The 71476-nt window shown below is 46.4% G+C and overlaps 2 protein-coding genes across 2 annotated transcripts in view; both read right to left on the bottom strand.

The window, feature by feature from the left end:
• SLC41A1 (solute carrier family 41 member 1) overlaps window positions 1-14289 on the bottom strand; it is a gene marked incomplete at both ends in the record, with an annotated part of 19411 nt that extends 5122 nt beyond the window's left edge. The window contains 6 exons of the mRNA XM_080698982.1: window positions 457-604; window positions 1200-1346; window positions 1711-1855; window positions 2454-2525; window positions 4349-4456; window positions 13915-14289. Coding sequence (XP_080555108.1) covers window positions 457-604; window positions 1200-1346; window positions 1711-1855; window positions 2454-2525; window positions 4349-4456; window positions 13915-14289 — 995 coding nt within the window. The remainder of the gene's footprint in view (window positions 1-456; window positions 605-1199; window positions 1347-1710; window positions 1856-2453; window positions 2526-4348; window positions 4457-13914) is intronic.
• Window positions 14290-32848: 18559 nt separating this feature from the next.
• PM20D1 (peptidase M20 domain containing 1) lies at window positions 32849-67987 on the bottom strand (the record flags this gene model as incomplete). The annotated part of the gene is made up of 13 exons (XM_080698229.1): window positions 32849-32972; window positions 34766-34865; window positions 38267-38435; window positions 47765-47836; window positions 55458-55536; window positions 55776-55837; window positions 56480-56555; window positions 57628-57747; window positions 58264-58397; window positions 59009-59095; window positions 59780-60012; window positions 63837-63923; window positions 67819-67987. The coding sequence occupies 13 exons, from the start codon at window positions 67985-67987 to the stop codon at window positions 32849-32851; spliced, it is 1512 nt and encodes a 503-aa protein (XP_080554355.1).
• Window positions 67988-71476: the final 3489 nt, after the last annotated feature.

The raw sequence follows: 71476 nt of genomic DNA, 5'->3' as shown, positions 1-71476 counted from the left end.
AGGCCATCCAAAGTATTACATTCCAAGGCCATAGTGATTGGTTAACAGGTACACTTGTGACCGGAGGAGAACCAATGAGACTCTATTCTGGGACTCTGTGGAACTGCTGGGGGAAAGAATCTCTGTTCTCTCTGAAATTGGGAAGAGTCAGCAAAGCATAAGCCTGGGCTGCTGGCCACCGTAGGGAAAGTCAGAGCCAAGAGATGGAGACTCCTGGGGCTCTGATGACATCTTACCAGCCCCTAAATCCAGCTGTGCCTTTTAAAACTCCCTCAGCCAATACATTCTGCTTTCAAATGAAACCTGATTCAGAGGGGCCCATTTCAGAACATGTTTCTGACATGCTCCTGAATGCATTTCTGGGTCTGCCCTCCCAGCCCCGGCTCCAGGGTTTACAATGGAGTCTATGGCAAGGTGGGAGTAGGCTGGGGAGGTGTGCTCAGGGCCTGAGCCTACCTGCTGATGGCCATGGCGATGATGACAGGCTCCCAGCCCGAGTACAGCACCTCCCTTGTGGCTGGGCTCCGTCGGGCCAGCACCACCCAGACAGGCAGCAGGGCCACGAAAAAGGCACACACCAGGGGGTAGATGTATCGCCAGTGATCTGAGGGTGCAGAGAGCAGACGATGAGCATGGTGGCCCCCTGCTCCAAGCTTCCCTGGCTCAGCCTGCAGATGTCCCAACAGACCGGCAATACCACACGAAACACCGGTACCTCCTCATTTGGTCTTCAGTATAAACCCAGGAGTTAGGTGGCTCCAGCCTTGACCATTTTATAGAGAAAGAAACCAAGGTAGAGAGCTACCCAGGTGATAAACTTGTTAGAGGCAGAGGCTAGACTCTAGATCTCTTGATTTGATCTCAGAAATCACGATCTCCCCTTTGCTTCTTCAGACTGCAAGCAGATTCCAGCCTTTGATTCTTCCCTTTACCCTGTCTGCCTCAGTGCTCCAAAGGAAGCAAGTTCCATAGGATCAAGCAGGAACATATTTCTGACACTCTCCCCTACCCCCGCTGACTGCATGAACTTGCAATTCACACACAGCCTACTCTCTAACTAATCAGGAGTTATGACGAACTGTTCAAACCAAACAGCAAAGGAGACAAAAGTCTTTCCACAGTTGCAAAATAACCATTGTCTCTCCCTGTCATCCCACCCCGGAGCCTGCCCGAGCCACTTTCAATGGCCTCAGCCTCACTCAGTTCCAGGTAGAGTCCCCAGCTGATGCCTGAAAGCAGTGCCAAGGTGATGAGGTCGCCCAGGCTGGCAGCAATGGGTGTGGCCACGTTGTCTGGGTTGATCCCAATCTTGCGAGAGCCAATGATGACTCCAATCATGATCATACCTGGTGAGGAAGGGGAGGCAGGCCAGGAGTGGTGAACAGAAATAAAGGGGCATCAACAAATGAAAAGATGCTGGGCGTGGTGGTGCACGCTTGTAATCCCTGGGCTTGGGAGGTGGAGACAGGAGGATCGCACAGGTTCGAAGCCAGCTGTGCTGGCTTAAGAGACCCTGTTTCCTAATAAAAGTATAAAAATAGGTCTGGGAGTGTAGCCCAGAGATAGAAGGGTTTCCAGGAACCCCAGTACAAAAAAAAAAAAAAAAAAAAAAAACCCAAAAAAAACCAAACAAGAAACAAAACAAAACAAAAACAAATGAAAAGAGATAAGTGGAAGTGCCAGGCACAGCCATCACCTTCCTTTCCTTACCCAGCACCAGGGAGGCAATGAAGGCTGTGGCCACACTGCTGGCGCATAGCAGGAAGGCATGCGGGATACTAAAGTGGCCATCAGGGATCCAGCCAAAGACGACAGCTGCGATGGATGCCAGGAAGCCCACCACCGTGGCCTGCACCTGAGGAGAGGCATGGTGATGTGGAGAGCCTGGGAGCGGAGGGCTCCTTGGCTGAGGTCCTGAGCACTCAGCAGACTTCCTCCTGGCCCTCAGTAGCCCCAGGAGGCCGGCTGCACTGGACTGCCCAGTCCTCCCAGGCTGGAAGGATGTCTTTATTTATTTAGCTTCACACCAGACACTAGCCCTGTGTGGTGCACCCTGCAGGAACCTAGAACATGTCGTGGCTGAATGAGTGCGTATTTCTCCGGGAACGGAGGTCAGGGTCAACAAACCAGAGACTCCAGTCCGAGTTACGACCTGGGCCCGAAGGGGAAAGGTGCACTGCCTGGAACTACACAGGCCTCTTGGAGAAATGGGACAACAGTGGCAGAGGATGCTGCAGTACTCCTGAGTCTGCTCCTACTGCCAGGATCTGGGGGGCTCAAAGGCCTCTGCACTACCTGGATTCTAGATGGCAGGGCTCTCCCAATCCTGGCTACTTTCTGGGGTAATCTGGTTACCTCCTCATTCAGGAGCCAGCTGGGCTTGGCCTTGGCCTTTCAGAGATTTGTCACTGAGGGGAAGCTTGTTTTACCCTTCCTGGTCCCAGCTCCCTTACCTGGATGAGGGCCATGTTCCCAGTGATCATCCGCCAGAGCTCCTTGGGTGTGTCCATTTGTCCGATGTTGGCCTAGAGAGGGAGGTCATGGGGCTGAAGCTTTCAGGCTAGAAAAGGCTTGGGGTTCCATGCATTAGGCCCCTACCTGGATCAAGAGGCTGTGCATGTGGCATAAGATTCTGGGATGAGGGCATGGAAGTCCTAGAGAAGTGAAATAGAATTGGGCAGGGTGGCACAGGCCTGTAATCCCAGCTACTAAGGAGTCTGAAGCAGGAGTGTAGTGAGTTCAAGGCAGCCTGCAAAGAACTTCATCTCAAAATAAAATTCAGAAAGAGCTGGAGAAGCCTGGCATGGCGGTGCATGCCTGTAATCTTAGTACTTGGGAGGCTGAAATAGAAGGATCCCAAGTTTGAGGACAGCCTCAGCAACCTACTGAGACCATTTCAAAACACAACATTTAGCTGGGCGTGATGGCACACGCTTGTAATACCAGCATTTGGGAAGCTGAGACAGGAGGATCACAGATTCATGGCCAGCTACTTAGGGAGGCCCTCCGCAACTTAGTGAGACCCTGTTTCAAAATAATAATAATAACAAAAAATAGGGCTGGGGGTGTATCTAGGATGTAGAATGTCCCCAGGTTCAATCCCCAATTCTGGAAAATAAAACAAAACTGGGTGTGGTAGTACATGATTGTAATCTCAGTACATGGGAGGCTGAGACAGAAAGATTTCAGGTTCAAAGCCAGCCTCAGCAATTTAGCAAAACCCTCTGTATTTAGTGAGACCCTGTTTTCAAATAAAAAAATAAAATTCAGCTGGGGATCTGACTTGGAGGTATTGAATGCCTCTGGGTTCAATAATTGGTGCCATAAAAAAAGTGTATGCTTAGGGTTGGGGGCTAGTGATATAGTTCAGTGGTATAGTGCTTGCCAAGGAAGTGTGAGTCTCTGCTCAATCCCTAGTACCCATCCCCCATAAAAGAAGGAAGAAAAAGGAAGATTGGGGCACTAGGGTGAGGGAAAAAGCTAAAGAGGCTGCACTCTTGTAGCTGGGTTTGGGGGTGGGCTCCCAAGGCAGCAACGTCTTCTCCCTCCCAGGATGCAGGAAGGCAGAAGGAGATCCCACCCTCTGCTTTGTTTATTTGGGCAGTCCATTCCCACATGGGTCAGAATGACCAACCTCTCCTTTTGAAGCCAGCTTGTTATCCCAGGGAAGGAAAGGTACGTAGCTGGCCTGGGACGGAGGCGACAAGTGTTGGGAAGGTGTGGTGGCATGGGCCAGCAGCAGGGGGGTGAGTGGGTTAGGCTGGCTGCTCCTTTAGGCTCTGGGCCATGCAGGGATATCCATGGCCACCTGAGTCTTACCACCTCCCACCTCCCACTGCATGACCCTGTAGCTGGCTCAGCCCCTGTCCGGTCACGGTCACGGTCACGGCTGATCTCAGCGGCTGTGGGAGGTGGAAATGATGAGCAGCCCCTCCCTGTTTATTCCCTTAAAGAAGAACCAGCTGCCAGGGGGAAAGGAATGGGCTGGGAGGGGGCTGGGAGAGCCTGGCTCCGCTCCTGCCCAGCTGCAGAGCAGGGCTGGAGATCAGAGGAGGCCCCCACCTGTGCTGGTGGAGGGACCAGCGTGAGGCCTGCCTGTCAAAGCTGCACAAACAGTCACGAGGCAGGTTGCAAAGCAGGAGGTGGGGCAGGCGTCCAGGATGGCTGGGACATCCAGAAACCAAGCCTGGGAACCACCCGGCCTGGGATCTCCCTACACCTGCCCAGCCAGGCCGTCCCTTCCCACCCTAGCCCATGTTCTAGGCCCCGGCGGTTGGGCAGCCATCTGCCAGGCTCGGGCTCTGCCCAGAAGTGTCTCTGTGCCCCTCCTCCTAACCAGGACACTCACCGCAGTGGACAGTCTCGATGCCAGGGTCATTTCCAGGTTCCCCTTGAGCCCCAGTAGTGCAGGCACCAGGATGAAGACCTCTGTCACTTTCTGGAAGACCTCCCAGTGCTGCAAGGTAAAAACACAGCTCCAGGATTTCAGTGCCCCAAAGGGCTGGCACTGAGGTCAAACAGATAGCATGGGATCAGGGGCCTGAGGAGGAAACGGGGCCGGCAGGGAGTGAGCATACCAGCCACCTACCTCCAGGAACCCTAGAGGCAAACAAGTTTCCAAATAACATAGCTCCCTTCAGGCTTCAGAACAGGGAGACTCCTAGCATGGCTTGAACTTTCCTCTGCCTACTTTCTTATAGCCAGGGGAGAGGGAGATGGGGACCCACAGGGCCAAGCCACCCCAAGCTGGCTTACATACTCCAGAGCTCCTTTGTAACCCCCCGCCCCCCATATCGTACTTCCCAGCCCCTTTCCCTTTAGTTCAGTTTCTCTGTGGCCTCAGCCTTGGGTGGTGTTGTCTCAGCTGTGGAGAGCCGGGCTCCTTGGGGCTGGGGAGATTAGAACTTTTGTTTGGTTTCTATCTCCAAGGGCTTTGGGCCTCAGCCACAGCAATGCTCTGGAGCAGGCTCTGAATTCAGACTGCCCCACAGCTCAAGTGCTGGTCTACCAGGGGCTTTTTATTCTTCCTCTGCAGTCCCTCACCTCACACACCTTCCCCAATCCCTCAGATAGGAGAAGCAAGTAGACCCCTGTAGAAAGACCCCTGACCTATTAGTTAGTGAACATGGCTTCTGGTCCAGATAATTAGTCTTGGCTGTCCTATCAGTGTTTTCATTTCACAACGATTAACCCATTCAGCCTGAAGTTTTCAGTTCTATGAAGGATGATTGAACAAAATGGGCTAATGTGTTTTCTCATCCGATCATCTCAAGCCAATGAGGAAGGGGCTCTTTTATCCCAGAAGAAACAGGTATTAGAGGGTATTACACTAGCTAATGCTATGTAATCCTGTAGGAGCCAAGATTGGCTGGTTCGTTTCTTCTTTTCTTTTCTTTTCTTCTCTTTTCTTTTTTTTTTTTTTGTGGTCCTGGATGGAACCCAGGGGCCTCTACCTCCGGACTATACCCCCGACCTATTTTTTATATTTTATTTGGAAACATGGTCTCACTAAGTAGCTGAGAGCCTCACTAAGTAGCTGAAGCTGGATTTGAACCTGTACGATTCTCCTGTATCAGCCTCCCAAGTACTGGGATTACAAGCATGTGCCACCATGCCCGGCTATAGGATTGGCTATTTGAAAGCCCCTTTGGTTGTAATGGAAACTGAGGACTTGAAAAAAATAAAAGGCTAGGATTGTGGGATTGTGTCTCCTTTGCTGGCCTCAGTGGGTAATGTGGTTTCCTTTATTTTTAAATTTTTATTCTTTTTAATTTTTTTTTTTTTTTTGGTACTGAGGGTGTACCTTAGGGGCTTTTCTACCTTGGGCTATACTCCCAGACCTACTTTATATTTTATTTGGAAACAGGGTCTCACTGAGTTGCTGAGAGCCTCACTAAGTAGCTGAGGCTGGCTTTGAACCTGTGCGATCCTCCTGTCTCAGCCTCCCAAGTGCTGGGATTACAAGTGTGTGCCACCATGCCCAGCTCCTCCTTTATTTGTTTTAAGAATGGAAAACCTTCAAGTTTGGAGAGGGAGGAGGGGCCTGGCAGCTAGGCAGCAGTGCAGGGTGGTTTGGGTATCGTGGTCTGGAGGAAAAGTGCTGAGATGGGTAAGAGCTCTAGCTGAGGGCTTGGGTCTCCTACGAGATGCAGGGGCAGCCTCAAGCTGTCTTCACAACATGCCTCCTCATACATGACCTCTGACAAGGGCACAGGGCCTCAAGCTCCTGACAAAAATGTTCAGTCCAAGGGCCAGATGAGATGGTCTCTCGAGGTAATTCCAGCACTTGTACTCTATTGTTAATTAAGAGCAAGGCTGCATATCAAAACCATGGTGAAGCCAGGCGTGATGGCGCACACTTATAATGCTAGTACTTGGGAGGCTGAAACAGGAGGATTGCAGGTTCACAGGCAGCCTCAGCTACTCAAGTGAGGTCCTCTGCAACTTAGTGAGAACCTGTTCCAAGATAAAGAATAAAAAATAGGGTTGGGGGTGTAGCTCAGAGGTAGAATGCCCCTGGGTTCAATCACAGCACCACAAAAACAAAACAAAACAAAACAAAAAAACAAACAAAAAAACCCTGCAGTGAGATATCACCTCACACCCATTAGGATGGCTACTATAACACAAATAAGCAAACAAATGAACAAACAGAAAATATCAAGTGTGGAGACTGGAATGCTTGTGTATGGTGGCTGGATTAGAAAATGATGCAACTAAACCAGACCTGCACAATGGTACTCTACTTCTGAGCTGTACCCCCAGCCATTCTTTTTTTGGTGGTACTGGGGATGGAACCCAGGTGCCTTCTACCTCCAGGCTACACTCCCAGACCTATTTTTTATATTTTATTTGGAAACAGGGTCTCTTAAGGCAGCTGAGGCTGGCTTCGAACCTTCGTGATCCTCCTGTCTCAGCCTCCCAAGCGTGGGGATTACAAGCGTGCACCACCACGCCTGGCTTTATTATATTTTAATTTTTTTTTTTTTGGTGGTACTAGAGGTGGAACCCAGAGTCTTTCTACCTCTGAGCTATACTCCCAGACCTATTTTTAAAAATATTTGGGAGGCCGGGCATGGTGGCGCACGCTTGTAATCCCCATGCTTGGGAGGCAGAGACAGGAGGATCGTGCAGGTTCGAAGCCAGCCGCGCTGGCTTAAGAGACCCTGTTTCCAAATAAAAAATGTATAAAAATAGGTCTGGGAGTGTAGTCCAGAGGTAGAAGGGTTTCCAGGAACCCCAGTACCACCAAAAAAATAATTTATTTGGAAACTGTGTGCCACCATGCTTGGCTATTTTTAAATTTTGAAACAGAGACTCACTAAGTTGCTGAGGGGGGTCTTGCTAAATTGCTGAGGCTGGTCCCAAACCTGCGATCCTCCTATCTCAGCCTCTAGAGTACTGGGGTTGTAGGCTTGTGTCACCATACCTGGCTTATTAGAGTTCTCTGACTGTGTGTTGTAGGGAGGCCCACACAGGACCCTAGAAAGGGGCTCATTTCATCAGGGCTGGGGCATACAGTTGTCTGTCTGAGCTCCTGGACCTCCTTGGGGAAGTCTGTCTGTAAGGACTATTGAGCGAGAGGAGGCGCCTCTCACCGCCACAGCCTTCCTGAGCTTTCAGAAAGCCGCGGGGAGAGCCAGCCCCTTCCAAATTCTGGAGGGGTACAGACCTCTTCTCACCTTCAAAGCACCCCCAGTGACCCCCACCAGCCCTGGGGGAGCTGGGGACTGTCACTCTTGGATGTGGCTGGTGCATATCTCTGGGGTTCCAGCTCCCTGTAGTCTTGGCCTCACTTGGTTCTGCTGGCTCTTTCTCCCCCAAAATGGATAAGGTGGGGGAAGAACTCTCTTTATCTTCCTTCCCCCATGAGGGTGCCGACTGGGTTTTCAATGCTCTTCTCAGAGTGCAGCCTCAAATCAATCCCTGCCGCAAACATCTACCCCATCTGTTTCCCAGCCGCCAGCCTCATGGAACGCTCAGTTCTCCAGCTAGGTGTGTACAATAGTATGTGTTGGCAGAGAGAAAAAGCTGGGAAGCAAACACCCCAAGTGTATGCAAAGGAATATTTTCTGAACTGTGTGTAAGGGATATTGCTTTTTTTTTTTTTTTTCAGGTCTAGTGCTGGAACCCAGGGACATTCTACCTCCAAGCTACACCCCCAGCCCTATTTTTTATTCTTTATTTTGAAACAGGGTCTCACTGAATTGCAAAGGGCCTCACTAAGTAGCTGAGGCTGTCCTGGAACCGTGATCCTCCTGTCTCAGCCTCCCAAATTCTGGGATTACAAGTGTGTACTACCATACCCGGCAGGGAATATTGCTTTTCTTTTTACTCTTTTCTTCCTTCCCTCCCTTTATTCTTTTTTTTGTGGTACTGGGGATTGAAACCAGAGGCATTCTACCTCTGAGCTATACCCCTAGCCCTATTTTATTTCTTGGTTAAACAGGGTCTTGCTAAGTTGCTGAGAGCCTCGTTAAATCGCCGAGGCTGGACTCAAACCTGAAATTCTCCTGTCTCAGCCTCTCAAGTACTGAGATTAAAAGTGTGTGCCACCACACCTAGCTTACTGCTTGTCCTTTTAAGAAAAAAATATCTAAAGCTTGGCAAAGCCTCTCTGACTATCGTTTATCAGTATTCTCAAATCTCTCCACCTCTCGGCACACCTGCACCCTCTCCACTTCGCTGCGGGAGGACACGGAAGGAATGGGTTTTAAGACGGATGGGCTGAGACAGGCCAGGAGAATGAGCAGCCACTGTCCCACAGCCTGAACTCGCACTGCCCGAACCTTGGCTCAGCAAAGCCCCGAGCCGGCATTTGGGTCAGTGCAGTCAATTCCTACACAGGTTTTCTTCACCCACAAAACCCTCTCAAGGATGCAGGGGATGTTGTAACCCGCAGGTATGTGCAGGACTCTGGGAAGAGGAGCTGAGGGGCTGGTGACATGCAACCAGCCCGGGCAGCAGGGTGCCCTAGACTTAGGACTGGGAAGGAGGTGGCAGGCAGATGGTGAGTAGTTCTTCTTCCTCCTCTGTCTTAATTCAGGTCCATCTTGTTCATCCTGACTGGGAGTCTATGCGTTCCTGAAGTCAAACGAGTCAGCCACGCCATCAGCCAAGCCACCGCCTATGACTTTCTGTTCTGCTGGGGATGGAAAAGGGTCCAGGAAGCAGTGGAGGGGTGGGTGGGGGTGTCTATGGACTTTCACTGCTTCTCAGACATGTGGCTCCTCTTCCCTTCTTTTTCTTTCTTTGGGATGGGGGAGGGGCTCACCGGTCCCTAGTATTCTGGAAGTGAAAGATGAGACTGCCCTCCCCACATTCAAAACGGATCCTGAGCCTAATCCTGAGCCGGGCATGGTGGCACATATTTGTAATCCCAGCATTTAGGAGGCTGAGACAGGAGGATCATAGTTTGAGGACAGCCTCAGCTACTTAGACCCTCTGAAACTCAGTGAGAACCTGTTTCAAAGTAAAGAATAAAAAATAGGGCTGGGGGATATAGCTCAGAGGTAGACTGCCCTTGGGTTCCATTCCCAGTACTACAAAACACAAAGCAAAAAACAAACTAATCCTGATTCTGAACAATCACCCTAAGCCTTGTACTCCAGAGACCCTGCTGGAGCCTCCTCCTTATACATTCAACCTGTCTCTTCCATTCCTCATCTCCCCCAGCTTCATACATGAACCCCAACCTGCTTTGGGGTCTTTTGGCCTGCTGAAAGAGCCAGAGCCAGGAAGAAATGAATCAAGGCATCAAGAAGACTTAAATCAGCTGGGCATGGTGGTACACACCTATATTCCCAGACTTAGGAGCCTGAGACAGGAGGATCACAGGTTCAAGGACAGCCTTAGCAAGTAGTGAAACTCTCATCAACCTAGCCTGATCTTGTTTCACAATAAAAATAAAATAGGGCTAGGGGTGTACCCTGGAGGTAGAATGCCCCTGGGCTCAGTCCCCAGTACAAAAAAAAAGTAATAATAAAATAAAAATAAGAAATAGGGATGAGGGTGTAGTTTGGAGGTAGAATGGCCATGGGTTCAATCCCCACTAACACACACACACACACACACACACACACACACACACACACACAATAAAAAAGGGGGTAGGGGTATAGCTTAGAGGTAGAATATCCCTGGCTTCAGTTCCCCATACCAAAAAACAAAACAAGAAACAAAAACGAAAAACCAACTTATGCAGTAGGCCTGGGTCAGGATGGATTATATTAATCCCAGCCTCTATCTATCTGAAGTTTGTCCTGGAGACATTCTGGAGGTATCTAAGCAGAAGGGACTTGGGGTAACACCTGTGTGTACAGAGCTTTACAAAGTGAGAGAAAAGGAAATGGGGTCATGGCAGCAGGCAGAAGCCAGAGATGGGAAAAGCAGTTGGGTGGTCAAGGGCGACGGGACCTGAGCATCCTGCCAGGAGCAGCAGCAGGCTCAGGGCAGCACTGCTGCCAGGCGACCCTCCCACGCCACCTCCCTGAGGCCGTGCTGCCGTCCACTGTCATCCTCATGACTCCTTTGTATAGACAGGAGGTGTTCAGGGGCAGAAGGCCTACTTTCCTTACATCCTTTGCAAAGTGAGGAGTTGAAATAAGGACCTGGGAGAGCCCCATCTTAAGCTAGTTGAGAATCCCAGGGGAAGTCACATGCACACCACCTCCTGCCACCCCATCGCTCACAAAGCCCGAAAGAACTAGGAGGAGGGCCTCAAGGCATCGGCAGCGCGGCTCCCCTGCAATCCCCTCCCGAGGCCAGCACTGGCCCAGGCCGGCTGCCCTCCCAAATGCTGCAGGAATTTCCGGCCACAGTGGGCAAGTTGGAGCAAACTGCAGTCCATTATCCTTTTTTGCTTTGGCTAGTACATCAGCTTATTTCACTACAGAGTCTGCTGTACATGAAACAGAGACGAGAGAGCAGATAACAGGAGACAGAAACAGACCTTGCGGGAAGAGACTGGGTCTTCAGCAGCAGTGAGGGCTCTGGACCAAGAAGGCATCTGAACCAGGGTCCACGCAGACTTCTATTTTATTTTATTTTATTTTATTATTTTATTTTATGTTTGGGATTGTGGATTGATTCCAGGAGGCATTCTACTTCTGAGATCCACTCTGAGATCCACTCCTTTTTTAAAAATTTGAAACAGTCTCTCTCACTAAGTGGCTGAAGACTGGCCTCTAACCTGACTTAGCCTCCCAAATTCTGGGATTAACAGGTGTGCACCACCATGCCCGGCCGCCCGCAGAGACTTCTAACAGTTGCTCTGCAACACTGGGACGCTCTATAGCCACCTCTTCCACATATCGCTGTCTCTTAGCTACTTCCAGACTCCTTCTCACAAAATGCCATCTTTGGGTGTGAAGGGGGAATACAGGTGTGAATCCTTAAAAACCACCCTGCTCATCCTGTAACTGAGATCATCAGTCAACCCTTTCACTCAAATACAGAATAAGAACCTTCCCGTGGTCCCCTGTCCTGGTCCTTCCCTATCACCCCCTCCTACGATCTTGTTGTAGCCATCTGCAGGGCCTGCTCCAGCTCAGCTGTGGTAGGAAGACTGGGGGAGGAGGGAAAGGACAAACCAGCCATTGTCATCGGCACCACTGGATTCTAGCTTCAGGGTGAGCTAAAGTACCACCATGAGGACAAGTTGGTCCTCTGTGGGCGCATCGGGCAACTCCATAGCTCCCCTACTACCCAGGCCTCTCCATGTCTGAGGCTGACAGGCATGGAGCAAGATGTCAGAGGGTTTTTTTCAGCTTCAAAATCCTCTGATATGTGGAATGGTGGGTGGACAAATTCCTCCCCACCTCTTTTGTTCTTGTTCACTTCAAAAGCTAGCTCAATTGTTCTAGGTTCCAGTAACCCTGTTCTTTAGGAGAAGACAAAGACTGCAGGCTCATTACAGAGTCTTTAAACAATTGACAAAGGCACCACCATGCTGAAGGTCACAGAGGTTAGCAGCTCTGAGGACAGATGACCGGGACAAGTTACCTACTTTCTAAAGCATAAGATTATGGCATGCGTGGGGGGTACATGCCTGTAATCTCAGAATTTGGGAGGTTGAGATAGGAGGATCACAGGTTTGAGGCCAGACTCAGCAACTTAGTGAGACCCTGCTTCAAAACAAAAGGAGCAGGGGTGCAGCTCGGAGGTAGAACAGCCCTGGGTCTAAGGGTCTAGGGAAAGTAGACCTTCTATCTGCGCCTTATAGGCACCAATCCAGAACCCCAAAACCGTAAAAATAAGGACCAAGGTTACAGGAAAGAGACAGGAGAGGTGAAAGGACTACAGCCCAGGTTCCTTTCTCCTCCTCTCCCTCCTCCTGGAGGAGGGGCAGCCACTGGGGGAGGTCTCCCAAGCTCCAGGCTGGCCGCCTCAGGACTGTAGGAACAATCCCCATCAAAACAGGTCTGGGGACAGGGGAAGCACTTTGTCATGACACAAACATCATTCTTCTTAGAAACCAAATGTGCAGGGCTTGCCGAAAGGGCTCAACGTCTGTGTGGACACTATCATCTTAGCTTCCTGAACACCCAGAAGTCACCACATTACTACATGCATGGTTTGTAGCACTGGCTTGGGAAAGTGAGAGATGGCAAAGGGGGTTGTCACAGTCCGAGAACACTGTGGGGCGGGGTCTCAAAGGGCATAGACCAGGGCTTCTGCTTCTATATTTCTCTGAGTACTAAGGACAGTGTTCAGTGCTTGTCAGAAACTTGATACAGATTGCCGATTGACTTAACCTAGCACCTGCAGAAAGTTCTGTATGCCTTACTGTGCTGCACAGACTTTGACTCAGGCCAGGCATGGTGTTGCACGCGTGTAATCACAGTAATTGGGAGGCTGAGACAGGAGGATCGCAGGACAGCCTCGGCAAGTAGTGAGACTCTCATCAACCTAGTGAGACCCTGTTTCAAAATAAAAATAAAACACAGGGCTGGGAGTGTATCTCAGAGGTAGAATGCCCCTTGGTTCAATCCCTAGCACCACACATGCACACACAAACTAACTAAATAAATAACACAATTAAAAAAAACTTTGACTCAGAAACAAGACTTTTCTCTCTCTGACCTGGAGGTCCTGCTTAAGTGCTAAGTCACAACAGCACGGCCCTGGCTCTCAGCTGCTAGGTCCTGCCAACTCTTATCCTGCAGATATCTATCTACCCAGTTCCCTCACGAAGAGCCCTCTTTGCCCAGGGCAGATTCATGACGAACAGAACAGGGGCAAAGAGGAGAGACAGTGCCACCCAGGTCTGGTCGGTTACACTGTGTTCCACATAATTAGCTCATTTAGGTCTTGTTCTGCCAGTGCTGCAAATCATAGTATGTGCCCACCCTCACTGCCCACGGAGACTGTGCCAAGGCTGCAGGGAGATAAGCACCACGAGATGCCTTTAAGAGCGTTCTCACTTCATCTGAGACCCTCTTGGCAGCTGAACAAATTCCTGCCCAGCAGGGGAATAGAGGAGAGGCTTGAAACTGCTCTTTCTACAATGGGTATGCTTGAAACCCCATGTGAAGGGGGAAGAAGGCCCAAGAAGGAGACCCTTCTAGATGTCTCCTGCTGAGCTTGGCAGGAATGCTGAGGAGGCACGAGGAGTGTCAGCCACCAGCCCAGTCTGTCCCCTTCCCTCCCTCCCTGAGCTCGGGAACCAAATCTATTACTGTTAAGCAATACACCCTGACCACCCCTTCCAGGGCTGCTGGGCTTCCTCGAGGCTTCTGTAGAAAGTAACAAGACCACGAAGAAGAAACTGAGGCCGTGATCCAAAGGGAAGCAGTGTTCTAAGTATTCTATTCAGCTGCTCTGACGGGGAGGTGGAGAGGAAGTGCTACCAGGCGTTTCCCAGAGGCAAAGGTGGCGGAGCTGCCAGGGGGAGCAGCCCTACTCAGGCCCTACCTGCACAATGTCCAGCACCATGCCAGCTGCCACCGTCCCGAAGCCTGCCAGGAGGAAGGGGAAGAGCACTTGCAGCCCGATGGAGAAGGAGGTCTCTTTGAGCGGGGAGGGTGGCGCGGGACCACGGTCTGTGCTGACGTCGTCACTTTCGTTGCTCTGGCTCCCGTTCTCCAGCAGGGCGTCCTCCTCCCGAACCCCCTTGGCGTTGGCCCGAGATTCGATCACCACCACCTCCACCCCAGCCCCATCAGGCCCCAGGAACTCTGAGGTCCCGGCCAAGGGCTCTCGCCCGGGGCCATCTGAAGAGCTGGGAGAGGGAGTCGGGCCAGTCCCGTTCAGCTGGTGGACGTCCTTCGGCTCTGGCTTAGAGGACATGACAGGCAGGGAGTAGGGGAGGGGACAACTTTCTTATTTTTTCCTGCCTTTTTTTTTCTCCCTAACTCAGAAAAAAAAAAAAAAAAAAAAACCAACAACAACTTAGTCTTGGGGAGAACCCAGGCTTGGACGCCGCGGGACCTCTTCCCACGGCTCTCTGCTCCTGCCGGGCACTGCAAAAACTGATCCACGGACAGGCAGCCCCATCAAGCACTGCAGCCGGTTGCTGGAGAGAAGTGAGAAACTCCTCACCAGCCGCAGGAGCCCGCCGCTAGGGGTGCAGATGCCTGCTTCCAGCCACCTCGCTGTGCCTGGGGGAAGCGTGTGACCGCTTATCTTCTTTGGTTCTCAGCAGTAGGCTCCTCAGGTCAGAGGACATCCAGAGGAAAAGGGTCCAACCCAAGTCTGGAGTGGCCCTGAGGTGGCCCCTCTCCAGCGAAAAGTAGACTGAGTTCAGATCTTGCAGAATGCAGCCTGGACCTGGGTCTCCTTCCTGCTCCTCCTGCTGGGCTCCTTCGGCTTCCCACAGCACCTCGGGCGCTGCTGTTCCCAGAGCAGTGTTTGCCGGCTTTCTCCTCTCTTCCAGAGATTTCCTCCCTTCCTGGGAAGGCTTTGTACCTCCCCAGTTGCCTGGTCCTTAAAGCCAGGAAAATCTGTATGGAACACCTTATGTGGGAAAAAGAGAAAAACAGAAGAGGAGATTGTTCTTTTTTTTTTTTTGTGTGTGTGTGTGTGTGTGTGTGTGTGGTACTGGGGATGGAACCCAGGGGCATTCTACCTCTGAGCTATACTCCCAGATCTATTTTATTCTTTATTTGGAAAAAGGGTCTCACTGAGTTGCAGAGGCCTCACAAGTTGCTGAGGCTGGCTGCGATCCTCCTGTCTCAGCCTCCCAAGTACTGGGATTACAAGCATAAGCCACCGCATCTGGCTGAGAATGTTCTAATATAGTGAAGGAAAGTTCACGCTGGCAAAAATTTTCCCCAAGGCAGTTAGCTGTTTGTTATAGAGTTTGCACTTTGCCTCCCTCTTTCCATTAAATTACTAAATCTTTGCACTGCTAGATCTGGAGGCCCAGCAGGCACTATTCCCACCATCCTCCCAACCAGGAACCCACTGTCCTTCAGGGAAGATGCTGGGCATTATCTTTCCAGCAACCAGGAGATGGGCTGGGAATTCTTCTGAGAGATCCCGTCTTCAGTCCCAATAAGAAGGCAGAATTATTTAAGTGTGATCTCTCTGGGGCTGTTACAAATTCAGTCCCAAACTCCCTACATAGCCACCCCACTGAAGAAAGTGACTGTTTATCATCACAAGACGGCAAGTCAGCTGCACAGGACAAATAAACAGGGACACTCTGGTCCCTGGGTGAGGGCCCTAGACCACTGAACACCCTAGCCCCCGAGGGAGAAAAAAGAAACAACTAGCAGGGCTCCCTGGGCAGTGGGGCAAGCCTGCCAGGCCAAGGCTAGGAGCCAGAGGCCTACCCACTCCTGCCCTTGAGAGTCAACAGTGTTACAAAAAGCTCAGAAGCTGACTCTGCTCCAGGCTTCTGTCTCTACTTCTCTCCCTCTGTGCCTGGCCTGTGAACTTATCAGACAGGACAAGGCAGTCATCTCCGTTAGAAGGGACAGAGGGAAAAATTATTACCCCTATATTTCTGTAATCTAGCCCCTCGCCTTCAGGGTTACTGAGTTGGATCTAGTGGATTTTTTCTTTTTAAATTTTTTTTTTTTTTTTTTTGGTGGTACTGGGGGTGGAACCCAGAGGCTTTCTACCTCTGGGCTATACTCCCAGACCTTTTTTATATTCTATTTGGAAACAGGGTCTCACTAAGTTGCTGAAAGCCTCACTAAGTAGCTGAGGCTGGCTTCGAACCCATGTGATCCTCCTGTCTCAGCCTCCCAAGCGCGGGGATTACAAGCGTGCGCCACCACGCCTGGCTTTTTTTTTTTAATTTTGAAACAAGGGCTCACTAAGTTAAGTTGCTGAGGCTGGCCTCAAACCTAGGAACCTCTTGTTTCAGCCTCCCAAGTACTAAGAATATTATGTGCTACCTTGCCTGGTGGTAGAGTAGAATTATTAAAAACAAACAGAAATTATCAATAATAGTAATGAAAACACAATAACAATGCAGAACAAAACCCCAAGCATCATATAAACTAGTATGCACTTGTTTTCAAGTCCTGTCTTTGGCTGTCATGACCCTACTTTTCTGTCCTGAAAGAAATCCCCAGGCCTTGAATTTAACCCTCAACTATTTCAACAGAATGACTATCACAAATAAAAAAAATGTAGAGAGGATTTCCACAGGTAGGATGAATAGGCCCTTAAGTATTCCAAACACTCACAGTCGGTCAACTCCAGTTTGAGAAAGGCTGGGTCGAACCCCAGGAAACGTCCCAAAAGAACTGGTTCCTCTTCCTATCAGCTCAGTCAGCGGCCAGGACCCCTTTCCCAACCTCTTTAAACACAGCACTGTGGTTCTTTCAAAGATCCTCACTAGAGGGCCAGGAGGAAACCACTGACCCTACGCCAAAAAAGTTTCTCGGAGACTGCTAAAACCTGACACCCCCGCCCGCTCCGGTCTTCCCGTCAGGCCACTTAACCTGAAGGGACAGGAAGCCAGTCCCTCGCCCACTCCCCTAGTGAAGGGACGGGCCTCAGGCCCTGGGACGCCCCACGCTCTCCTCCCAGGCCCCCAACCTCAAGGGGGGGGGAGAAACTGGGTGGCCTCCACGACTTAGACTCAGCACCTGCGCTGCGCGCCAGGACTCGGCCCTCCGCCCCCCCAAACCCAACAGCACTGACCTGCCCCTCTCTTGGGAGGAAGGGGGGCGCCTGGCGAGTGACAGCAGGGGCCCGTGGTCTCGGGGGGTGCAGGGTACCCCCTCTTCTCATCACTCCTCCTCCTAGGCAGTCCTCCTCGGCTCCCCGCGTGCCCCCCACACCCCCAGGCAAGGCGAGCGTCCAGCCGCGACACCCGGCTCGCTACATTTCGCTTCTGCGTTACAGCGAGGCCGCCGCTCCGCTTCCACGAGTGGGAGGTGGCCGGGGCGGGCAGGATATACCGCCTCGGGCCGGGCGGGGGAGCCGGACGGGGGACTGGGGAGCCGAGCTCACTCGCCCCCAATCGCTTCTTGCCCGCGGACTTGGGCCCGACTGGTTGGCTGCGGGTGGCAAACGTGATCTGGGGCAGACTGGGTGGCACCCCCTCCTGCATCAAAAAATAATTCTGGATGGACAACTGCAGCAGCCAATCGGAGGCCGGAGAGAGGGCGGGCCCAGCGCTGGCCCGGCCCCCTTTTGAGCGCTGGGGGCGGGGCCTCGGGTAAACGCAGGCGGAGAGTGACGGGAACTGGGAGCTCGTGGCGGCTGCCACGGGCTCGCGGGTCCCAGCGCCCCTCGGCCGGTGCCCCCGGCCCCTGCCGGTCCACGCTCACTGCGCAGTGCGGGCGCCCTCAAGCCCGCTCCTCCGCGCTGGGCTCCTCTGAAAGGCAAATGCGCCAGTGAGCGCGTACCTCTGCGCCGAGTGCTTCCTTGAGCCCTTGGCCTTCTGCAAGAGCGGCAGACATCCCCGTGGTGCAGCGAGCCAGCTCGGATCCCGCGGGCTCCAGCAGCCATCCAGGGCTCCTTCCCCGCGCTTAGTACCAGGACCCAAAGATGCTTACCTTTTTCTCGGTCACAGCTTCCCTCTCGCTGGCTGGTCACCTCGCGCTTCCGCCAGGTTCCTCGTTCCTCTAAGCAAATGGCTCAGCCTTGCCGGATCGGGCCTTAATAAGGTCCGGGCCTTGAAAGGGGTGGGGATGGGCAGGCCGGAGGGAAAAAGAGGTCAGACTCACAGCTGGAGGCCCACCTTAGGTAGGGCGGAGGGGAGCCTGGCTTCCTCTGACCAACTGAGCCCCGTGGCTTCACAGGGTGGGAGGAGATGTCTCCATCCCGGGCGAAATGAAATCCAACTTTCCCTGACGCACCTTGTGGGATCAAAGAGGGGTGTTCCCACACTCGCCTTTTGCCACTTCCTCCCTGGGGTATCTCCACCTTTCCAAAGCAAACTCTGTACCAGTTCTCTTTGGGATGTTTTTGTGCCTCCCCCATAAAGGAACCCCCACTCCCAGGTTTTCCCCTCTTGTTAGTGGAACCCATGACCAGTGGTTCCTTCCCGCCCTTTTCCTCCTGGAAAATGGCTCAGGGGGCATTTGAGTGTGACTCCAGACCCCTGAGCCATATTCGGAACAGAGACGTTCCTGGGGAGAGGAGGCAGGGCTGGCTATGAAGCACACACAGCCACCTGTGCAGGTCATTTCTTCAGACAGCGATCATAAATATATATACACATCCAGCCTCCACCCTCCAATCCAGCACCCTTAGGAGTATTTGAGCTTAGGTGCTGGGACATTTGCACTAAGGTCCTGCAATCTTATAGGATCCAGCAAGGCAAATGTTAGTTTCTTCCCTAATTTTGGCTTCAAAGACTGAATCTCTACCTGTTAACAGAAGTAAATCTGTGACTAGGAAATTTAAGGCCTCCTCAAGAAAGATCAGAGTTGTGAATCCCTAAGGCTGAGTGAGAGAATTAAGACTTGGGTAGCTGTACAATTTAATCAGGTACTGGACACAGCTTCCACTTTATTCCATTTGATGGTCCCTATCATCTTTCCACAGCTCTACTACTTATGTATAAAACCTTGATCTTACTCCTATTCCTTCCTTTTTTTTTTTAAGGTACTGGGGATTGAACCCTGGGGCATTCTTTATTTTTGTTGTTGTTCTTTATTTTGAAACAGGGTCTCAGTAAGTTGTAGATGGCCCCACTAAGTAGCTGAGGCTGGCCATATACCTGTGATCCTCCTGTCTCAGCCTCCCAAGTACTGAGATTACAAGCCTTCGCCACCACACCTGGCAAGAGAGTAACTTTTTTTGAGTGGGGAAAAAAAAGACAGGAAGGGAGCCAGATGCGGTGGTGCACACTTGTAATCCTAGTACTTGGGAGGCTGAGACAGGAGGATCACAACTTTGTGACCAACCTCAGCTACTTAGTGAGGCCCTTTGCAACTCAGTGAGACCCTGTTTCAAAATAAAGAATAGAAAAAAATAGGGCTGGGGATGTAGCTCGGAGGTTGAATGCCCCTGTGTTCCATCCCCAGTACTAAAAAAAAAATATGGATCAATAAATTATACCATAGTGGCTGAGCATGATGATTCAATACCCAGTAACACACACACACACACACACACACACACACACACACACACACACTTATACCACAGTGAACAGACCCATATAGCTACCACCCTGGTCAAGACGCACATCATTATCGGCACCCCAGAAGCCTTCCTCTTTTCTGGTTACTACCTTCCAAAGGTAACCTCTGTCTAACACAGCAGATTAGTTTTGCCTGCCTACTTTTGAAATTTACCTATATAAATGGAACCATTCAGTAGGAATTATTTTGGCTTCTCTCACTTAATATTATGTGAAACTCACCATAATGTTATAGGAGTAGTTCACTTATTTTTATTATTACACAGTATGCCCTTAAGAAGAATATACCACAGTTTCTTTATTCTGTTGATGGACATTGTGGTTGTTCCTGGTTTGGGTTTATTACATGAGAGTGTTGTATTTTTGCTCATGTCCTTTGATACACTTGTGTTTATACTTTTATTGGAAATATACATAGGAACAGAATTACTGGGCATATTGTGGGCAAGTGTTTAGCTTTAGTAAATGCTACTAAACAATTTTCTAATGTGCTTGTTTGTGTTTTGAGGCTGTCCTTGAACAACCTCCTCCTCCTCCTCCTCCTCCTCCTCCTCCTCCTCTTCTTCTTCTTCTTCTTCTTCTTCTTCTTCTTCTTCTTCTTCGTGGTACTGGGGTTCCTGGAAACCCTTCTACCTTTGGGCTACACTCCCAGACCTATTTTTATACTTTTTAAATTTGGAAACAGGGATATATATATATATATATATATATATATATATATATATATATAATTTTTTTTGTGTGTGGAACTGGGGGTGGAACCCAGGGGCTTTCTCCCTCCGGGATATACTCCCAGACCTATTTTATATTTTGTTTGGAAACAGGGTTTCACTAAGTTGCTGAGAGCCTAAGTAGCTGAGGCTGGCTTCGAACCTGTGAGATCCTCCTGTCTCAGCCTCCCAAGTGGGGGATTACAAGCGTGTGCCACCATGCCCAGCTAATTCTATGTTTTAAGCAGGAAACAAGAAGACCTTATTTTGGAGTCTTCTAGCCGGGCGTGGTGGCGCACACTCGTAATCCCCCCTGTGCTTGGGAGGCTGAGACAGGAGGATCCAGCAGGTTCGAAGCCAGCCTCAGCTGGCTTAAGAGACCCTGTTTCCAAATAAAAATATAAAATAGGTCTGGGAGTATAGCACGGAGGTAGAAGGTCCCTAGGTTCCATCCCCAGTACCACCAAAAAAAAAAAAAAAAAAGAAGACCTTATTTTGGAGTCTTCTAGCTGGGCGTGTAAAGACAGGCCAAAACTATGATATGTATATTTGATCACTAGAGTATCTCTAGATTCAGCCACATAGAGGTACTCAATAATGCGTTGTATGAATTGTGGATGAGGCACAGGTAGATGTAATCTCAGTAGCTTGCATTGCTCAGTATGTTGTATTGATCCTTAGAGTCAAACACCAAGAGGGTCTGGGGGAAGAGATTTCCTTCCAGCCCAGCCAGCTATAACCTTGGGAAGGCTCTACTGAATGAACAGAAATAGCTATTGTCTGTGGAGCAAGAGACACAGATGTAGGGAGCAGAGGCCACAGAGGAAAAGACAGGACGTAGCAGCAGGTAGCAAGCCAGCCACTCGAGAAGGACTCAGTTGGGGGCATCAAGAAGATAATTAGGGTCCCTGAACATTGTTGTAGAGATATGTATGATAAAAACCTCCAATCATGAACCTTCCCCTGCTTTTAAGAGGTATCCACTCCCAGTTTGTTAGCTGAGAGTTCTTCTATACTTAGAAACACATTTCCCTCTCCAAAGGAGGCCTCCCTACCCCTGATACTTTGATTGCTGGGCCTTCCTCCCACCTCTCAATGGGGACCTCTTCCCCCTCTCCCCCGATCTAGCTTTAACTTCCTCATGACCTACAATGTTCATCCTGAAGATGGAAGACCAAGTCACTGCCGGTTTCTTACTCTCCACAGTCTTCTCACAGGCCTGCTGCCTTCTACAGCACTTCCTGCCTACTGGTTTTCTCTCCACTGTCCTCTCCTTCTCCTCCTTCAGTGCTGGCCAAGACCAGGTCTGGCCAGGAGTCTACGATTCCTATTCTTATGAGGGAGAGAGATTGTCCCCTTGCAACACATTAACAAACTCACAGTATGTTCTCCCCAGATCCTCCAGAAGGCAAGGTAGTATTTACTCTGAAGCAAATATTAGCTCCAGAAATTTCTAAATAGAATGAGCTTGGGGCAGTGGCTAGTTAGGAGGGAGATGGATGGCTTGTCATGAAATGGCATTTGCATAGCAAGTACAGAATTTTCACTTAGAATGAGTATAGCGGGGGGGGGTAAGGAGGGGCTCATGGGGAAAGGAGAATTTATCACTACCAGGGGTCTGTGAGGACCCTGTGAGGGAAGTACCTCTGGGGCATTCTTCTTCACTCTTATTTGACCCTTGTCCTAAAAACATGGTTCAATTAGCCTCTATCCTGAGGTCCTCGGCCCCCACAACCTTCCTTTAGGAACAGCTGTTGTCCACTAAAGGCTTCTCCAGGCACTACCTGCATGCTCATCCTGAAGCATCATACATTCCAAGCCCCACAGGTCCTAGACCCCCCTAACTAGTGTGACATAGTCACAGGACTAGCCTGACATGGCTGGAAACTTTTTTGTCTTTTGTTTTGCTCCGAAAGGGTGCTCCCTCCCATTTTTTCCCTTGTTTTATCCCTCCCCTGCTATCTCCCTCGCAGAGGTCAACTTCTTTCCTGCTGCCCAGAGCTGAGGTGATATCCCCTTCCGGCTCCATTCAGTTCTAGGAGGATGTAGTGATGGGGGTGGGATGGGGAAGTATGGCCATCTGTGCTCAGAGGTAGTTGCAGTCATCATCCCCTTTGGCTTCTCTCTAAATGAGTTCCCCTTTCCCAAAGCCTCCTGGACACCCAGCCTGGGATTCTGCTAGGCAGATGGTTCCAGGTGTTCTGGAGCTGTAGTTCTGAACTTAACTGAGTATAGCTGGGGAGCCTTAGCAGTCAGAAAAATGGTCTGGTGAACTGTAACTGGGGATAGAGATGTAATCTTTGAGAGGCTGTGCTTCAGGGTAGAAAGTGCCACAGCTGTGTAATCACAGGGGTTGAATTTATGCTCAGCCACATTGAGGTATGTGGCCTTGGGCAAACTCTTTTATGTCTTTGAGCCATGTCTATAAAATGGAGATGGGCTCCCTTTCTCAGAGATGCTGGGAGGATTAGTGATAATATAGCATTTGGAAAATTCCCAGCCCACAATAGGACTGCTTTGATTTCACTGAAGAGGAAGAGCCACCAACAGGATTAGGCATCTGGAGGAGGCAGCTCAGGCTCTCTGGACCTCGTGATAAATTCTAGATTTCACAGGTATCTAGGCACGCCTAAGTGGAAAGGGTTAAGGATGGACAGTCTCAGCACATGAGAGCCAATGGGGCAGCATTCCTGCAGTGGGTCACAAGCCAAAGATGAGTAAGTTTTATCTTGTGAGAGCCAGGATCCGAGTAGACTGGATCTTGCAAACCAGATTATCGAGTTTCAAACTACCCTCTGTGTTTATTGCCCTTTTAATATTCCCTAGTCCAGAGTTTCCTCAACCAGCTTGATCCTAGAAATCACCTGTGGGCACATCTTTTAAAATACGGATTTCTGGGCCTTTCTCTTGGGAATTCTGTTTCTGTTGTGGGGCCAGAAAAGCCACCCTTTTAATAAGTGCCCAGCTGACTCCTAGGATCTGACTAGTTTGAGGAACAGTGCCCCAACCTGGTCGTTTTTAACACTGGCTGCCATTAGAATCTCCTAGGGAGTTTAATAAAGATATACCTTTCTCTTAGGAGGAGACACTGAACTTTGGTAAGGCTCAGGAAGGATTCAGTGGCAGGGAGGTGCTTCCATTGAATCTGACTGTGTGGGTTTCTACCAGAACTCATTTGCTCTGAGTAATTCACCCAGGAAGGAGTATGTTGTAATGTAACACGTGGAAAATGGAGCCCTTGGACTGAAAAGAAGATAGGTAGATTAAAAACTATTTAGCCGGGCATGGTTGCGCACGCTTGTAATCCCCATGCTTGGGAGGTGGAGACAGGATGATCGTGCAGGTTCGAAGCCAGCCTCTCTGGCTTAAGAGACCCTGTTAAAAATATAAATAAAATATAAAAAATATAAAAAATAGGTCTGGGAGTGTAGCCCAGAGGTAGAAAGGTTCCATCCCCAGTACCACCATAAATAAATAAATAAATAAATAAATAGTTATTTAAATTAGTCATTAAGTACAAATCAAAACCACAGAGAGATATCAGTTCACATGGATTAGGCAGACCATAAAAACAAAACCAAACAGAAAATAACAAGTGTTAGTGAGGGGAACCCTGATATATTTGCTGGGGGGAAGTTGGAACCCTGTATATTTGCTGGTGGGAATGTAAAATGGTATAGTTGCTGCAGGAAACAATTTGGTATTTTCTCAGAAAGTTAAGCACAGAATTAATGTATCATTAAACAATTCCACTCCTAAGCATGTGTCTAAAAACACCTGAAAATAGAAGGAAGTCATTAGAGGAAACAGAGTGAAATAATAGGAGGGCAGGGAAGGGAGAATGGAGCATTTTAATGGGGTAGAGGATTATTCAACGTGTAGCCCAATGTATGTAGAGAAACGTAAGATGAAAGACTAAATGGGAGGCTTTGAGCCAGGCGTGGTGGCGCACACTTGTAATCCCAGTACTTGGGAGGATTGCACAGGTTCAAAGCCAGCCTTAGCTACTTAGTGAGGCTCTCAGCAATTTAGTGAGACCTGTTTCCAAATAAAATATAAAATAGGTCTGGGAGTATAGCCCAGAGGTAGAAAGCCCTTGTGTTCCATCTCCAGTACCAAAAAAAAAAAAAAAAGGTAGACTTTGGTGATATGATGAGTTGCATAGCTTAATATGTCTTTTGCTAAGTGTGTGTGTGTGTGTGTGTGTGTGTGTGTGTGTGTGTGTGTTGTAGGTGTGTTGCTGGAGATGGAACCCAGGGCCTTGCACATGTTAGGCAAACACTCCACCACGGAGCTACATTCCCAGCTCCATGATCTTCTTGTTCTATGGGTGGTTTTCTATTTTCCCAGATAGATTATGAAGTCCTCGAGCACAGGAAGTTATATTTTTAGATTTATATTCATTTTTTAGTGTTTTATATTTTAAAATGTTCATGATGGTGTTGTCGTCAGCACTCATGCACAAGCTTTTGTTTGAGTACTTTTCATCTCCATTTCTCTTGACCATGTACGCAGAAGTGGAATTGCTGGGTGATATAGCAATTCTATGTTTAACTTTCTGAGGAAACACCAAACTGTTTTCCACAGCTGCCACACATTTTATATTCCCATCTGCAAATGCACAAGGGTTCCAACTTTTCCATCTCCTTGCCAACATTTGTTATTTTCCACTTTTTTCATTATGGCCAACCTAGTGGATGTGAAGTGGTATCCCACTGTGGTTTTCATTTGCATTTTCCCCATGACTAACCTAAATAACTTTGTAATCTATCTTCCTTTCTCCAATTCACTATCTCCATTTTCTACCTGTTCTATTCAACAGCGTGCCTCATTGGGTAATTATTGGGATTAAATGAATTTCTATATTAGTATGTATGTATACATATGCATGTATGTATAAACATATATATAACTTAGTTCTAACAGAACTTAGAATATATATACACACATATATAAGCTTAGAACCATGTCTAGTATAGAGTAAATACTGTATAAGGGTAAGAAGGAAGGAATAAAAGGACATAGGACAGGAAGGAAGGACTGTGTGTGTGTGTGTGTGTGTGTGTTGTGAGGGATTGAGCCCAGGGGCATTCTACCTCTGAGCTACACCCCCAGTTATATATATACACCCCAGCTATATATATATATATACACCCCCAACTATATATATATATATATATATATATATATATATACACACACACACACACACACACATATATATGTATACACACACACACACACACACATATATATATATATATATATATATATATATATATATATAAATTTTTTTTTTTTTAAACTTGGAAACAGGGTCTTACCAAGTTGCTGAAAGCCTCGCTGAGTTGCTGAAGCTAGCTTTGAACTTGTAATCCTCTTGGTCTCAGCCTTCCAAGTACTGGGATTACAGGCATGTGCCAACATGCCCAGATGAAAGGACCTTTTAATTATACTCATTACTTCTTCTGAATTACAAGGCCCAAACTGGACTACTTTTATTTTCCTGAAAGTCTCACGTACTAATCGACCTCATCGCTTCTGTATACCCTGCTCTCTCTGACACAATTTACTGCAGCTCTTTGCCTAGTTAATTCTCATTCAACTTTGAAGTGTCCGCTTAATCATGACCTCTTCGTCATAGAGATGTTCCTGATTTCCCAGATCAGGCATGATCTACCTCTTAGACCTGGGCAAGATAGCCACCTTCTCTGACTTTTTTGCTTTATAAGGCACCATGTATTATAGCCACAAACTAACTAAACCTACTAAGAACACAGGGATGCCTCTGTCGCTTGAGATTCAGCTCTCAGTGCTAACACAGGGCAGCCAATCACCCTGAACACACATTCCTGAGAACAATACAATTTAAGCTCCAGGGAAACGCTTCTCTCTTTTGCCCTTTTTTCTCATGTAAATTGATAAAAATATTATATACATATTTTATACAGCATGATGTATACATGGAGACATATATACATTGAGGTATAGAACGTTTCACAAATTTTCATGCCATTCTTGTACAGAGCCACACTCGTATAATTCCATTTTAGTATGTGTGCTGCCAAAGCAAGCATGCCCTACATCTCCAGAAAAAAAATTAGCTGTGTCTGAATGCCCTGAAGGTTTGTGGATTATGTCACGGTGGACTGTGGAGACAGACAAGGCTTTGCAGTGCAGGGAGGAACTGAGCTGTGAAAGTGCTTGGCTAAGAGAAAAGAAAATTAACTTGCCAAGTCCTTCCTTTCAGATAGCATGACTGCCATAGATTCTTGCATGACCTGTTATTTACCGGTAGTGCTGAGTGTCTATTTTCTTCTTTTTGAGTTCCAGTTTTTGGTCCTGAAGGTAACTACAAATTATCATAGTGTTTACAACCCTGTGTGATGGTCAGGGAGCATTTTGTAGTATTAAATTCTGCTTCTTGTGTGTGTGTGTGTGTGGGGGGGTGCTGGGTAATGAAGCTAAGGCCTTGTGCATGCTAGGTAAGCACTCTATCCCAACTCTACCCCAGCTCTTTTGTCTTTTGTTCTATTTATTTATTTATATCTTGTACTGGGATTGAATACAAGGGCATTCTGCCTCCAAGCTACATCCCCAGCCCTATTTTTTATTCTTCTTCTTTTATTTATTTTTTATTTTTTTGGTGGTACTGGGGGTGGAACCCAGAGGCTTTCTACCTCTAGGCTATATTCCCAGACCTATTTTATATTTTATTTGGAAACAGGGTCTCACTAAGTTGCTGAGAGCCTCACTAAGTAGCTGAGGCTGGCTTCGAACCTGTGTGATCCTCATGTCTCAGCTTCCCAAGCTCAGGGATTATAAGCGTGCGCCACCATGCCCAGCTTTATTCGTCATTTTTTTGGGGGGGGGTACTGGGGATGGAGCCCAGAGGCCTTTTACCTCTGGGCTACACTCCTAGACCTATTATATATTATATATATTTGAAACAGGTTCTCTTAAGTCAGTGGAGGCTGGCTTGGAACCTGCGTGATCCTCCTGTCTCAGTCTCCTAAGCGCGGGGATTACAAGTGTGCACCACCACGCCCAGCTCTTTATTCTTCATTTTGAAACAGGTTCTCACCAAGTTGTGGAGGGCCTCAGTAAGTAGCTGAGGCTGGCTACGAACCTGTGATCCTCCTGTCTCAGCCTCCCAAGTACTGGGATTAGAAGCATGCAACTCCATGCCCAGCCTTGGTTTTATTTTGAGACAAGATCTTACTGAGTTGCCTGGGCTGGCTTTAAAATTGGGATTCTCTTGCTCTATCCTCCCAAGTAGATGGGATTGCAGGCATCTCCCACCATACCCACCTATAACTTATACCATTTTTTTTTTTGTATGTGTGTGCATGTGTGGTACTGGGGATTTAACCACACCTCTTTTGTTTTTTGTTTTAACAGGGTCTTGCTAGGTTGCTAAGAGTCTTGCTAAGTTGCTGAGGGTGGTCTTGAAACTGCAATTTTCCTGTCTCAATCTCTCAAGTACTGGGATTACAGGTGTGTGCCACCATGTCTGGCATATATATATATATATATATATATATATATATATATATATATATATATATATATATATATATTTGGAACTGGGGATTGAACCCAGGGGCATTCTTTCTCCGAGCTACACCCTCAGGCCTATTTTTTATTCTTTATTTTGAAACAGGGTCTCACTAAGTTGTAGAGGGCCTCAATAAGTAGCTGAGGCTGACCATGAACCTGTGATCTTTCTGTCTCAGCCTCCCAAGTACTGGGACTACAAGTGTGTGCCACCACGCCCAGCTTATATCATTCTTTTCTTTTTATTTTTTTGGGGATGGAACCCAGGGGCATTCTACCTCTGAGCTACACCCCTAGCCCTGTTTTTTATTCTTTATTTTGAAACAGGGTCTCACTGAGTTGAAAAGGGCCTCAATAAGTAGCTAAGGCTGGCTGTGAACCGCGATCCTCCCATCTCAGCCTCCCAAATGCTGGGATTACAAGTGTGCACTACCATGCCCGGCTTTCATTCTTAAAACTTTATATTTGTAGGTCTAAAGGTAACATATGAACTGGGTGTGGGGCACATGCCTGTAATCCCAGTACTTGGGAGGTTGAGACAGGAGGATCCAGATTCTAAGCCCAACCTCAGCAACTTAGTGAGGCCGTCAGCAATTTAGGGAGCCTCTGTTTCAAATGAATATTAAAATGGGGGTGTAGCTTGGAAGTAAAATGCCTCCGGGTCCATCCCCAGCACCACAGAATAAAGAAATAAAATTATATATATATATATATATATATATATATATATATATATATATATGCTTTTCTTTATTGACAGTTATGTGGGCACTAAATACTAGAATTGCAAATAGTTTTTTTTTTTTTTTTCGGGTCTGGGGATGGAACTCAGGGGCATTCTACCTCTGAGCTACACCCCCTGCCCTATTTTTTATTCTTTATTTTGAAACAGGGTCTCACTGAGTTGCAAAGGCCTAACTAAGTAGCTGAGGCTGTCCGCGAACCGCGATCCTCTGGTCTCAGCCTCCCAAATGCTGGGGTTATAAGCGTGCGCCACCACGCCTGGCTGAAATAGTTTTATTTTAAAAAATATTTGTAACCAGGTGTGGTGGTGCACACTTGTAATCCCAGAATTCAGGAGTCTGGGAAGGGAGGATCGTGTTTTATGGACAGCCTCAGTTACTTAGTGAGGCCCTCTGCAACTCAGTGGGACCCTGTTTCAAAATAAAGAATAAAAAATAGGGCAGGGGTTATAGCTGAGAGGTAGAATGCCCCTGGGTTCAATCCCCAGTACTGCCAAAAAACAAAACAAAACAAAACAACCCTTGACTTAAATTTTAAAAAGCATTTAATAAAATGTTCAGCTCTTGCAATAGGAACTTGGTTTCCTACTGTCTTCTCTGGAAGAAAAGAATACTGCATAGCCATGTTTTTAGCATCCAGATTACAAATCAAGAGATTCTAGCCCAACTCTCGTCTTTTCCCATTCTCTTGGCATATGAACATTTTGTCTTCCTTCCCACCTTGGACAGTGAGGTGTAAGAAGCTTGAGCCAAGTGTCTGACGGAGAGGAAGGGACATGTAGGTACTTATCTGCTGAAGCTCTCTCAAGGGAGGTTTGGGTAGTGGTGGATGGCGGAGGGAGAGGCAAGGAATGTTCCAAAATTACTGGCCCCCTCCTCCCCAGAGTCTTGGGGCTCATGTTACTCCAAGGCCAGAAGTGTGAGCCACTCTGTCCAGAAGCCCTAAACTAGAAGGTCCAGGAACTACAGGGCTAGAACATGTGATCTCAGAGCTGGGATTTAGAGAGGTTCTCTCTCAATGGCCTTCTTCTCCACCCACTCAGGGGGTCCTAAAGGCTGGCTGGCTATCTATCTATCTATCTATCTATCTATCTATCTATCTATCTTTCTTTCTTTCTTTCTTTCTTTCTCTCTCTTTCTTTCTCCTTCCTTCCTTCCTTCCTTCCTTCCTTCCTTCCTTCCTTCCTTCCTTCCTTCCTTTTCTTCTCCCTCTCTCCCTTTTTCTTTTCTTTCTTCTTTCTTTCTTTCTTTTTGCAGTACTAGGGATGGAACCCAGGGGCATTCTACCTCTGAGCTACATCCCTTGTCCTATTTTTTATTCTTTTTAGTTTTTTTTTGGGGGGGGGCCTGGGGATGGAATGCTGTGATTACAAGTGTGAGCCACCATGCCTGGCTAAAGCCTATCTTTCTCAAAGCTGGAAGAGGCGGTGATGCTGGATGGGAAAGGGGTCCCCTGCTCATTCTCTTCCCAGTCAGAGAAGGGAAAAGAGCAGAGCTAGAAGCTAGAGGTGGGGGTGGTAAGCAAAGCTGGCAGACAAAGGGAGAGGTGTGAATAGAGAGAGGTCAGCCAGGAGAACACAGAGAACTGAGCTAAGAACGAAACCCAGCAGTAGAAGAGCTGTTGTCCCCACATCTCCCTGGATCTGAATGAATGAGCCTAACGCCACAGGTCCTTGGGGCAACTGGAGCACTGACTGGGGACTTTTGACCTGCATTTTAATTTTGGAGCTGCCCCTTAAGAACCATGTTGTCTCGGGCAACCACTTTTTGGAGTCTGTTTTCTTTTCAGAACTATTAGCACAGGCTTTTGGATTCATATCTGCCCCTAACACCTGCATAATCTTGGACAATGTTGAAATTCCTTTAGCTTGGAGTCTCAGTTGCCTCATCTGTAAAATGGACAATAACACCTTAGAGTTGTTGTATTAGTCTGTTTTATTTTTCCAGGAACATGAAGAAGGGAAGTTTATTTTGGCTCAAGGTTCTGAGGGTTCAAAGTTGAAGAGTGTGTGGGGCAGGAGGAGGGTACTGGTTTGCCCTGTGGTTGTGGCCTTACTGGCAGAGTACTAAGGTGAAGCACATATATATGTATTTGTGTCTTCTGGTCTCCTCTCTCGCTTTTAATGTGGGGGCATGTGATAGTTCGATACATGTATAGATTGTATAATGTTTAAATCAGGTTAAGAGTATCTCCTAAGCCAGGCGTGGTGGCGCACGCTTGTAATCCCAGCATTCGGGAGGCTGAGACCCGAGGATCGCAGTTTGCGAACAGCTTCAGCTACTTAGTAAGGCCCTCTGCAACTCAGTGAGACCCGGTTTCAAAATAAAGAATAAAAAATAGGGCAGGGGCTATAGCTCAGAGGTTGAATGCCCCTGGGTTCCACCCCCAGACCTAAAAAAAAAAAAAAAAGTATCTCCTTAAACCTTTCCTCTTCATAAAAAGTCACCAGTAAATCAATCATGGGGCTCCACCGGATGACTCTATCTAAACCTAATCACATACATTCAAAGGCCCCACCTCTAAATACCATAGATGCTGAAGTTTCCAAACTCTTGATACCATTCACATGTGACTTTGAGGATTAATTTTCCAGCAAGTAAATTCTGGGGAACACACTTAAATTGTAGCAGTTGTGAGGATTAAATATAATATCGATGAGAAGTAGATGCGTTTGGCAGCTTGGCACATTTTGGGATAAAGTACGTTTGGGGATGAGTGACACAGGCTTGAACCAATCACCCCCAGCCAGGTATGCACCCACTCTGAGATCTCTCCCTCCCCTGTGAGAAAGGGAAATACTACCTTTTTCATAGGCTTCTTGTGGGGGCTCTGCTGAGATAAGGTCTATGAAAGTACTTTGTATGGCTCTGCACAAATGTGAAGGATTATTTTTGTTTTTCAGCTTGTCCTCTAACAAAGGCTGAATAAGTACTGAATTGGCCAAAAAAAAGGGAGGGCTAGGGAAGGAATGTGAATCTTAGGAGGAGTAGAAAGAAAGCATGAATAATCACCACACTGTTTCTAACACAGACAATTAAGCCAGAGCTCCAAGGAGCAGCTCACATCCATGGCAGGGAAGTGAGGAATTGGGGGCAGGGGGAAGATGGGGGTTTATGAGGAGAGAGTAAAGGAACCCCCTGCTACCAAGCCCCAGGAAGGCATGGAAGGTCCTTGCCTGGTGAGGAAAAAGCAGAGGGAGTCTGTCAAGTCCCAGTTCCTTCTGTGACCCCGACTCCCTTGTGATCCACAAAGCACGGCTCCTGGCCTTGAGCCAAGAAATGCTGCTTTCCAATGCCCCCCGCCCGGCAGCTCCAGAGCACATTCAAATATGCTCAGGATCGGAGTCCAGAGAAGAGACAGGAGCTCTGCTGTGCCTAATGGAGGCTAGCTTGTGTCTCCTCATGCTCAAGCGAGTCTCCACCTCCCCTTTGTCCTCCACTTCCCCTTGATCAGTCTGAACTGAGACTTGGTGCCAGGGCCTGGCTTTGCTGGTCCCGGGCTCCACTGAGAGGCTGGGTCATGAGTGCCCTTCTCCTGGGAGCTCAGCCCATAGGATGTGCCAGGGAAATGTTTCCACAGATTAGTGCCTCCTGGGGTGGGATGGCAGCAGCAGGTGGTGGGAACAGGGCAGGGAGGGAGCAAAGCCCAGGGAGTCCTTGGGAGGAGCCCAAGGACAGAGGCTTTCTTCTCCAGGCCCTAGCATGGGTCTCTTTATTTGACCATCGTGGTGGCAATTACAATAGCATCAGTTTGACTAAGTCCTGCTCCAGATGTAGAATAAATTGAGAGTAGGGGGAGGGCTGCAGCTATAGGAGGGAACATGTGAGGAGGCAGCCCACAAGTTCACAAAGGGGATGAGAGGGGAAAGAGGATTTTCTAGCAAGAAGCAAAATATTATGAGCCTTCGAGAAGGCAATCCAGCAAGAGTGACCTAAATTGAAAATGTTCAAATCTGCATTTGTTCAGTTAGGCCTGGAGTGGGAAACAGTTGAATGACCAGCACAAGGTAGATAGGCTCTTCCACATTCAGAGATAGGAGGGACAAGAAGGCAGTAAATGCTAGTCAGTTGAAGGATACAGATTTGGGGAAGAAAAGGGAAACCAGACTTCTGCTGACCTTTCTTTCACTTGGCCCTGTCTAGGGTGAGTTTAGGAATGAGCCGGGCCGGTGAGCAATGTATTACAAATGGTTTTGATCAAAACTTTCATCAACATTGGCTATCCATCTTGGCTTAGTCCAGGCCAGGTGTCAGGTACCCCTAACCCATTTGGCTTCTTGACTTCACAGTTCATGCTGGTGAAGAACTGGCTTCCTGTCTGTGTCAGCATTCTGGATCAACTCAAAGATGAATTTCACCTGGGTCTCGAAGGCTTGGACTGAGATTTTCTCATTGATTCCATGGATGCTGAGGGAAAGAGAGATGCATTTGGAGGAGAAGGGGAGGGTCAAGCGCTATAGCAGGAATGTTATTATAGAGTGCTTTCCTTATCTCTTTTCCTATCACCTAATAGCACTAGCTTCTGACCATCCAGGGATGGGAGAAGCCACTTGACGTGGTTTGGATATAGAATGTCCGCAGAAGAGCTAACTTATTAATGTTCAGAGTTGTTAGAATTAAGTCATGAGAGTTGCAATCTCATCAGTGATAGGTCGTATTGGGTGGTAACTTATGCAAGTGGAATATGGCTAGAGGAGGTGGGTTTCCGGGGTGTCGCATTAGAGATTGCTCCTGTCTTTGAATCTCCTTGCTTGCTATTGCTTCCAGCCTCTATGATGTAAAAGCAGAGCCCTTACATACTCTCTTGCTCCCCCCATCTCCACCTCCTGCTGCCATGCCTTGAGCACCATAGATGTAACCTGGCCTGAAAGGGACTGAACCCTTGAAATCTCCAGAACTGTGAGCCAATGAATTTTCTTTTCTCTAAGTTGTACAATCAGTTGTTTTGGATCACAGCTATGAGAATGCTGGATGTAACACCATCTGTGAGGTTTTGTTTGATGTGCAGGTCATCTCTCAAGGATCCATGCTCATGGCAAAGAACAGTGGGAATTGGGGAGATAGTGAAGCATGTCCTGGAGGATACAAAATCCTTTGCTCTGAGGTCTACTCAATAATTTCTCTTCTAAAAGAGCTATTTTTCTGATTCTCTTTCTCTGAGGACAGATTCCCCAGGTAGACTTTTCTCTAAGCCAGTCCCAGCCCTCAGCTTACTAGGAGTAAGTGAGGTTAGAGAGGGCAACTGCCCAGGGCAGCTATCCTATTCTACTTCATCTAGAGACCTTGTTAATAAATCTCATGCCTACCAGCCTGTCTTTCATAACCCAACCCATAAATGACAAAGTACACTTGTAACCTCAAACATGGTAGAAAAGAGTATCTACTTGCCTCCCCTCCCCACTCAAAAAACAAAAACATGAAAATTATTTTTAAGCTCATATTCAAGTAATTTAATTCTGTTTACAAGTGAACAGTATGGGAAAGTTAAATCTGGATGTGATAAGTACCAGAGAGCTAAATGGAAATTATCTTTTCATATGCCAGGATTCAAAATTTGTGGAAGAAGCCACAAAATAGCAAACCACATACAGCAGTTAAAATTAGTGCTCACATCTTGAATTTCCATAGTATTCCATAGAAAAGCCAAAGCATGTGCCCACCTGTAACCTTCTGTGTGTTTGCTTCTCAGAGAATGCAGAGAAATTTTCCTATTTTGTAGGTAGAGGAATTGAGGTCCAGGGGATAAGCACTCTCCCAAAGGGAGGAAGATCACCTCATAGTCCTGATTCCACCAGGTTCTCACCAGGCACTTGATTATCTCCATCCTTTTTCTTTTTCTTTTCTTTTTTTTTTTTTTTTTTTGTTTTTGTTACTGGAGATTGAACCTGGGGACATTCTACCTCTCACCTACACTCCCAGCCCTTTTTATTTTCTATTTTAAAACAGGGTCTTGCTAGGTTGCTGAATCTGGCTTCAAATCTTTGATCCTCCTGTCCCAACCTCCCAAGTACTGGAATTACTTGGGAGCAATTCCTATACATTCTGAGGAGTGATAAGACTCTGCCAGTGAGGATAGACGGCTTCTACAATGTCTCCACTTTAGTTTGTGGAACCCTGGTTTCTCCCATTCTGTGGACTGTCAGGTGCAGGTCAGATGCATCTCCTTCTATGCCCCCTGCTGCTCAAAGCTGTTCACCCACCTTTTGAAGTCCTGAGGCGTCAGGTAGAGAGGGTTGAATAGGTAGATGCCAGTGGTGAGGTTGGTATAGTGTCTGCTGTCAGTGTTGCCAATACAAAAACCTAGAAAGGGAAGGTTAAGAGGGAAAGGAGCTGGGTGTGGTGGTGCTCGATTATAATCTCAGTACATGGGAGGCTGAGACAGGAGGATCACAGGTTCATGGCTAGCCTCAGCAGCTTAGTGAGGCTGTCCACAACTTAGTGAGATTCTATTTCAAAATAAAAGAGTAAGAAGCTGGGCGTGGTGGCGCACGCTTGTAATCCCAGCATTCGGAAGGCTAAGACTGGAGGATTGCGATTCGCGAACAGCCTCAGCTACTTAGTGAGGCCTTTGCAACTTAGTGAGACCCTATTTCAAAATAAAGAAAAAAAAATAGGGCAGAGGGTATAGCTCGGAGGTTGAATGCCCCTGGGTTCTATTCCCAGACCCCCACACACAAAAATAAAGAGTAAAATAGGGGTGGTAGTATAGCTCAGAGGCAGAAGGCCCCTAAATTCTATCCCCAGTACCATTACCACAAATTAAAAAAAAAAAGATGCTGAGTATGGTGGCACATGCTTGTAATCACTACTTGGGAGGCTGAGACAGGAGGATTGCAGGTTCACGGCTAACCTTAGCTACTTAGTGAGATCCTCCCCAACTTAGTGAGACCTTGTTTCAAAATAAAGAATAAGCTGGGTGTGGTGGGGCATACCTGGAATCCCAGTACTTGGGAGGCTAACATAGGAGTTTCACAGGTTTGAGGACAGCCTCAGCAAGTAGTGACACTGATCAACCTAGGGAAATCCTATTTCAGAATAAAAATAAAATAGATCTGGGGGTGTAGCTAAGTGGTAGACACTCCTGGGTCCAATCCCTATTACTAAAACCTAAACCAAAACCAAATAAAGAATTAAAAAATAGGGCTGAGGGTGTAGCTTAGAGGTAGAAGGCCCCTGGGTTCCATCTCCAGTACCACAAACAGAACAACGAGATAGAGATAGAGATAGAGATAGAGATAGAGATAGAGAGAGAGGGAGGGAGAGAGAGAGAGAAGAGGCTTCATATGAGCAGCTAAGGCAAGGAAGTGGTAGAAAGTAAAATGGTTAGAGCCGGGCGTGGTGGCGCATGCTTGTAATCCCAGCATTTGGGAGGCTGAGACTGAAGGATCGTGGTTTGTGGACAGCCTCAGCTTAGTGAGGCCCTCTGCAACTCAGTGAGACCCAGTTTCAAAAATAAAGGCAGGGGGTGTAGCTCAGAGGTCAAATGCCTCTGGGTTCTACCCCCAGACCTGCAAAAAAAAAAAAAAAAAAAAAAAAAGTGAAATGGTTGGAAAATTAGGAACCCTGGGTCACTATAGAGCAATGTCTGGGTCTTCTTAGGAACCTCTCATTATGGCTTTTTTTTGTTGTTGTTGTTTTTTTCTGCAAGCTATTCTTTCTCAAAACCTTATATAAATGTCATTTCAACCAGTAACACGGAATCTACACCTGAGGGTTCTGGTGAGATATCCCTTGAATGGTCTAAAGCTAAGTACTGTCTGTCCACGAAGACCAGGCAGGCCAGTATTTTCATTTCATCCTCATAGCCATTTGCTATTTTAGAAACCATACGTCTAAAGCCAGGCATGGTGAAAGCCAGGCATGGTGGTGCACGCTTGTACTCCTATCACTTGGGAGGCTGAGATAGGAGGATCATGGTTCAAGGACAGCCTCAGCCTTTTTTGGGCTTTATTTATTTATTTATTTATTTATTTATTTATTTATTTTTGTGGGTCTGGGATGGAACCCAGAGGCATTTGACCTCCGAGCTACAACCCCTGCCCAATTTTTTATTCTTTATTTTGAAACAGGGTCTCACTGAGTTGCAGAGGGCCTCACTAAGTAGCTGAGGCTGTCCACGAACCACGATCCTCCTGTCTCAGCCTCCCAAATGCTGGGATTACAAGCATGCACCACCACGCCCGGCTTAGATATCACTTCTTTATCTCATGGCCTTTAATCTATATTACCATGGTCATAAACACACTCAGGGAAACTTTACTGCTATAGAATGCAATACTCTGCACGTGAAACATAATTTCCTGTTATTCCCATTCTCCCAGGGATGACTGTCCTGCAGTCAAACCTCAAGTTTGTAAAGTCCCAGAATACTCTCTTCCCAGTTCTCTCCTCCCAAAGGCAGAGGGGTAAGGTAACCCAGCTGAGCCTGGCATTCGTCCTTGATGAGGGTGTTCTTTGAGAAAATACACCTCAGAGCACCAACTCAAGCTCATGGAATGATTGTGATGGCAATTTGTGTTTTGTTCTATTTTCTTCTCCTGGTTTCAAATGGATAGTATGTTCTTCATAATTATGTGCTTTGTGGGTTTTCACTTGATGGTTTCTGCCTATCTTTTTTTCTTGTAATAGCATAACCCCATTGATGGGATTATGGCAAAGTGCCCCAGAAAGGAAAAAGTAGGATATGGAAGCTTTGAGGGCCAAGAGAGGAGGATCTGGGATTATGAGGGCCAGGGCCCCTGGGGGTTAGAGAAATCCAGGATTAAAGTTAGATAGAAGGAAACTGGACACAGGCCTTCACCTTAGAATATCTCCCCACACTGTAGACTAGGGAGCCTTAAGCTGTGCTCGGCTATCATTTGTTGAGTTCCTTGGGGGTATCTGTCAAAAAGGCAGGTCCCAGGCTCCCATCTAGATCTGTTAACTGGATCTTTGGATCTACATTTGTTGTTTTTGTTTTTACTGAGGATTTGACTCAGGGTCATTCTACCTCTGAGGTACACACCCAGATCTGTTTATTTTTGAAACAAGGACTTGCTAAATTGCTGAGACTGGCCTCAAACCTGGAACCTGGAACCTCTTGTCTCAGCCTCCCAAGTACTAGGATTACAGGCATGTACTATCACACCCAGATTGGTCAGCATTTTGAGAAGTTCTCCAGGTGGTCCTCTTCTGCTCTTATGTTGGAGGACTGTGGTCACAGATAGATGTGAATGGCATGCTAAAAGCCTGGGGAGGAGGTAGGGCCGGAGCTGCTGGGACTGGACGAGGCTAGAGCGGTGAATGGACGAATGTCGAAGTTAAAGCTTTTCTGGGCAGATGGTTCCGTGCTCTGCTGCCGAGCTGTTGTCCTAGAGTGAATCAGAACCAGAATCTGGTGGGCTCCTGGCCCACTCCGTGGCCTCCCCTGAAAGGAGAATTCTACGCCAACCCTTCTCTTTGTGTAGGAGGGTCATGGGCCCTTGCTGGCCTGGGTTAAGCAAGGACCCAGGCTTGACTGACCTAATTTATTGTTTCGGCTCCTTTCCTGTTTGCTTTCTCACTTCCACCCCGAGGGGAAAATACAGTTCCAGTCCCAACAGGAGGGGAAGCAGCCAGCTGTTTCCAGGATGAGCAGCTGAGGTGGGGGTGGGCCAGAGGGCAATGGGGAGGAAGCAGCTCCAGCCCCACCTCCCTCCAGCCACAGCTGATGAAGTCATTACCTGGGACAACAGTGTTGATTTCCGGGAAGACGGACTGTATGGTCTGGCGGAGCAGCTGGTATCCCCAGGCCTGGTCATCGGAGGGGCTGATGGGTAGCGGGTCAAAGGCTCTCAACACCTGGAACTGGACGCGGTCATCAGCCACAGTGTTCTTGAGGTGTTCTAGAACCTCCACAGTGGAAACAAAGGGGGTTAGACTTCCTATTGATCTGCTTCCCAAGTATCACATGAATTAATTAATTAATTTATTTATTTTTGGTGGTACTGGGGGTGGAACCCAGGGGCTTACTACCTCTGGGCTATACTCCAAGACTTGTCTTATATTTTATTTGGAAACAGGGTCTCACTAAGTTGCTGAGAGCTTCACTAGGTAGCTGAGGCTGGCTTTGAACCTGTGTGATCCTCCTGTCTCAGCCTCCCAAGCACAGGAATTATAAGCGTGTGTCACCACACCTGGCTCTACCACATGAATTTAAATACTCCTGATTTTGCTCCAGTAAGGCAGAGTCATGTGGCTTACAGCAAAGACAGACTTATTTATTTATTTATTTAGCAGTTACTGGGGATGGAACCTGGGGCATTCTACCTCCGAGCAACACCCCCAGCCCTATTTTTTTAAATTTTTTTTTTTTTTTTTTTTTTTTTTTTTTTTTGGTGGTACTGGAGGTGGAACCCAGGGGCTTTCTACCTCCGGGCTACACTCCCAGACCTATTTTATATTTTATTTGGAAACAGAATCTCATTAAGTTGCTGAGGCTGGCTTTGAAACTGTGTGATCCTCCTGTCTCAGCCTTCCAAGCACGAGGATTATAAGCGTGCACTACCATGCCCGGCTTATTCTTTATTTTGAAACAGGGTCTCACTGAGTTGCAAAAGTCTCACAAAGTAGATGAGACTGGCTTCAATCCTGCATGATTCTCCTGTTTCAGCCTCCCAAATGCTGGGATTACAAGTGTGTGTTACCATGCCTGGTTTATGTATTTATTTATATATTCATTTGCTTATTGTGGTACTAGGGATTGACACCAGGGGCATTCTACCTTTGAGCTATATACCCAGCCCTGTTTATTCTTTCTTTCTTTCTTTCTTTCTTTCTTTCTTTCTTTCTTTCTTTCCTTCCTTCCTTCCTTCTTTTCTTTTCTTTTTTCTTTTTTGCAGGTCTGGGGATGGAACCCAGGGGCATTCAACCTCCGAGATATACCCCCTGCCCTCTTTTTATTTATTTATTTTATTTTTTTCTTTTGAAATATATTAATAATCAGAGCTTTCCCAAATCTTCCTAGGCCATTCCAATACTGGTACATTCCCCCCTTTGTCTAGTAACTTCCTGACACCTGTCAGGCCAAAGGTAGATACAGAAAATACATTTTGACATTTACAATTTTACAAACATTTAACAAGAGCTCATTTCCCATTAATTTTAACCCCATTTCTATCCCCCTGCTCTCTTTTTAATTCTTTAATTTGAAACAGGGTCTCATTGAGTTGCAAAGGGCCTCACTAAGTAGCTGAGACTGTCTGTGAACCGCAATTCTCTGGTCTCGGCCTCCTGAATGCTGGGATTACAAGCATACACCACCACACCTGGCTATATTCTTTATTTTTGAAACATGGTCTTACTAAGTTGCGGAGGGCCTCACTAAGTGTGGAAGGCCTCACTAAGTAGTTGATGCTGTCCTCAAACCTATGATCTTCCTGTCCCAGCCTCCTAAGTACTGGGATTACAAGTGTGCACCATTACATCTGGCTTCTATTTTATTTTTTATTTTGAAACAGGGTCTCAATGGGTTGATGAGAGTCTCACTACTTGCAGAGGCTGTCCTTGAACTTGCAATCTTCCTGTCTCAGCTTCCAACCATCTTGATGCAAGGAGATGAGCCTTCTTCAACTTGAAAGTCTCAGGTGGCAAAAGGGCCATATACCTTTCCCCCCCTACTCTGGGCATTCCTGCTTCCTGTTTGTTACAAATGCACTAGAGCCAGGAAGATGAGCTCAACACAGACATAAAAAAAAAAAAAAAGCCAGAAGTTTGGATGCTTGTATTCAAATTTTCTCTCTTTGCCCCTTTTCCTCAGGAAGGAACCTGAGGAAACTCCTAGAAAATTCATCCTGAAATGACTAGAAGGCATCCATCAAAATCCCTGATCCCAGGAAGGATGTGGACCAGACCCTGAGGATTAGGTCACATGTGGAAATAGACCAAGAGGCTTAAGGTGGTCCCTCAAAGCCACTCAGCCACCTAAGGAGAACCCAGCATTGATCTCAATGCAGTTGGTAAGTAGTTGCTTTAAAATGGTCTCTGTCTTGGAGAGCTGGGGGTTACCTGGATGGGACTATTATCTCAAGAGGAATCATTTTAGGCCAATGTGCCTAAAAGGATGTTAGGAGCTGAGCCTGGAGAAGGGAGGGTTCCCACTTCTGGCTTAGAAACCAGCCTTTGAGTCAAAGCAAATTCCCTGCTATTGAACGGGAGAGGTCATCAAAGCTCATTTTCACTTATAGTTTAGTTTCACTGTAGCACTTACGGCCCAAATATTCTAATACAATAATTAACATACAGTCTCAGTCCATTCTTGACCCATTGAAAGGTTCTTGAAGTCATCCTCTATCAGGTAGGCTGGGACCATGCCTACTGTCCCCTGCCCAAATTACTTAGAGATTCCCACCCCCAAAGTTAAAGAAGGTATACAGATTGGATCTTTTTAGTAAGAGGCCAGGTCGCTCACCAGCTGCTAAGTCAGGTTTTGGCTCAAGGGCAGGGACTGTGTTCACATCATTTCTGTATTTTTGGTATCAAGCACAAGAAAAGCATATAATAAATGTTGCATATCATACCTGAGATATAAAAGATGTGAACCAAGCCAGGCACGGAGGCATGCCTACAATCCTAGTATTTGGGAGGCAGAGACAGGAGGATTGTAGGTTTGAGGCCAGCTTCAGTAATTTAGACCCTGTTGCAAAATAAAATAGGGCTGGGGTGTAGCTCAGAGGTAGAATTCCCCTGAGTTCAACCCCCCTCCTCCAAAAAGAGATGAGAATAGTAAAAATAATAATAAAAGTTATTTCATTATTTGTTCAGAGTTAGACAGTTAGTACTGCTGGGCTGGGCATCCTTCTGATTTCACAAGGACAGTGCATTGTTGTTTCCTGAGCAGATACAAAGGAAAGTGGAGAGGAGAATTAGAAAGATGTTCATCAGCTGGGCGTGGCACACGCTTGTAATCCCAGTGCTTGGGAGGCTGAGACAGGAGGATTGCACTGGTTTGAAGACAGCCTCAGATACTTGGTGAGGCTCTCAGCAACTTAGTGAGACCCTGTTTCTAAATAAAATATAAAATTGGTCTGGAAGCATAGCTCAGAGGTAGAAACACCCCTGGGTTTTACCCCCAGTCCCACAAAAAAAAAGAAAGAAAAAGAAAGATGTTCATCTGAGATGGATGAATTCTGAGCCCAAGTTTGAAGGAAGGATATGAAACTGATAGAGAAGAGGCAAGAGATTCTGAGCATGAAGAGGGACAGGCACAAAGACTGGGGGCTGATGGCAAACTCTGTGCCTTGGACAGTCATGGCTGTGTGGCTTTGGGCAAGTTCCTCGGCCTCTCTGCCTCAGCTTGCTCATCTGTTAACATGAGGTGGAATTCTTCTGCATGTTTATGATGTCTAGTACTAGATTATATCCTGTGGGGTATATGCAATATTAAAAAAAGGAGAGCCGGGTTTGTTGGCGCATGCTTGTAATCCCAGCATTCGGGAGGCTGAGACAAGGAGGATCCCGGTTTGCGGACAGCCTCAGCTACTTAATAAGGCCCTTTGCAACTCAGTGAGACCCGGTTTCAAAATAAAGAATAAAAATAGGGTTTGGGGGGGGTGTAGCTCGGAGGTAGATGCCCCTGGATTCATCCCAAGTACTGAAAAAAAAAGGGGGGGGGAGGAGTCGGGTGTTAAAGGAATCCCTGTCTCAGTTCATTATAAGGAAGACCTTCACAACTGAGTTGCATGTATTGAGTACCAGACTGTCACGGGCTTTCCTGTGAGCAGCTGAACAGCAGGTATTCATTTTCCTTGCCTTCAATGGACATACGATTCTCATGAGAGAAAAACATCTCTACTGATAAAACACCACCACAGTGGTGCGGGAACATGCTAGAAGGACTGTAGACAGAGAAGTGAAAGGTTAATGTGCTTTAAAGTAACCTTTGAAATCTCTTACCACTGAGGAGTCCCTTCTCCTAGTTCCATTCTTGCAACTCTGATCATTGTCTAGGACGGAGGGGAGGAGGTGGACCCTCTATTATAAACAGATAACAGTAGCATGTACTGAGTGCTTACTATGTGCTGAGCTCTAGTAACAGTCTCACCCACCTTAGGAGGTGGATTCTGCTTTATCCACATGCTAAGGATATGTGGACCGTCCCCCACTGAGCTCTTACTCCTGGACGCATGCCCAGGTCTGACTCTCCTGCTCTGATCTCAGTGGAAATGCCCCCTCAGAAAGGGCCTCGCCGAGCCGGGCGTGGTGGTGCACACTTGTAATCCTAGTACTTGGGAGGCTGAGACAGGAGGATCACAGGTTCGTGGCTAGCCTCAGCAACTTAGCAAGACTCAACAACCTAGCAAGACCCTGTTCCAAAATAAAAACTAGCCGGGCCTGGTGGCGCACGCTTGTAATCCCAGCCTTTGGGAGGCTAAGATCGGTGGATCACGGTTTGTGGACAGCCTCGGCTACTTAGTGAGGTACTCCGTAACTTAGTGAGACCCTGTTTCAAAATAAAAAATAAACAATAGGGAGGGGGTGTAGCTCAGAGGTAGAATGCCCCTGGGTTCAATCCCCTGTACAAAAAAAAAAAAAAAAAAAAAGGAAAAAATGAAAGAAAGGAAGGAAGGAAGGAAGGAAGGAAGGAAGGAAGGAAGGAAGGAACTAGTCTTCTCTACAGCGCTTCGGTTGGGCCCCTTCACTGATGAAGACCTCATACTGTCTAAGATGGTGTATTCTAGCACCCTCCCTTAAGTGGAGGTTCCCTGACACCCCTATTCATGGCTGTATTTCTACTCCTTGTGACCCATTGAGAACAAACCTCCCTTTCCACATGGCGACCTGTTAAATTTCTGAAGACTCTTTTTTTTTTTTGGTGATACTGGGGTTCCTGGAAGCCCTTCTATCTCCGGGCTACACTCCCAGACCTATTTTTTACATTTTTTATTTGGAAACAGGGTCTCCTAAGCCAGCGCACGCGGCTGGCTTCGAACCTGCGCGATCCTCCTGTCTCTGCCTCCCAAGCGCGGGGATTACAAGCGTGTGCCACCACGCCCGGCTTTTTTTTTTTTTTTTTTTTTTGGTGGTACTGGGGTTCCTGGAAGCCCTTCTACCTCCGGGCTACACTCCCAGACCTATTTTTTACATTTTTTATTTGGAAACAGGGTCTCCTAAGCCAGCGCACGTGGCTGGCTTCGAACCTGCGCGATCCTCCTGTCTCCGCCTCCCAAGCTCCGGGATTACAAGCATGCGCCACCACGCCCGGCATTAAATTTCTGAAGACTCTTGTTCCTCATAGGGAGGGGCTGGAGCCAACGCACATCTGGGACATGGAGAGACAGTTGAAGATGGAGGAAGGATTCTGGGAGTGGCCTGTGTTCCTGCTGGATCCAGCATGCAGCCCTGTGCATGCGGCCCGGAGACTTTGTTCTTGGCACTAGTGACCAGGACAATTGGGCCCTGTGAGCGTTGACTGACGGAGGCTTTCCATTCCTCCTGGGGCCAGGTGGGCAGGGTGGGCCCATAATCCCAGGGGGTCTCGTCAGATAGACAGGGAAGGAAGGGCCCTGCGGTGGGGGGAGAGAGGAGGGAAGAGTGCCAGGACCGAGGGAGATGAAAGCCCCGCTGGGTGGGAAACAGCTCTCGAAAAGGGATGGAGTTGGAACGAGGCTGGAAAAACACTGGTGGAAAGAAGCTCAGAGAGGGGAATTTGGTGATTTCCTGGCCCCACGAGCCCCCAGGGAGAGGACAAAGGTTGGCATCTGATGCGAAGCAGCAGAGCCACAGTTCACTCTGGTCTCTGCTCCCCCTCAGTCCAGTGCTGTGGCTCCGGCAGGCCGTCAGTGGGCTTCCTTCCTGAGTGAGACCTCCGTGGGACCAACTTAGCAGATAGGACCAAGGAAGTCTAGTATGACCCCCCTCCCCCGCCATGCTGCTCTGACTCTGTCAAAGACCTGCCCTCTGTGCTCCAGAGGATACTGTCTATCCATCTTATAGCTGTTGGGTTGTCATTTTGGTTATTTATTGTTTTGGTACTAGAGATTGAACCCAGGGCTTCACATATGCGAGGCTAGAACTCTACCATTGAACTGCACCCCCAACTTCTTTTTGCTTAATTTGAACCTTTTGTGGTGTGTGTGTGTGTGTGTGTGTGTGTGTGTGTGTGTGTGTTACTGGGGATGGAACCCAGGGGCATTCTGCCACTGAGCTATACCCCCAGTCCTATTTTAGTCTTTTATTTTGAAACAAGGTCTCACTAAGTTGCAGAGGGCCTCACTAAGTAGTTAAGGCTGGTTGCATACCTGTGATCCTCTTGTCTCGGCCTCCCAAGTTTGGCATTACGAGCATGTGTCACTACACCTGGCTTTATTTTTGTTTTGAAACAGGATCTCACTAGGTTGCTGAAAGTCTCCCACATTGCTGAGGCTGTCCTTGAAACCTGCTATTCTGTCTTAGCAAGTACTAGGGTTATAGGCATGTACCACCACACCTGACTTTATAGTTTATTTTGAAAACAGGGTCATGCTAAATTGCTGAGACTGGCCTCAAACCTATGGTACTCATGTCTCAGCCTCCCAGATACTGGGATTGCAGCTGTGTGCCCCATGTGCGGATTTGAACACAACCAAATAAACTGTCATTTCCTGCAGATATCAAACATTCCGTGTAACTTCTGCTTGCCCTTTAGCTTGCAACTCAATGTCACTGCCCCAGGGAAGCCTTGCCCCAGAAGAGGTCTGCTTCCTTGTTCTGTTCTCTGATAGCACAAATAGTTCCTTTCAGCTTGGTACCTATCACTGACTTGGAGCTTCTAATCTAGTTACTAATACTCCAGCTTGTACCTCTAGCTCATGTCTCTCTCCAGACTTGAGGTGTTTGTTTATTTATTTTGTGGTACTGGGGATGGATTTATTTTGTGGTACAGGGGAATTCTACCTCCGAGCTACACCCCCAGCCCTATTTTTTATTCTTTATTTTGAAACAGGGTCTCACTAAGTTGCAGAGCGCCTCACCGAGTAGCTGAGGCTGGCTGCGAACATGTGATCCTCCTGTCTCAGCCTCCCAAATGCTGGGATTACAAGCCTGTGCCACCACGCCCAGCTTTCCTGTCTCTTTCTTCTCTAGCACTTCCTTGTCATTGCAACCAACAGTATATCCTGAATAGCAAATCTGAGTCAATCACAGCGCAATTTGACTTCTGAAAAATTTCTTCTGGCCATAGATTAGAGCTCAAGGTCCTCAGCAAGACTTTGATCGCCAAGCTGTGACTCCATCTCCCGGAACTGTCATCTCCTATGACTCCTTCCCAGTTGTGCCTCCTCCTGAGCCACTGTGAATGTCTTATCTCTAGCCAAGTCCTGATGGCCCTTTAAGGTCCAACTTAAATGTCTAAGGGCCAGAAACAGCCTTCTGGCCCTGCAAGATAGCATCAGTTTCCTTTGCAGTGCCCCCATGGTGATTTGTATGTCTCTAATAGTTATAATCATCGTGTAGAGCTGGGGCTACGGCAGACTCTGGAATGCGACTGCTAGATGTGTAATTGTTGAGTGAACTGCTTAACTGCTCTGTGGTCTGTGCTTAGGTTCTTTTGTGTGTGTGTGGTACTGGGGATTGAACCCAGGGGCATTCTACCTCCAAGCTACACCCCCAGCCCTATTTTTCTTTTTTTGAAATAGGGACTTGCTAGGTTGATGAGAGTCTCACTATTTGCTGAGGCTGTCCTCAAACCTGCAATCCTATTGTCTTAGCCTCTCAAGTACTGGGATTACAAGTGTGTGTCACTATATCAGGATGCATACCCAGTCTTTTATTTTATTTTTAATTTAATTTAATTTTTTGTGGTACTGGGGGTTGAACCCATGGGAATTCCATCTCCAAGCTACACCCCCCCCCCAGCCCTATTTTTTATTCTTTATTTTGAAACAGTGTAGTAGCTGAGGCTGGTCTCGACCTGTGATCCTCCTGTCTCAGCCTCTCAAGTACTGGGATTACAAGTGTGGGCCACCACACCCAGCCACACCTGCCCCTTTAAAAAAAATTTAATTGGGTGTGGTGGTACACAATTGTAGTCCTTCTACTTGGGAGCCTGACAGGAGAATCACAGGTTCAAGGGTAGCCTTGAAAATGTAGCAAGACATTTATTTATTTATTTATTTATTTATTTATTTATTTATTTATTTATTTATTTTCAGGTCTGGGGATGGAACCCAGGGGCATTCAACTTCCGAACTACAGCCCCTGCCCTATATTTTATTCTTTATTTTTTGAAACCGGGTCTCGCTGACTTGCAGAGGGCCTTACAAAGTAGCTGAGGCTGTCCGGAACTGCGATCCTCAAGTCTCAGCCTCCCCAATGCTAGGATTACAAGCCCGGCTTGTAGCAAGACTTTTAGCAACCTACTGAGATCCTGTTTCAAACTAAAAAATAAAATAGGGTTGGGGGTATGGCTCAGAAGTAGAACTCCCCTGGGTTCAATCCCTAGTTACTGTGCGTGCGTGCACACACACACACACATACACACACACACACACACACAAATTAATTTTCAAACAGGATCGCACTAGGTTTCTGAGAGTCTCATATATTACTGAAGCTGACTTCGAATTGGAGATCCACCTATCTCAACCTCCCAAATACTGGGGCTGCAGGAGTGTACCACACACCCAGCTTTGTGCCTTGGTTCCTGCCAGTTGAATGAGAATAATGCACTTTTGATCTCAAAGTGTGGTTTTAAGGATGTGTACAGATGTCTATATACATAAAAATGGTGCCAAACACACAGCAAACTCAGTATATACATTTGCTACTATTGTTATCAGTATTTTTTTTTTTTTTTGTGGTACTGGGGTTTGAACCCAGAGACATTCTACCTCTGAGCTATACCCATCCCCTTTTTATTTTTTGTTTTGAAATAGGGTCTCACTAGGTTGCTGAGAGTCTTACTGCTTTGCTGAGGCCACCCTTGAGCCTGTGATCCTCCTGTCTTGGCCTCCCAAGTACTGGGATTACAGGCATGTACCACCATTCCTGGCATTATCAGTTATTTGACTTTGTCTCCCATCCCCAGGCTCCAAGTTCCCCCAACCAGAGGTCTCCTATCCTAGCCAACTAGCCATAGAATACTTTTGAAAAATGTAGGTTGTACAAAGAAGAGTTGGTCCAGCTTTAGAATTGTAACTTAACCCAGGCCCAAGGGCCCCACCTCCTTGGTGCTGAGCCTGCAGTCTGGAACACACAGCACGTACCTCATGGACTGTCTGTGCAGGGTGGATCCGGATATTGACGGTGGCCTGGGCCACTTGGGGGATGACATTCACCTAAGGAGAGAATCACACATCCTGGCCTGAGCCAAACTCAAGTCTTCACAGCTGACCCCTGCCCAGGAAATACCAGCTACTTCCAGCAGGGTGAGAAGAAGCTGATTTAAGGACCCAGGACCCAGGGCTTAATCTAGGTTTGCCCTGTCTTCCGTGGGCTCTTGCCATGCAGCTGTATTCCAAGATAGAAGGGTCTCTGCCTTAGGCCATGTATTCATGCTTCTTGGTCCTGGAGGGGATCAGGACTAATAGGAGAAGATGATCACATCATGAAGGGATTTTTCACCCCTTGGAAGGTGGGAGAGAACAGATTCAATTGTTTTTCCTCCTCCTCCTCCTGTTCCTCCTTCGTTTGTGGTACTGGGGATTCTACCTGTGAGCTATACCCCCAGCTCCATTTTTATTTTTCTTGGATTTTTTTTGGGGGTTATACTTTTTTTTTTGAGGTACTAGGGATGAAACCCAGGGGGCATTCTGCCTCTGAGATACACCCCCAGCCCTATTTTTTTTTTTTTTTTGCAGGTCTGGGAATGGAACCCAGAGGCATTTGACCTCCGAGCTACATCCCCTGCCCAATTTTTTATTCTTTATTTTGAAACCGGGTCTCACTGAGTTGCAGAGGGCCTCACTAAATAGCTGAGGCTGTCTGCAAACCACGATCCTCTGGTCTCAGCCTCCCGAATGCTGGGATTACAAGCATGCGCCACCACACCCGGCTCCCTATTTTTTAGTCTTTATTTTGAAACAGGGTCTCACTGAGTTACAAAGGACCTTACTAAGTAGTTGAGGCTATCTGTGAACCATGATTCTCCTGTCTCAGCTTCCCAAATGCTGGGATTATAAGCATGCACTACCACACCCTGCTTGATTTTGTATTATTATTATTATTATTATTATTATTATTATTATTTATTATTAGTGGTACTGGGGATGGAACCCAGGGGCCTTCTACCTCCGGCTACAGTCCCAGACCTTTTCTATATTTTATTTGGAAACAGGGTCTTTTAAACCAGATGAGGCTGGCTTTGAACTTGTGTGATCCTCCTGTCTCAGCCTCCCAAGCCCAAGGATTACAAGTGTGAGCCACCACGCCTGGCAATTTGATTTTGTATTTTTTTTTCCAGGTCTGGGGATGGAACCCAGGGGCATTCAACCTCCGAGCTACACCCCCTGCCCTATTTTTTATTCTTTATTTTGAAACAGGGTCTCACTGAGTTGCAGAGGGCCTCATAAGTAGCTGAAGCTGTCTGGAAACCGCAATCCTCCAGTCTCAGCCTCCTGAATGCTGGGATTACAAGCTTGTGCTACCACACCCGGCATGATTTTATATTTATAATTTTATTTTATTTATTTATTCATTTTGGTGGTACTGGGGTTCCTGGAAGCCCCTCTACCTCCGGGCTACACTCCTAGACCTAATATATATATATATATATATATATATATATATATATATATATTTTTTTTTTTTTTTTTTTTTATTAATTTGGAAACAGGGTCTCCTAAGCCAACTCACGCGGCTGGCTTCGAACCTGCGCGATCCTCCTGTCTCTGCCTCCCAAGCGCAGGGATTACAAGCGTGAGCCACCACGCCTGGCGATTTTATATTTTTAAAATACTTTATCTTCTGTTTTTTACAGAGTCAAGGATCAAATCCAGGGCTTTGTGTGTGCTAGGTAAGTGCTCTGCAACTGAGCTAAATCTCCAACCCCTTCATTTTTATTTTGAAACAGGGTCTCTCTAAGTTGATGAGACTCTCATTATTTGCTGAGCCTGTCCTCAAACCTGTCATCCTCCCATCTCAGCCTGGGATTACAAGTATATACCGCCATATCTGGCTCTTTCTTTCTTTTTGGTACTGGAGATTAAACCTGGAGGCATTACCCTGAGCTATACTCCCAGCCATTTTTATTTACTTTTTTAAATTTTGAAACTAAGTGGCTGAGAATCTCACAAAATTGCTGAGGTTGACCTCAAACCTGGGACTTGAACCTGTGAGCCTCCTGTCTCAATTCCCTAAGTATTGGGATTGCAGGTGTGTGTCATCACACCTGGCTCTGTGTATCTTTCTTTGAATTGGTATGGTACCAAACAAAGCACTAGACTCTGGATTTGAGAACTGGGCTGTTACATATTGGCTGTGTAATTCTGAATAACTACAATCTCGTTGTGCCTGTTTTCTCATCTGAAATACAGAACTTTTAGAAGGATCAAATGGAGCTGGGCGTGCTGGTACACACTTGTAATTTCAGTACTTGGGAGGCTGAGACAGGAGGATCACAGGTTCCTCTCAGCCTCAGTCTCAGCTACTTAGTGAGGCTCTCTGCAACTTAGTGAGACCCTCTTTAAAAAAAAAAAATTATAAAATTAGGGCTCAGGGTGTAGCTGGGAGCTAAAATGCCCCTGGGTTCAATCGCCAGTACTGAAAAAAAAAATCAAATAGAGTAATAAATGAAAGCATTCTGGGAGAAAAACACCATTCAATTCAAATGCACGGATACAGCACTATAGTAATTCAGTGAATAGCACAGCCAGCTGGTGAAGATTCTGGGGTCAGTTACGCGCTCAGCACACCAGTCAGTTATGCCAGGAATCGCAGCATTCCCTTACTTCAACTTGGGCTCCAGATTACAAGGGCTTCTCAAGGTCATATCGTACTCTGGGGAAATGGTGCCCCCTGAAGCTGTGTGATGGGTATAGGAGTGGTGTAACTTCCTTCAGAATTTCAGAAAGGCTTAAGTTTTTTGCATGCGTAGGTTTGGTCCTTTTTTTTATTATTATTATTTTTGGTGGCACTGGGATGGAATCCAGCGGCATTCTACTTCCCAGCTATACCTCCACCCCTATTTTATTTTGAAACAGGTCTCACTAAGTTGCTGAGGGCCTCACTAACTTGTTGAGGCTGTCTATAAACCTGTGATACTCCTATCTCAGCCTTCCAAGTACTGGGATTAGAAGCATCTGCCACCATGACCGGCTCAGGCATAGTACTTTAAAGAGAGATGCCCTTAAATGGTCAGTCCAACTGGAAGTGGACCAATTTCCTGAAAAGTAATTCTTGGAATAAAAATCTATCAAAGTATTGATTCTCCTGAAACTTACTGTAAGCCTCATGTAAAAGTTATGTTTGCCGAGGTCACTCAGTATTTAGTAGATTTTAGGAAATGATAATGCATATGTTTTAAGTGTTGTATAATTCACACATAACATTTATTTATTTATTTATTTATTTATTTATTTATTTATGGTATTGGGGATTGAACCCAGGGGCATTCTACCTCTAAGCTATATCTTTTTTTTTTTTTTTTTTTTTTTTTTAATTTTATTTTATTGGTGCACTGTCTTCATACATCATAGTGGAATACAAACTTTTGTAGACATACATGCACACATCGCCCAGTCAGCCCCCACCCGATCCCCACCCCATTCTCTCCCCATCCCTCCCTCCCATGCTTGGCTTAGTGGTTGACATCTAGTATTATAGCAATTTATCCAAAATTAAAAATGATAATCTCACATAACAGTTTCATTTGTCTGATACCAAGCTTTTGATGTCTTAAAGATAACATTTCAATATTTCTTTTTGCTTTCTTTCTTACAGAGAATATTTTTTTCTTTTTTTTTTTAGGTGAAACTATCATATATTTATTTTTCAGAAAAAAATCTATCCTGATATGGAATATGGACTCTAGATACCCAAAACAATCTCGAAGCAAAAACAAAGCTAGAAGATGTATATTTTCTGATTTCAAACCATATAAAGCTACAATAATTGAAACAGTGTAGTACTGTTCTAAAGGCAGATATATAGACCATTGGAGTTAAACACAAGCCTAGAGCTAACTTCTTCCCTATATTGTCAAGTTATTTTTGACAAGGTTTCCACAAAGATTTGGTGGTGGAAATAATAATCTTTTAACTAAATATTGTTGAAAAATAACAATTACATGGAAAAGAATAAAATTGGACCCTTACCTAATCCCACATACAAGTATTAACTCAAACTAGATAAAAGACCTAAATATAAATCTTAAGACTATAAACTTTTAGGAGAAAATCTGGGTCATAAAACCTCACAACATTGAAATTGGCAGTGATTTCTTGGATATGATTTCAATGGCACAGGCAACAGAAGAATATACAAACTCCCTAAAAAATAAAAGAAAATATTGTATATCCAAAGACAATGTAAACAGAGTTAAAAGTTACTAATAGAATTGGATAAAATATTTCCAAATGCTATATCTGAAGGTATATTAATATTCCAACTAGAAATCCTAAAAATTAACAACAATAAAGGCAAACAATACAACTTAGAGATAGGTAAAAGACTAACATAAATAATGAATCTCCACAGATAACCAATCTTAGTTGTCTGTTGGATGGAAACTCTTGTTTCTCTGGTTCTGGTGAGTGTTACCTATTTCTTCTTTGTAGTTAATCTCTTTGAGTATTTTCTCTAGCGCTGGTTTTGAAGACATAAATTCCTTCAGTTTCTGTTTGTCATGGAAGCTTCTTATTTCTCCATCTAATTTGATAGAAAGTTTTGCTGGATAGGAAATTTTTGGCTGGAAGTTGTTTTCTTTCAGAGTTTGGAATATGTTACTCCAAGCCCTTCTGGCTCTCATGACTTGGTTTGGGAAGTCTGGAGTGATTCTAATTGGTTTGCCTCTGAATGTCACTTGGCCCTTTGTTTTTGTTGCCTTTAAGATTCTCTGCTTGGCTTCCACATTGGTCATTTTGACAATTATATGGCGTGGGGATCCTCTTCTCGGATCCTGTCTAAAGGGAGTTCTATAAGTTTCCTGGATCTGTGTATCAACCTCTTGCTCTATATTTGGAAAATTTTCTGCTATTACTTCCTTGAAGAGATTGTTGATCCCTTTGGTATCACTTTCTTTTCCCTCCTCTATTCCAATTATTCTTAGGTTAGCTCTCTTAAGATGGGCCCATATTTCTTCAATGTCAGATTCCTGATGTTGGATATCTTTTTCTAGATTAGAAACTATGCATTCATTTTTGGATTGCTCATCTTCTAAGAGCGAGATTCTATTCTCCATGTGGTCTAATCGGTTGTTTGTGCTTTGAATTGAGGCCTTTACTTCATTAATTGCATCCTTTATCTCTTTTTGGCTCTCTCTGAGTTCTTTTCGAAGCACCTCTATTATTTCTACAGTTATTTTCCTGATTTGATCTTCTAGAAATCTCTGATTTTCTGTTTTATCAGGTTCTGATGTTGTGGGGTTGTGCACATTCATTACTTCAGTGTTATTCCTCTTTCCCATGATTTCGGAGGTTTGTGCCTTCTCTGGGTTCTTCCCTTGGGTCACTATGGCTTCACTTAAGGTGCTCTGGATCTCGAGTCTGTATTATCTCAGACCCTACTACTCCTTTACTGGGTTGTATCACAGAGTCTCCGACCCAGGGAGTCGATAGAGGCTGCTTTAAACTATGGGGGGTGCCAGGTTGCACGCTCTCCTATGGTGTGATATCTCTGCCACCACCACTCCCTCACTGGGTCAAGTCCCAGGAGGCACAATACTGGGATTTCTCCTCTGTGGCCCGCAATTTGACTCACTGTTCTTGAGTACGTAGATGTAGCTGTACTGGACTCGGTGAATTCACTGCTGCTGCCGCCGCCGGTGGCAATATGGCGCCTCTGCCACGCCCTCGGCCATGAGGCTGGCGTAGTTTTTCTTCTCTGGTTTTGATTTCCACGCTGAATCCCTGCACTGTGTGCTGAGCTCAGCCACTGGGAGCTTTAAATGCTGTCTGCGCCGAAAGATCCCGCCTGGCTGTTCCACATCGGCTCACCTCGGCTTGCTGTAGCCGTCCGCTGAGTTCGCCGCTGCCGCCGGCAGTATGGCGCTGCCGCCGGCAGTATGGCGCTGCTGCCGCGTCCTCGGGCACGTGTGTCTCCTCTGTGGCCCTGAGCTCTGTTCTCAGTCCGCTTTCTCTCTGGAGCCTGGTGGTTTTTTTGTTTTTCTGGTGATGGTGTTTTCTGGCTATGAAAGGCGCTCTTTTTGTGGTAATGGAGATTGGTTGTTAGCGGGACTCTTAAGCCCCGCTTTTCTCGGTTGCCATCTTCCCGGAAGAAACTCTAAGCTATATCTTTATCCCTATTTTTTAGTCTTTTTTTTTTTTTTTGGTGGTACTAGGGTTGGAACCCAGAGGCTTTCTACCTCTGGGCTATACTCCCAGACCTATTTTATATTTATTTGGAAACAGGGTCTCACTAAGTTGCTGAGGCTGGCTTTGAACCTGTGAGATACTCTTGTCTCAACCTTCCGAGTGCTGGGATTACAAGCGTGTGCCACCATGCCTGGCTCCTATTTTTTTTATTCTTTACTTTGAAACAGGGTCTCACTAAGTTGCAAAGGGCCTCACAAGTTGCTGAGGCTGGTCTCAACCCTGTGATCCTCTTGTCTCAGCCTCCCAAATACTGGCATTACAAGCATGTACCACCATGCCCAGGAATAACATAGATTTTATAAATGGCACATGAATTTCTTTCTTTTAATTTAAAGTAACACCAGAGGAAAATACATTAATTACTCAGTAAACCAAGTGGATAAATCTTTCTTTTCTTTTTTCTTTTTGCAATACTGGGATTAAACTTAAGGTCATTCTACCTCTGAGCTATACCTCTACCCCTACTTTTTATTCTTTATTTTGAAACAGGGTCTCACTAAGTTGCAGAGGGCCTCACTAAGTAGTGGAGGCTGGCCTTGATAAAGCTTTCAAACCACTGGGAGGATTAAAAAAAAAAAAGACTTTTTTTTTTTTTGCAGGTCTGGGGTTGGAACCCAGGGGCATTTGACCTCCGAGCTACACTCCCTGCCCTATTTTTTATTCTTACTTTGACACAGGGTCTCACTGAGTTGCAACTAGGTAGCTGAGGCTGTCCTCGAACTGCAACCCTCCGGTCTCAGCCTCCCAAATGCTGGGATTACAAGCGTGTGCCACCATGCCTGGCTAAAAAAAGACTCTTGATGGTAGAACAATTAGAAAGTTTTAGTCTACATGACCAAACTGCCGAGTAAATATGAAACACGTTGACCTATGCTTGAGCACAGGTCATAAGAACCAGCTGTGGAGTAACCCATCTTCGTGTGAATGTAACAGTGGTTTTTTTTGGGGGGGGGGGCGTTGTTGGGCTGGACCCAGGAACTTGAGTGGGCATGCATATATAAAGTTTTGGGGTTTTTTTGGTGGTACTGGGGTTCCTGGAAGCCCTTCTACCTCTGGGCTACACTCCCAGACCTATTTTTTTTAATACTTTTATTTGGAAACAGGGTCTCTTAAGCCAGCACTAGCTTGTGGGAGGTCTGGCTTCTGACCTGCGCGATCCTCCTGTCTCTGCCTCCCAAGCGCAGGGATTACAAGCGTGCACCACCACGCCTGGCCTGCATATATAAAGTTTGGCTCACAATTTCAGAGTGTTTATAGACTTTGGCTAGACCCTTTGTTCTTGGGGCTTACCCAAGTGATAACTCTTCTGGTTCTTCCTATTATTCAAACTGTAGCCAGAGAAGGAAGAAAAAGCCCATAGCTAAGGTCAGGGATGAAGGGTGAGTGGTAGGTGAGAAAATGGTATATGGGAGAAGCAGGTGCTGTTTACCTTGATCCCTGCGTTGAACATGGTGAGTGCTGTGGTGGTCCTGACCAGCGCGTTAGTTACACTGTTTCTCTCCATTAACCTAAAGCAAAAGGACTGCGGTCAGACATTAGGAAGAACTATCCAATGGGGAGAAAGAAGGGGTTGGAGGTTCACTGAGCCTCAGAAACCCGTAAGACACAGAGAGACATCCTATAGATGAATTAGATGTAGTGTCTATGGTGCGGGTTGATGAGCCAGGCCCAGAGAAGCCAAGAGGAGGGGACTGGAGGATGGGGAGGTTGGGAATGGGGGAGAGAGGAAGGAAAGATAATGCTTTACCTGCTTACAAGGGGCCAAAATAGCCACAGGTTGTTCATGACTATATTGATAGGGAAAGGAAACTGGAAGGAAAGAACAAAGTTAGGATCCGAGGGAGCAAGACCATAGGGTCACTGTTGCTGGGATCTGGGTGTTTCTACTTCAAACCTGCCTTGGCCCTCCGCAGTCAGGAGTGTAGCTCAGTTCAGCTGGCTAGATCTTTGCTAGAGGGCAAGGTGATTTCTACCTGCCTGGGGTTATCTGATTGGTTAGTACAATTGCTCAGTAGTCTTAGGGACTAGTGGGAGCCACCTACCAAGGCATGTCTGGGTGTGTTAGGCTTTAGGGTTTGCAGCCCCAGGGAGCAACCCAGATCTTTGTCTTGGTTCAGCCATTGTCTGTGAACAGGTGAGAAGGGGTGTAGAACCGGCTGCCACTAGGGCTTACCTATTACTCTCAAGCACAGACTCCCGAACTCACTGTCTTACTGCCCCATATTCAAAAATTAAAAATTACTCAGCGCTCCATCCTGTACTTCCACTGCCCCCTCATTTTTATTCAATGACCCCCAGTTGCATCTGAGGCTACTACTGTCCCCCCCAAGCTCTACCAATCCAGTGTCTCTCCTGGGGCTGATACTGCAGACTCAGGGCTGTCTGTGCAATAGTTTACTTCTCTGCCACCCTTTCTTCCTCTTTCATAGTATGTGAAGCTTTTTCCTGTACCTCACTTGCCAGTCCCTGCAACATCGTCTTCAATGGCCCACTTCGAAACATGTTTGGCATTGGTGTCTGCTCCAGTCTGGAAGAGAAATGGAGTTTTCAAGACTTAGTCAGCCCCAGACAAAGATCAGCAGCTTGAAGATGAGGAGAGAGAGAGGTGGAAGTTCCAACAAGTCTGGACAGGCAGTCGGCCGTCAACCTCCCATGACGTCCACGGACCCAACCATTCTGATGATCTGAAAGTACCACCAACAGGACCACCTCTTCTCCACTAGCAGAATCTTTTCCTGTTCACCAAGTCCAAGTTAGGGTCCCTTCCCACTCCCTCCTCCCTGCTCCTCTCCAGCACCAGTGTGGCCATTCTCGTGGCATCTACCACACTACAGCAGAACTGTCATCTTCTCCTCAGACACAGGGGCCTATCCCCTGCCACAAAGTCGTGACTGTGTAGCTAGCCATTCAGTGATTGAATGAATCTAGTCCGTTTCCCCATTTTGCTAAGAAAACTCAGCCACAGCCAGGTGTGGTGATGCACACCCATAATCCCAGAATCCCAGTACTTGGGAGACTGAAACAGGAGGATCACAGGTTCAAGATCAGCCTCAGCAATTTAGTGAGGTCCTCAGCAACTTAGTGAGACTTTGTCTCCAAATAAAAAATAAAATAGGAATTAGGGTATAGCTCAGGGTAGAATGTCTCTGACTTCCATTCCGAGCATGAAAAACAAAAACAAAACAAAACAACCCAAAAGACCAAACCAAACAAAAAGCAGTCTGCTGTTATAGACTCTGCTGGTCTCACCCCAGGCTGACAGCCATTTCCTTTTCTTTGTTCTCCTGCCAGAAGAGGCAGGGCATTTAGATAGCTCTATTACCAGCTCTATCATTGCCAACTCGTGATTCAGAATTGACCCTGAGTACCTAGTTACCTGACCTAGTTTTTGTTGCTCTATGGATATACTGATTGATCTTCTGACCCTAGCCCTTGTCTGGGTGTCTAGGTACTGGTGGCTCTGTTCCTCCTGTGGCTTGCCCCATGACCTCCCAGCCCAGTTTCAGGGCAGGAAGCTCACTTTCCTCTTAACTCAAAGTGGGACAGTGCCAAGTCTTCCACATGAGTCTAGCACAAGAGGAGGGCTGGGAGCTGCTTACCGACTGACTGCGGCTGAGAGGATGCCAATGCTCGTCTCCTTTGGAGGAGCTGAAGAGTGGCCTGGTGTCATGTTTACTTGCAGCATGAGGTCAATTGCACCCTTCTCTGAGACTGAAATCCTGGAGAAGAGGATCGGAGTTAGCCCTCTTGACTTCTTCCTACCCTGCATTACCCCACAGGCCCACAGACCCATCTGTGTGGTAGTCTGGAAGGACAGCTTCATGATGCATTAAAACATATATTCTCAACCAGGAATGGTGGTGCATGCCTGTAATCCTAGTACTTGGGAGGCTGAGTCAGGAGGATTTCAGGTTCAAGGCCAGCCAGAGCAATTTAGCCTAACCCTTAGTGACTTAGTGAGACCCTGTTTCAAAATAGAAAGGATTGGGAGTGTAGCCCAGGGGTAGAATGCCCTTGGGTTCAATCCCAAGTACCAGAAGGCACAGGGTATGTGTGTGTGGGAGGCCTCTAGAGGAGGGAAAGAAGGGGAAGCCTGGGACTGTTTGAAGGTCAAGGTAATTAGGACAACAGGGGTAAAATGGAGTTGTCTTAGCATGGCTTATAGATCCCAAGCTGGCATCACCTCAATGGGGTGAGAACTCTTTCCAAGGTGGGGGATGGAGTGCTTGACTCACATGGCAAACGGCTTCTTGAGGCTGGTAATGAACCCGTCAAAGATGAAGCTCCCCTCGTCCACAATGAAGGCTAGCTGGACACCCCGTGCCTGGAGCAGCGCCGCGATCCTGTGAGCCCCGCGCATCCCCGACACCTGCGCACATCAGATTCCGTCACAGTCCATCTCAACCAGAGACAGACCAGACAGGTAGCTAATGGAGACTCATTCAGCTTAGCGAGGGGTGCCAGAACCTTCCTACCGAGTCCTCTCCCCGGGTGTGTGTGTATAGGTGGGCAGGGCCTGAGACAATCCTGCCTCGCAGAATCCTGGGGTGTCAGAGCTGGAGGGGTCCAGCCCCCTCATTTCACAGATGAAGCAACTGGAACCCAGAGGGTAAAGCAATTTGCCTGTGGCCACACTCAGTGTCATTATTGGAAATAAAAACACAGTCACTGATCTCCTGTTGGGTCTCTTTCCATCACACCAGTGGTTCTCAAATTGTAGTTGATGGACTGCAAGCCTGCCTCAGATATTACCAGGGAGTTGGTTAAATATTAAGATCTATGGCACAAAGGTCCAGGAATCTTAATTTTGGTTCCAGTCATTAGATAGTTCTCTAGCATGCAGACACACAGACAAGATGGTGAGCCAGTGCATCCGTACCATGAAGACCGCGTAGCAGGGAAGCACAATGGACTAGGCTGAAGTCCCTGCCCCTTCCCAACAGGGGCCCCGGAGATAGGTAAAGGGTAAGGAGGCGCTACCTCCTCATCATGGCCCAGAGCGATGAAGAAAGATCTCCGAGGCATGTAGTTCCTGATCAGCAGGAGCTCCAGGGCCTGAAGGATTGCCTAGGGTTCAGACATACCAAGAGAAAGGCTTATTATGTAGGTATGATGTCAGAGACATTCAACTGTTTGCATTAGGCTGGTAGAAGTAGGATCTGATTGAAAGAACCTCTGTGTGTGTGTGTGTGTGTGTGTGTGTGTGTGTGTGTGTGTAGTACCGGGGATTTGAACCCAGGGGCGTTCTACCTCCAATCTATACCCCAGACTTTTAAATTTTTTTCTTTTGAAACAAGATCTTGCTAGGTTGCTGAGAGTCCCATTGAGTTGCTGAGGCTGGTCTTCAACCAGCGATCCTCCAGTCTTAGCCTCCCAAGTACTGAGATTACAGGCATGTGCCACTATGTTCAATTTAAACTCTTTAAAGAAAACAAATCCAAAGGTCTCAGGGGATTGGATGTGGGGAAACAGAGCTCTGCTTAAAACCTTTGTCACCTGGAGAAAAAGCATAAATTCATCAATGTCAGAGCTAAAAAGTTCCCTGGGGATGATCTACTACTCCAATCCCGACACCGTTGTGGAATCGAAGTCCAGAAAAAAAAAGAAGTGACAAATGGCTGGACGCCAGGTCTCCTGGAGCCAGGAGGATTCTTTCTACCACAACCTCCTTCCTCCCACAAGTCAGCCCAACACTCCCATTCCGGATTGATCATCAGAGCCCCCAGGCAGAGAAAAACCAGCACTTCAGACCATCACAGAGTTCTTGTTGTCCAGTGTGCCCCGACCATGGATGATGCCCTCACGCTCCAGCCCAGAGAACGGGGGCACCGCCCAGCCTTCTTGAGGGGCAGGCACCACGTCAAAGTGGGCCATCAGCATGTAGGGCTGCAGGCTGGGGTCCGAGCCTGTGACGGTGAACAGCTGGCTGTACTTTCCCACGACCTCATGCTGGATAAAGCTGGTGTTGAACACTGTAGGGACCACTAGGGGCAAAGAGATAAAGAGCAGGACAGAAAACCAGGTTTAAGTTTCCTTAGGTCTTCCTACTGTTTTGTGCTCCCTAACATTTTTTTTTTCTTGGTACTGAAGGCTGAAGCCAGGGGCGTTCTACCTCTGAGCTCACCCCCAGCCCTATTTTAATTTTGAGACAGGGCCTCATTAAATTGCTGAGGCTAGACTCAAACATGCCATCCTCCTGCCTTAGCCTCTCACGTACTGAGATAATAGTTGTGTGCCACCATACCCAGATCTTTTTCTTTTCCTTTTCCCTCCATTCTTCTTTCTTTTCCTCTCCTCTTCTTTTCTTTTCTTTTTTTTTTTTGTGGTACTGGGGATGGAACACAGGGGCCTTCTACCTTTGGGCTACACTCCCAGACCTATTTTATATTTTATTTGGAAACAGGGTCTCTTAAGCCAGCTGAGGCTGGCTTTGAACCTGCGCCATCCTCCTGTTTCAGCCTCCCAAGCGCGGGGATTACAAGTGTGCACCACCACGCCCGGCTCCTTTCCTTTTCTTTTCTTTTCTTTCTTTTTTTTTTTTCTGTATAATGAACTGGGGATTGAATCCAGGGTCATTCTATTTCTGAGTTATACCTCCAGCTCTATTTTATTACTATTATTTATTATTATTATTATTATTATTATTATTATTAATTTTGGTGGTACTGGGGTTCCTGGAAGCCCTTCTCCTCCAGGCTACACTCCCAGACCTATTTTATACTTTTTTAAAATTTGGAAACAGGGTGTCTTAAGCCAGCGCAGCTGGCTTTGAACCTGTGCGAATCTCCTGTCTCCACCTCCCAAGCACGGGGATTTACAAGTGTGCGCCACCATGCCCGGCTTATTATTTTTAATTTTTTTTTTTTTTTTGCAGTACTGGGAATGGAACCCAGGGGCATTCTATCTGCAAGCTACACCTCCAGTCCTACTTTTTATTCTTTATTTCGAAACAAGGTCTCACTAAATTGCAGAGGGCCTCACTAAGTAGCTGAGGCTGGCTGCAAAACTGCGATCCTCCTGTCTCAGTCTCCCAAGTGCTGGGATTGTAAGTGTGCACCACCACGCCTGGCTTATTTTTAAAAAATTGAAACAGGGCTGGGCATAGTGGTTTACAAGTATGTGTAGGATTGTGTAGGATTACATAGGATTACAGGTATGTGTCACAACACTAGAATTTCTTCTTATAAAAAAAAACATTCCTACTGCTTATTTATTTTATTTTTTTGCAGGTCTGGGGATGGAACCTAGGGGGATTTGACCTTCGAGATACACCTCCTGCCCTGTTTTTTATTCTTTATTCTGAAACAGGATCTCACTAAGTTGTGGAGGGCCTAAATAGCCGAGGCTGTCCGTGAACCGCAATCCTCTGGTCTCAGCCTCCCGAATGCTGGGATTACAAGTGTATGCCACCACGCCCAGCTCCTACTGTTTATTTTGTATGGAGATAAAGATTACTCTGATAAGCTAGGCATGGTGCCCCATGATTGTAATCCTAGCATTTGGGAGGCCGAGACAGGAGGACTGTGGTTCGAGGATAGCCTCAGCTACTTAGTGAGGTCCTTTGCAGCTCAGTGAGACCCTGTTTCAACACAAAGAATAAAAAAATAGGATTGGGGGTGTACCTCAGAAGTAGAATGCCCCTGGGTTCTATATCTAGTACTGAAAAAAGAAAAAAAGAAAAAAGATCAAAGTCACACTTCTGTGTATGTGTGGATGTCTCCAAGGCTGATTATTCAGATTATTGGTGGGCCTTAATATAGGTGGCCTTAGATTCATTCAAGAATTTATATTCCCTCTGGGCTTTGATGGAAGATTCAGATACACTTCTGTGAATGTCTGAAAACAAACAAAGAAATGAAGAGGAATATAGTTTTAGCTTACCTAGTTTACTGACACTATATATTTATTTCTGTTTTTATCAGACATTTGGCATACACTTCTAGCCCGGCCTTCCAGTCTGATGGCTAGGCACTGATCCCAGATCCATTTGTCCCACAGTGCTAGAGAGGGCACTGCTTGCTGCTCCCTGGCAAGCTTCTCCCACCTCTGACAAGTTTGGAGGGCCTTTTTTATGTGATTTAGGAGATGGTTCTCACTAGTGCCCTGAGATTTTCACAAAGGGACAGGGGAATTCCAAGACTCCTCCTCTCCTCTGACCCATCCTTCTGTGCTCCCTGGGTGGGAGGATGAGGGGAGAGGACTGTTGTGATAGTTCAAAGGTGTTCACTGCTTAGAGGCTTAGGAATGTGTTAGGAATGACTCTGAGTAGGCCAGAGTAGGCGGAGTGCACACACGGTTGTCTATACAAGCGCGTGTGTGGAGGTAGAGGCAGGAGGGACGTGGAGCAGAGTTCTGAACATTTGCACAGCTAGGAAGAATCCCTGGTTTTACTTTTATTTTTATTTTTTAATTTTTGGCACTGAGGATTGAACCCAGGGGTGATTTACCTCTAAGCTATATGCCCGGCCCTTTTTATTTTGAAACAGGGTATCACTAGTTGCTAAGACTGGCCTTGAATCTGCCACATTCCTAACTTAGTCTCCTAAATACTGGGATAACAGGCATGTACCACCATGCCTGGCTTATATTTTAATTTTATAATATTTATTGACTGACATATATTTAGGGCAAAGATTGGGAGAGTTTAAACTCTGACCCAACAGTTATCAACAATAGCTTAGTTTTTTGTTTGTTTGTTTGTTTGTTTGTTTTGTGTGTGTATGATACTGGGGATTGGACCCAGGGCATTCTACCCCTGAGCTACCCCCCAGCCCTATTTTATTTTTATTTTGAAACAAGGTCTTACCAGGTTGATGAGAGCCTCACTACTTGCTGAGGCTATCCTCAAACCTATGGTCCTTCTGTCTCTGCCTCCCAAGTACTGGGATTCCAAACGTGAGCTACCATGCATGTCTTATCTCAGTTTTTTTTGGAGGAAGGGGTACTGGAAATTGAAGCCAGGGGCATTGCACCTCTACCTCTGAATTACACCTCCAGCCTTTAAAGGGCAAATGTATAGCCCTTGTGCTGCCCCCACTGTTAACTCTTGGATTTTCCCTTTATACCTTTCTACTATACACAAACTTAATAAGACCCTTAGGAATTAGATTATCCTCTTTTTTCTTTTCTTTCTTTTTTTTTTTTTTTGCAGTACTGGGGATGGAAGTTACACCCCCAGCCCCAACCCTTTTTTTAATTCTTTATTTGGAAACAGGGTCTCACTGAGTTGCAAAGGGCCTCACTAAGTAGCTGTGGCTATCAATGAACCACGATCCTCCTGTCTCAGCCTCCCAAAATATTATCCGCTGATTGGTAACAAAATATGCTTCTTTACCACCTTGTAAAGGAACTAGATAAGCTAGGCATGGTGGCACACACCTGTAATCTCTATTTGGGAAGGTGAGACAGGAGGATCAGCTACTTAGTGAGGCCCTCTGCAACTTACTAAGACCCTGTTTCAAAATAAAGAATAAAAGCCGGGCGTGGTGGCGCACGCTTGTAATCCCAGTACCTGGGAGGCTGAGACAGGAGGATCGCACAGGTTCAAAGCCAACCTCAGCAGCTTAGTGAGGCTCTCAGCAACTTACTGATACCCTGTTTCCAAATAAAATATGAAAAAGGTCTGAGAGTGTAGCCCGGAGGTAGAAAGCCCCTGGGTTCCAATAAAAAAACACCAAAATAAAAAATAAAAGACAGGGCTGGGAGGGTACCTCAGAGGTAGAATGCTCCTGGCTTCAATCCCCAGTACTGCAAAAAACCCCAGAGAGAACTATGGCTCTATGGGAACTACCCATCGTTTGCTGCTGACCTTTACGAATGTATTCTCCAAACTCCATCAGGGCTGTGGTATTGGATTCCTCATGGCTAAAAGATACTGTTGGAATCTGGATGGCACCTGTCAAAATTAAAATAGAGACAGAATGTTAAAGATAATACAGGCTATGCACTTATAATAAAAAAAAAATCTGAGGCCAGGAGCGGTGGCACATGCTTGTAATCACAGTACTTGGGAGGTGGAGACAGGAGAATCTCAGGTTCATGGCCAGCTTCAGCAACCTAATGAGACCCTGTTTCAAAATAAAGAATAAAAAATAGGGCTGAGGGTGTGTAGCTTGGAGGTAGAATGTTCCTGGGTTCAATCTCCAGTAACAACGCGCACACACACACACACACACACACACACACACACACACACACACACACACACACCTGAAATCCAAAGTGGTATGAAAGTGCTAGTTTTTTTTAATTTTTTATTTTTGGGGTACTGGGGATTAAACCTAGGGACATTTTCCTCTGAGTTACACCCCCAGCCCTATTTTTTTAATCCTTATTTTGAAACAGGGTCTCACTAAGTTGCAAAGGGCCCCACTAAGTTGCAGAGGGACAGTTGAGGCTGTCCTCAAACCGTGATTCTCCTGTCTCAGCTGCCCAAGTACCGAGATTACAAGCATGCACCACCACTTGGCTTGAAATCCCATTTTTTTGAGTGTCAGCATGACAATGAAAGGGTTTTGGATTTGGAAGCATTTTAGACTTTAGATTTTCAGATTAGAAATGCTCAACTGAAATATTCCCAAATCAAAAACACTTCAAAATTTGAAATATTTTTCTAGTCCCCTTTGGCCAAAAGACAACCTGTAACAGTCTTTGTTTTCCTACACTCTTTAGTGTTTAAAAAATTCTTTTTTCAAACTGGGAGTGGTGGTGCACACTTGAAATCCCAGTACTAGCCGGGCGTGGTGGCACACGCTTGCAATCCCAGCATTCGGGAGGCTGAGACCAGAGGATCGCGGTTCGCGGATAGCCTCAGCTACTTAGTGAGGCCCTCTGTAACTTAGTGAGACCCTGTTTCAAAATAAAGAATAAAAAATAGGGTAGGGGGTGTAGCTCGGAGGTGAATGCCCCTGGGTTCCATTCCCAGACACCCCTCCCCCCAAAAAACCAGAAAGAAATCCCAGTACTGAGGAGACTAAAACAGGAAGATTGTAGGTTGGTAGCCAGCCTCAGATACTTAGTGAGACCCTCTGAGACTTAGTGAGACCTTGTTTCAAAATAAAGATTTAAAAATTGAGCTGGAGGTATAGCTCAGAGGTAGAATGTCCATGGGTTCAATCCCCAGTACCAGAAAAACAACAACAACAAAAACTTTTGCTTTCATTATCTTATTGCAAAGGGTAAAACTATCATTGTTGTTTTCTCAAATTGGAAGATGAAGAAACAAACTTAGAGAGGGTAGGTGAACTGTCCAAAATTGCCCAGCAACAAGCAGCAGAACTGGAATTTAGCTGGGCGTGGTGGCACATGCTTGTAATCCCAGCACTTGGGAGGCTGAGACAGGAGGATAGCACAGGTTCGAAGCCAGCCTCAGCTTCTTAGTGAGGCTCTCAGAAACTTAGTGAGACCCTGTTTCCAAATAAAGCCTCTGGGTTCCTAGTGCCACAAAAAACCCAAACAAAACAAAACTCTGGAATTTATTTGCTTATTTATTTATTTATTTATTTACTTATTTATTTATTTTTGCCATACTCTGGGGATTGAACTTACTCAACATAGTGAGAAGTAAAATTGGTCTGAGGGTATAATTTGGAGGTAGAATGCCTCTGGTTTCAATTCTCAGTAAAACACATGCACATGAGTGCATACACATACACACACACACACACACACACACACACACATACACATACAGACTTCAGATTTGCAGGGTTTGTTTTATTTATTTTATAATTTATAGTTTTATTTTTATATGTATTTATTATTATTTATCATTTTATTTTGGGATGCCTTCTACCGCTAGGCTACACTCCTAGACCTATTTTTTAATATTTTATTTGGAAACAGGGTCTCATTAATGCTGAGAGTCTCACTAAACTGCGGAGGCTGGCTTTGAACCAGCGCGATCCTCCAGTCTCAGCCTCACTAAATTGCTGAGGTTGGCTTCAAACCTTTGATCCTCCTGTCTCAGTCTCCCAAATAATGGGATTATAGGTGTGCACCACTATGCCCAGCCTTCCCATTCCTAATATTTGATTATATAGCTATCTTAGAACCATGCAGACACAAATCTCCTCTTGGTTTTGCTGAAGACTAACTCTAGACCATCACAGCCCACTACATAGATGGAGCAGCTGAGGTTCCAAAAGATTTAATCTGAACTCAGGTGTTTGTGTCCTGCTAAGAGTTCTAAGACCTATAAGGTCCCTATTCTAGCAGCTTCTTCTTTCTCAAACTTCTCTTCCTCCTTCCTTACATTGGGGATTGAATCCAGGCGCATTCTGCTTCTGAACTAGACCCCCAGCAGTGTGTGTGTTACTGGGGATTGATTCAGGGGCCTTCTACCTCTGAGCTACACCCCCAGGCCTTTTTATCTTTTATTTTGAAAGGGTCTCCCTAGGTTGCTGACAGTCTCACTAAATTTGCTGAGACTAGTTTTGAGCCAGCAATCCTCCCGAATCAGCCTCCCAAGTACTGGGATTACAAAGTGTACGCCAGCACACCCAACTTTCCAATCCTTTAAAAAATTTTATTTTGAGACAGGGTCTAGCTAAGTTGCCTGGCTTCTGACTTGAGATTCTTTAGCCTCAGCTTTCTGAGTAGGTGAGATTGCAGGAATGCACCACCGTGCTGGGGCTGACTTTAGGCTCCTATCGAGCAATTGCTTTCTCCTGTGCAAAGGAACTCTGAGCAGCTCCCCACTGACTTTGAGAGGAATATTTATACTGTTTAGGGAAAGCCCTTCTCTGCTTCCCAGGCTATCACTGCAGTACACGCACAATCCATCTCCAAACACAGAGATTAACATTTGGTCCCTATATCTGTCTGCACATGTTTACGCAGGCATTTTTTCCTAATCCGCTACGTAATGAAAGGGAAAAGACTGGAGCTAAGCCCAGTGGTGAGGAAGGATTTCATTATCCCAAAGGACCTAGCGCTCAGCAGAAACTTTCCTCTTTCCTCCCGGAAAACACAGATTTAGATGAAGGAGTTGTTAGCCTTGTTAGGTCTTTCCAGTAGGAGAGGGATTTAGGAACATCCCACACCCTAGGAATACACTACATCTCCTCCTGGATGCTAGATGTCGTCACCAGGTGCCCACTCCTTGCTGTGGGACTGTGGAGAAGACCACTTAACTGACCTAAGCCTCAATTCCCCTCCTCTGGGAGACAGCTCTAAGATCACTTAGTTATATTTTAAGATACCCCAGAGGTTTAACAGACGTGAAAATTTGCAAAGGCTGAAACTGCTTTACAAAGAAAAGCTGTTGTGCCGGGCGTGGTGGCGCACGCTTGTCATCCCAGCATTCGGGAGGCTAAGACCGGAGGATCGCGGTTCGCGGACAGCCTCAGTTACTTAGTGAGGCCCTCCGCAAGTCAGTGAGACCCTGTTTCAGAATAAAGAATAAAAAATTGGGCAGGGGTGTAGCTCGGAGGTAGAGTGCCTCTGGGTTCCATTCCCAGACCCCCCCCCCCAAAAAAAAAAAAAGCTGTTGTAATACTGGAGACAAGTGGAGTTTAGGGTGGGCAGAGGCCAGCCAAGAGGAGCGGAGGTGGAGCCTCCAGGGGAAGCAGTCTGCACTGGAGTTCCAGAAACTAGTTCTGGGGCAGGAGTGGGAGGAACTCAGGCCGGAGTTTAGGTGCTGGGACAGGAGCTGGGGCTAGGCTGGGGCGTGTGGCGGAGCTCCAGCTTGAGTGCTGTCCCTCTGCTGAGGGAGAAGAGAGTCACGGGTCGACCCCAGGAACAAGGGACTCAGGTCTGAGCATAGGTGGGCAACGGGGACCCGGGTTCACCTTTCAGCGCCTCTTTCATGGCGACGCGCTCCTCTTCGCTGAAGCGAGAAGGGATTCGCGACGTCCCCTGAAGCTCCCTGCCCCTCAGGCCCTTAGATCTGGAGACACTGGTAAAAATTGGCAGCAGCACAGCCGCCAGGGCCAGCACGCAAACGTAACGCCGAGCCATGCTTCTCTGGAGTCTCTGCGGCCAGTCGCCCCTGGAGTTTGGACCTGAACGCCCAGTCCACCTGCCTCGTTCTGTCACTGCTCCAATTCCCTCAATCTACCATAGCCCCACCCCATCCAAGACGTGACCAATCAGCGCTTGGTTCGGACTGCAGAATACCCAATCGACGCGACGGCCCCGCTCTAGCCCCGCAAGGCCTTTTGGGAGTTGTGGTTTCGCCTGCTAGCTGGGGTGGGAAGCCTGTAAGTTAGGGCTCCACCTCACTGATGTAGGACAGAGGTGATGTGGGGCCCTGGAAGATGTGAGACAGAGGTGAGGTAGGGTTCCAGGAGGGTTAGGTCTGCCTGCACTTGATTTTCATCTGATAACAATCAAATTAAAAGGAAGAAAAAGCAAAATTAGAGAGGGAAAAGCCAACTAAGTGGTGGCTACCCCTTGTAATTCCAGTACTTGGGAGGCTGAGGCAGGAGGATCACAGGTTCTAGGCCAGCCTCAGAAATGTAATGAGACTTTCATCAACCCAGTGTGACCCTGTTTTAAGATAAAAGTAAAATAGGGCTGGGGGTGCAGCTTGGAAGAATGCCTCTGGGTTCAATCCCCAGTACCACAATAAATAAATCAATAAATATACATATAAATAAAATAAAATGGCCAGATGTAGCTCAGAGTAAACACACACACAGAGTGGAATATAATGAAGAAAGCTTATCAGACCTTAATCCTCTTCTGTTTTGGGCTTCTTCAAAAACTTTAGAATTAAGCCGGGCGTGGTGGTGCATGCTTGTAATCCCCGCACTTGTGAGGCTGAGACAGGAGGATCTCAAGTGTTTGAAGCCAGCCTCAGCTACTTAGTGAGGCTTTCAGCAACTTAGTGAGACCCTCTTTCCAAAAAAAAAAAAAAAAAGGTCTGGGAGTATAGCCCAGAGGTAGAAAACCTCTGGGTTCCACCCCCCAGTACCACCAAAAAAAAAAAAAAAAAAAAAAAACCTTTAGAATTTTTGTGTTGTTTTGTTTTGCTGCAGGTCTGGGGATGGAACCCAGGGGCATTTTAACTCTGAGATACACCCCCTGCCCTATTTTTTTTATTCTTTATTTTGAAACCAGGTCTCACTGAGTTGCAGAGGGCCTAAGTAGCTAGGTTGGCCATGAACCTGTGATCTTACTGTCTCAACACTTGGAAGTACTAGGATTACAAGCATGTGCCACCATACCCTTCTTTTATAATTTTTTTTTTTGTGTGTGTGTGGCTCTGGGAATTAAACCCAGGGACATTCTACCTCTGAACTACACTCCAACTCTATTTTATTTTTTAAATTTTGAAATAGGATCTCACTAAGTTATCAAGCTATGGCTTCAAACCTGAGACCTTCCTGTCTCATCCTCTGAGGCCTTGGCATGCACCACGACACCTGACCACTGTGTTTTATCATTAATTAATCACCTTTGTTGGTGCTCTTTATTTTTTTCATACAGATTCCAATTACTGTCTATGTTGACTTGATTTTAACCTTAAGGAATTCTTTTAGTATATTTTGTAGGAATAGGTTTGCTACCAATACACATTTTTCTTAATTTCTTTTTGTGTGGTGAAGTCTTTATTTCCCTTTTTTTTTTGTATGTGTGGTACTGGGAAATGAACCCAGGGACATTTTACCTTTGGGCTACACATCCAGCTCTATTTTTATTTTTATTTAATTTTTTCTTTTCTTTATATTTATTTTAAAATTTTTTTGCGGTACTAGGGGTGGAACCCAGGGACATTCTACCTCCTAGCTATATCCTCAGTCCTTTTTATTCTTTATTTTGAAGCAAGTTGCAGAGGGCCTCACTAAATAGCTGAGGCTGTCCGTGAATCTGCAATCCTCTAGTCTCATCCTCCCAAGTACTGGAATTGCAAGTGTGCACCACCATACCGGCTTTATTTATTTATTTTTTTTTTGAAAAAGGGTCTCAATAGGTTGATGAGAGTCTCACTATTTGCTGAAACTATCTTTGAACCTGTGATCTTCCTGGCTCAGCCTCCCACGTACTGGGATTATAGGTGTGTGCAACTGTGCCCAGCTTCAATTTTTCTCTGTTTTTTTTTTTTCTTTTGGTTTATGTAATCTGTACTGATCTGTCTTCAAGTCCACTCATTCTTTCTTCTGCCACTAATGAATTTTTTAAGTTTACAATTATACTTCAACTCTATAATTTCATTTAAAGTATGTTGATATTCTTTATTTGATGGAACCTTTTTTTTTTTTTGGTACTAGGGATTGCGCCCATGGACATTCTACCTTCGAGCTACACCCCAGCCCAATTTTAGTTTTGTTTTGAATGATCTTTCTAGGTTGACGAGAGTCTCACTACTTGCTGAGGCTGTCCTTGAACCTGTGGTCCTCCTGTCTCAGCTGCTCAAGCAATGAGATTACAGGTGTGCACCATCACGCCTGGCTCTATAACGACCACTTTGAAGTCCTTTTTTTTTTTTTGTGGGTGGGGTCTAAAGATGGAACCCAGGGGCATCCAACCTCCAAGCTACATCCTCTGCTCTATTTTTTTTTTATTCTTTATTTTTTGAAACAGAGTTGTGGAGGGCCTCACAAGTAACTGAGGCTGGCTGTCCGCGACCCACCATCCTCTCAACCTCCCGAATGCTGGGATTACAAGCGTGCAGCACCACGCCCACCTTGAAGCCCTTTATTGTTAAATCTGACATCTAGTTACTCTCACAGCTACTGTCTGTTGCCTTTTTGTCTATTGTATCAATTATCCTTTTTTTTTTTTTTACCAGCCTCATTATTTTTTGTTGAAAATTGGACATTTTACATAACATATTGTAGCAACTCGTTCTGGTTCTCACAGTCTGGAGATTGTCATTTCTTGCTTGTTTATCTTTGTAGTGGCCGAGGGATCATTTTAGTGAGGTCTCTTTCTCCCCCCGCAGCCTTCAGCCTGGGACAGTGATGTAAGGCCTGGTTTACAGTAAGCTCTCAGTTACCTGGCATGAGAGGGATATTGGTAGGAATCTCTTCCTCTATTTCTGACTGCTAATCTCTATTAATTGCTGGCTGATTATTCTATTGTTTTCAACAATGCCTCAGGACATAATGTTTATATAAATAAATTAACCCAGTTATATCTATTAATTGCTGGCTGATTATTCTATTGTTTTCAACAATGCCTCAGGACATAATGTTTATATAAATAAATTAACCCAGTTATATCTTTGCTCCTTTGAAGGAATAGTTCCAGAGTTGGATTTTGATATTTGTTCTCACTCCAGGAGGGCTCCTTCTAGCTGTGGTTTTCTTCTGAAAACTAGCTGACTTACTGATTAGGCTGGATTTTTATTAAATTCACAAATCTCCCAATTGCCTTTTAACCACAATCTTTCCCATTTTATTTATTTATTTTTTCAGTACTAAGGACTGAACCTAGCCAGGCATGGTGGCGCACGCTTGTAATCCCAGTGCTTGGGAGGCTGAGGCAGGAGGATCACACAGG

Source organism: Muscardinus avellanarius, assembly GCF_963383645.1.
Source record: "Muscardinus avellanarius genome assembly, chromosome: 7".
Lineage (NCBI taxonomy): Eukaryota > Metazoa > Chordata > Mammalia > Rodentia > Gliridae > Muscardinus > Muscardinus avellanarius.
Note: the sequence above shows the minus strand (reverse complement) of the source record. Positions and strands in the feature narration are given on the sequence as shown.